Source organism: Heteronotia binoei, chromosome 13 (genome assembly GCF_032191835.1).
Source record: "Heteronotia binoei isolate CCM8104 ecotype False Entrance Well chromosome 13, APGP_CSIRO_Hbin_v1, whole genome shotgun sequence".
NCBI classification, from domain to species: Eukaryota; Metazoa; Chordata; class Lepidosauria; order Squamata; family Gekkonidae; genus Heteronotia; species Heteronotia binoei.
In genome coordinates, this window is record NC_083235.1 from 23081890 (window position 1) to 23153978 (window position 72089).

The following is a 72089-nucleotide window of genomic DNA, read 5'->3' on the forward strand; positions in this document are numbered from 1 at the left end:
GATGGTCTTAATGGGATAATTAAATTGGATCAACTAACTGGCATTTCTCTAAGCATGTCAAAGGGTTCCCCTGCCACCCCCCCACCCAAAGATTCAAAAACACTCGCTTCTGTGTTAATATAGGGTTGCCAACTCCAAGTTACAAATTCTGGGAGATTTGTGGGGTGGAGACTAGAAATCGCAGGATTTGGGGAGGGCTTCAATGGGGCTTAATACCACCTTCCAAAGCAGCCATTTTCAACAGCGAAACTGATCTCTGTTGCCAGGAGCAGGGACTTGGACTTTGTCACAGAATTTTCAGCAACTTCCACTAAACTACAGCTCCCAGGCTCCCTTGTAACCAGTGTTCCCTCTAAGCTGAGTTAGCTTACAGATTTTTAGCCTCCAACTCACACATTTTTGTCTTCGCTCAGCAAGGATGACCCCGGAGCACATGAATGTATGCAGTAGCTCACCGCTGTAATGCCAGGAGCTCATGAAGTAGAATTTTTGCTCACAAGACTCTGTAGCTTCGAGGGAACATTGGTTGTAACGCCAGGAAATTTCCAGTCTCTACCTGGAGGCTGGCACCCTTGGCCTGTGACAAGAGTTGCCAGCTTCCATGTGGTACCTGGAGATCTCTCACTAGATCTCATGCCAGTTTAGGGTAGTACATGGGCAGAACCAGGTTTGATTGCCTGTGTTAATATAGGGTTGCACATACATCTGCTGGAGTGACCTTGGGTCAGTCACAGTTCTCTCAGAGTTGTTCTCTCAAGAGCAGTTTCTGTCAGAGCACTCTCAGCCCCACCTACCTCACAGGGTGTCTGTTGTGGGGAGGGGAAGGGAAAGGAGATGGTAAGCTGCTCTGAGACTTCAACTGGAGGGTGGGGTATAAACCCAATCTCCTCTTCCTCTTATTGTTGTTGTTGTTGATCTCCAGATGACCAAGAACAGTCCCCCTGGAGAAAATGGCTGCTTTGCAGAGTGGATTCTGTGGCATTATACCCTGCTGAGGTCCAACCCCTCCCCTCCCCAGGCTTCACCCCCAAAAATCTCCAGGTATTTCCCAGTCCAGAGCTGGCAACCCTACCTGAAGAAGAAGATATTGGATTTATATCCCGCCCTATACTCTGAATCTCAGCATCTCAGAGCAGTCACAATCTCCTTTGCCTTCCCTCTCCCCACAACAGACACCCTGTGAGGTGGATGGGACTGAGAGAGCTCTTACAGCAGCTGCTCTTTCAAGGACAACTCCTACAAGAGCTATGGCTGACCCACAGCCATTCCAACAACTGCAAGTGGAGGAGTGGGGAATGAAACTCGGTTCTCCCAGATAAGAGTTCGTGCACTTAACCACTACACCAATGTAGTGTATGGCATTCGCAGAACGCAACCAGTTCAGAAAGCCACAACAGCGAAATAACATCAGTCCACCCCAGCCACGGAGGCAACCGAATAACATCCAGGTGCCTCCGCGGCTGGACGCGAATATCCGCCAATCACAGCTAGTGGCGGGAAATACGGCTGGTCTGCATTGGACCAGCCAGCCAGAAGAATAGTCCGGCAACTGTATATATGCGGGACCCGGCCCGCGTGCTCTCTCTCTCCATCTTGTATTGTACCATGGAATAAACTATGTTGCCCTACGCTCGTCTCCAAGTCTGGTACATTACAGTGGCGACGAGGATGGGATTCTAGCCCATCGGCTACGACGGAGATCTTGGGCAACGGACGACCGGCCACGACCGCCGCCGCCACCATGGCAAACCAGAGCGGAATCACCGGTTACATCGAGCCCTTCGACCCTACAAATCCAGAGGGCTGGGAGTCCTACTCGGAACGGGTCGAGTTCTACCTCCGGGCCAACAAGATCACTGACGCCGGAGCGAAGAGGGATGTTCTCCTGAGCGTCTGCGGGCCAGCCACGTTCGAGATCGCCAAGGGTCTCTCGGCTCCCGCCCGCCTAGCGGAGAAATCCTACGAGGAGATCATCAGGCTCCTCACGGGCCATTTCTTGCCGCAGCCCTCACGGGTGGCTCGCAGATTCCTGTTCCACAAAAGGGACCAGACCGCAGGAGAGTCAGCCGCGGACTACTTGGCGGCCCTCCGCAAACTCGCCGGGAACTGCAACTTCCCCCAGTTGGAGGAAACCCTGGCCGACAGGTTCACGTGGGGCCTCCGCGACGAAAGGCTCCAGCAGAAGCTCTTCGCCAAAGAAGAGCTCACCCTCCAGGCCGCCTTCAACGAGGCGGTAGCGTGCGAGAGGGCCGCCCGAACGTTTCCCCGGGTCAAGACCGAGACCGCCCACCACGAGGAGATGGACCCCGAGCACCAGGACAAGGGGGAAGCCTTCCAGACGCGACGCGACGCGCCGTAGGACCAGCCGCCCGAGCTCCACAGCGCCCCCGAGCCAACGAACGGCAGAACCAGCGCACCACCGAAAGGGCCAAATGCGCCAGCTGCGGCAACCCCCATGATCGGCGGGACTGCCAGTACCGGACCTGGGACTGCAGGAGCTGCGGAAAGACCGGCCACATCGCGCGAGCTTGCCGAGCCAAGCCCAACCGCCCGCGACCGACCGCACACCACGAGGCCACAGAGTCCCACTCAACAGCCTCCACCTCACTTCAGGTACTGAGTTTGCCCCTGACCACCCCCAACAAGATAACAATGGCGGTCCTCATAGACGGGGCCCCCTGCATCATGGAAGTGGACTCAGGCTCCTCCATCTCCATAATCGCGGAGGAGACCATGAGAAGGCTACACCCCGGTCAGGGGCTGCAGCTGCGACCGGCAAATTTCATATTGCGGGACTTCCAGCAAACCCCGGTCCAAATAGCGGGGTGCTGGTGGAGCGGGGGTCCTTCAGAGGGCCCCTAGACATCCTGGTGGTCAAGCGGCCGCTTACCACCCTGTTGGGTCTTGCATGGTTTGGCCCCTTGGGAATCCGAATAGAGGTGGCGCGCACGGCCACAGCAGGAGGGTTCGGGGAGGTGTGCGGAGAGTTCCCCGACGTATTTGATGGGTCGCTGGGTAGTTACAAGGGCCCGGCCATCTCCCTACCGCTCGACCCGATGGTCAGACCGATCCGGCTCAAGGCAAGGAGGGTCCCCTTCGCCTTGAAGCCCAAGATCGAGGCAGAGTTGGACCGCCTAGTAGCCCAAGGGGTCCTGGAGCCAGTCGATTACGCCATGTGGGAGACCCCCATAGTGACCCCGGTCAAACCAAATGGGGACGTGCGGATATGCGCAGATTACAAGTGCACAATTAACAAAGCGCTCCAAGACAACCCATACCCGGTGCCAGTAGTCAGCCACGTCCTGGCAGCCCTGGCGGGGTCAAAGATTTTTGGGAAGCTGGACCTGGCACAGGCCTACCAGCAGCTCCCGGTGGACGCCAAAACGGCCGAGGCGCAGACGATAGTTACCCACAGGGGGGCGTTCAGGGTTAACCGGTTGCAGTTTGGGGTCAGCGTGGCTCCGGGGATCTTCCAGAGTATAATGGATGCTCTCCTTAAAGGGATCCCCGGAGTCCAGCCGTTTTTTGACGATGTTTTAATCGCCGCCCCGGACCCTGAAGAATTCCGAAACCGCCTGCGAGAGGTGCTCCGCCGTTTTCAGGCTGCTGGACTAAAAGTTAAAAGGGAGAAGTGCATGCTGGGGGTGCCACGGGTGGAGTTCCTGGGCTTCGCAGTGGACGCGGAGGGAATCCACCCGACTGAGGAAAAGACCAGGGCCATTGTTCAAGCCCCCGCCCCCACGTGTAAAGCGGAGCTACAGAGCTTCCTGGGGGTCCTCAATTTCTACCACACGTTCATACCCCACAAGGCGGCCCTTGCCGAACCCCTACACCGATTACTGGACAAAAAAGCTCCATGGGTGTGGGGGAAGAAGCAAGCCGCCGCCTTCCAGGCAGTTAAAGACGTTCTGGTTTCCAACGCGGTGCTGCACCACTTCGACGAGCGCCTTCCGGTCATCCTGGCGTGCGATGCGTCGCCGTACGGGGTGGGCGCAGTCCTGGGGCACCAGTTACCGGATGGCCGGGAGGTTCCGGTCGCATACTACTCACGCACCCTGACTTCGGCGGAACGGAACTACGCACAGATCGACAAGGAGGCCCTGGCCATAGTAGCGGGGGTCCATAAGTTCAACGACTATTTGTATGGACGCCGGTTCACAATAGCGACGGACCATAAGCCGCTTTTGGGCCTGTTGGCCCCAGACCGTCAAACTCCCCAAATCCTGTCCCAGAGGGTGTTGAGGTGGAACCAATTCCTCAACTCGTACACCTACACTCTGGTACACCGGGCGGGAAAGGCAATGGGTCACGCGGACGCACTCAGCCGGTTGCCACTCCCAGACACGGGCCCCGATCCAGCCCCAGCACACCAGGTCATGTTGATCGAGTCACTCCCGGATCAGCCCCTCCACGCGGCGGAGGTGGCCAAGGCCACCGGAAAAGACAAGACCCTAGCACGGCTGCTCGACTGGGTGGTGAGGGGGTGGCCAGAGGGGAACATGGGGGAAGAGTTCAAACCCTACAAAATGCGAAGGGAGGAACTTGCAGCCCACAAAGGGTGCCTACTATGGGGGAGCAGGGTGGTGGTCCCCCCCCCTTTGCAGAAGCGGGTCTTGGAATCACTTCACGAAACACACCCGGGCATAGTGAGAATGAAGGCCCTGGCCAGGAGCTACGTATGGTGGCCGGGGATGGACGGGGAGATAGAGAACTGGGTCTGGAGATGCAGCACATGCCAGGAGTCACGGCCGGACCCACCCAGCGCCCCAACTACACGGTGGGAGACCACCAGGAAACCGTGGTCCCGGCTCCACATTGACTTTGCCGGCCCGTTCCAGGGGCAGACCTTCCTAATCATCGTAGATGCCTACACAAAATGGTTAGAGGTCATCCCCGTAGGGTCTACCTTGTCAGCAGCAGCCATTAGAGCATTACAAAGGGTCCTGTGCACCCACGGTATCCCGGACACCATAGTCTCGGACAACGGGGCCGCGTTCACATCGGGGGAATTCCAGGCGTTCCTCCAGAGGTACCTCATTAGACACATCCGGTCAGCCCCCTTCCACCCGGCCACCAACGGCCAGGCCGAGCGGATGGTCCGGACAACTAAAGAGGCCCTGGGCAGAATAGTGAAAGGAGATTGGGACCACCGGCTAGCCGCATTCCTCTTCGACAACCGGGTCATTCCAAACCCAGTCACCGGGGTCAGCCCAGCCGAGCTCCTCATGGGACGCAAGCTCACCACAAGGCTAGACCGGCTACACCCCGACAGAGCCCCCGACGTGCGAGGGTCCCCGGAGGTCCGAGAAGCGGCTAGGGGGTTCTTCGCGGGGGACCCAGTATTCACCCGAAACTACGCGTCAGGCCCAGAGTGGGTAGCCGGGCGGATACTACGGGTCGTGGGTTCCCGCCACTACGAGGTATCCACCGAGGGGGGCCAGATCCTACACCGGCACATTGACCAGTTGCGCCGCCGGACTCTCCCAGAGGTACCCACGGAAACGAGGGAGGGGGTAGGGTCCGAGGAACATCCAACGACTGCTGCACCGGCACCCAGGCAACACCCACGGGCAGAGGCAGACCAACCCTCGGACCCAGACCCACAGCCCGCCAACGCTCAAGCCCCCGGGGAAACCCCGGATGCGGAAGTAGCCCCGGCACCACAAGCAACTCCAAGACGCTCAACACGGGAGCGTCGACCTCCTGCCTACCTCCAGGACTATGTCACTAACTAAGGGGGGAGGAGTGTAGTGTATGGCGTTCGCAGAACGCAACCAGTTCAGAAAGCCACAACAGCGAAATAACATCAGTCCACCCCAGCCACGGAGGCAACCGAATAACATCCAGGTGCCTCCGCGGCTGGACGCGAATATCCGCCAATCACAGCTAGTGGCGGGAAATACGGCTGGTCTGCATTGGACCAGCCAGCCAGAAGAATAGTCCGGCAACTGTATATATGCGGGACCCGGCCCGCGTGCTCTCTCTCTCCATCTTGTATTGTACCATGGAATAAACTATGTTGCCCTACGCTCGTCTCCAAGTCTGGTACATTACAACCAAACTGACTCTGGTACTGTGATCTTTCCAGAAAGACTGTAGCAAAGATGGTTTAGGAAAGACTGGAACAAAGCAGTGAAGAATCTGAGAAGAAGATGATGATGATGATGGATTTATATCCCACCCTCCACTCCGAATCTCAGAGTCTCAAAGTGGCTCACAATCTCCTTTATCTTTCTCCTCCACAACAGACACCCTGTGAGGTGGGTGGAGCTGAGAGGGTTCTCACAGAAGCTGCCCTTTCAAGGAAAACCCCTGCCAGAGCTGTGGCTGACCCAAAGCCATTCCAGCAGGTGCAAGTGGAGGAGTGGGGAATCAAACCCGGTTTCCTGGATAAGAGTCTGCACACTTAACCACTACACCACACTGGCTCTCAGTGGATGTTTCATAGAGTTATGCATCTCCAGGAGGTGGCTGGAGATCCCCCAGAATTACAACTGGTCCCCAGGTTACAGAGATCAGTTTCCCTGGAGGAAAAGGCAGTTTTGGAAGGTGGACTGTATGGCATTATACCCCACTGAGGTCCCGCCCGTTCCCAAACCCGCCTTCCCCTGGCTCCACCCTCCCCCAAATCTCTAGGAATTCACCAGCTCAGAATTTGGAGGACATCTTTGGATGCTGTAAAAAAACAAAACCCAAAAAATTCACTCTAGTTCGGAAGCCGAGACAAAGCAAAACAGCCATGTGGATGCGGCCCATGTGTTTTACATTTACGGTCGGCAACCTCCGGCTTAAGGATGGAACGGGCTGCCTGTTCGGATTAAAGTAGTCAGAAGAAATGCAGCTTCCATCAGGCGGGCGATGTCTCCAGTAATCCAAGCTTCTGTCCCCGAGGCAACCAAAAGCAATGAAGCCCCTGCTGGGTTCTGGGTAGTTGCCAGACAAAGAACGGAAGCAGGAACAGACATCTGCCATGCCCTGAAAGAATGTTTTGTACATGTGCTAGAAATAATGTTTCGGCTGCAAAGGAGCAGTGGAAGCTCCAAGGAATAAATATCTAAGTCCTGGACATCTTTGTTGTTCTTTTTTTTAAATGTACGGTTTCAAAGACAGAAGAGAAGGGTGTTAACTTGCGGTTCTGGCCGCTTCATCTCTCTGCTTATATCCTTCTTCTCTCAAGAGCCCTGCCCTTTGCCAAGTGGCTGCAGATGGTCGTCCCAACTCTCCCACCCAGAAGAGAGGCTGCGTTTGCTTGCCTTTGCAACAGCTGCAGGGTCTCAGTCGAGGGCGGGGTACATTTCTGACAAGGTGGAATGCGGCCCCCGCATCAGGCTGTTTCAGACAAGCCCAGTTTGGATGCTGCATGAAATGGGGGTTAAAATTAGTACAGTGAGTTTGATCTCCTGAATGAGGGGAGCACTTGACTACTAACCAGGGTTACGTAGGGTCAGTCAACCCTGCTTCCGAAACCATGGCCATAGCTGTTGTTATATATAATAAAGTTGCTAATTAATAATAGTTGATGGCCCTGGTTAAGTCTTAACCGTGCACGCCCATGATGTGCTGGATTCAGCCAGCTTTTTCACTCCGTCTCACCTGATTTCCTTCCTGGTCCAACACCTGTCTGCGAGACCAACCCCCAGGTGGGTACAACAAAACAAGAAACAACACAGTGTAAGGTAGAGCAACCATGTAAATAACAACATGTACAAATTACTCCACTTGGCATGATGAAATGTTAGTATGTACTACATTGATTCATTCACCTATATAACATGCTTATTAAACGATGCAAATGTTACTATCAGCCACAGGTTGGGTTTACAAACTTCCAAAGAATGATTCTCACTGTCTCTGGTTAGAGGATCTACAGACGTCAGCAGAATAATTCTAAGGCATTTTCCGCACTTGGTGCACTGCAACAGAAACCTGTTTTTTCAGGTTTACGCTGCTGCGTGGCAAATTGCGGGCTGCCCTGGCGCAAAATGGCAGGGTGGAGCAGCTGGTGCAAAATCGCTAACTCGCTCCAGAGCAAAATGGAAGCCTGGCATGGAGCAAGGTTAGTGCGGAAAAAGCCTCACGGTCCCTGGTTGTCGTCCAGTCATGAAAATTCTCATAGGTTCATATGGACACAATTCAGGTGTGATGAAAATATGGAACGCTTTACAAATGGCAGCTTTGGAAGGCAGACTCTATGGCATTGTACCCCGCTGAGGTCTCTGTCTTCCCAAAACTTCACCCTCTCTAATTTCTACCCCCCAAACCTCCAAAAACTTCCCAGTTCAGATCTGGCAATCTGAGGACCAGGTCTCCTACAACCCTGCCCTGGTCCACCACTGCTGCCTGTGACAGATATTGGACTAAAAATGTGACATCACAGAATTGCTGTGACATCATTTTCAGTCACATAACTAGAAGTGATGCCACATTTCATTGGGACACTCTAGCAATCCCCAAAAACTCTCTGATACAAAAACTCTCCAGGGCAGGGGGTCGCCAGAGCATCCTCAGCAATGTGTGGTGTAACTTCAGATTATGTGACCAGAAGTGGCATCATGGTGTTGTGCGATGCTGCATGGTGCTCAGCTCCATCCATAGAAGCTCCCCTCAGCTGTCTACTCTATCTCTGTCCCACACAGCTCTTATCCATTCAGGTCCTTTTTGGTGGCCTCTTCCTCTTTTCATGAGTAGATAACCTAGCTACACCTAACTCAATGCACAGACACAGCCATCCTGGCTTGCTCCCACATGGGGTGGCATTGTGAGACCTCTGGGAATGCAGGAACGCTGAGAAATATAACCCTTCCCCTGCAAGATGAAATGGTCCAGTCCATTATTCCACCTCAGCCTCCTGATACGTCATAACCACCTCACTCTGCTGCCATATTTAGACCAGGCCTCGTACAACTTGTGTGGGCCACCTTGGAAACTCCACTTGGCTTGTTTTCTGCTTCAGCATTATTATGTATTCCTGCGTAAATGTATGCAGATGTGATCCATTAAGTCATTCCCTTTATTAACTAAGATTTCCTCAACCTGACGGCAGCCTTAATTTCTTTTCTTTTTCTGCTATCGTTAGAATTGCCTGCCAGTGTACCCAGAAGGTGTTTCCACCGCTATTCAGCCTGTGATCTTAAACACACTTATTTAAGAATACAAGCTATACTGAACTAAATTGGACTTAAATTCCATGTCACACTCCTAGGACTGTGGGCCGGAACCACAGCCCTCCCCAGCACATCTTGCCAATATCAGTGATCAGGACTTCTAAGGATGCTGTTTCCTGGCAGACTTTAGATTGGAACATCTTTGGGAAACTAAGCTCAAGTCAGAGCAGGGGTTCCCCACGTGGTGCCCAGGGACACCATGGCACCTGTCAACACATTTCCTGATGCCCACTGAGTGTTTTTAGAAAGTGGGTGGGGCCAGGTGGGCTGATTTGATTGGCTGTGCAGATTCTTCAAAATGTTGCATTGGAAAAGACTGCCACCACCCTTGACCTGGATAGCCCAGGCTAGCCCAATCTTGTCAGATCTCAGAAACTAGACAGGGCAGACTCTGGCAGGTACCTGGATGGGTGACCTCCTTGGAATACCAGCAGTCAGGATGACAGGGGCAGGCTTTATTCAGCCATCTCTCTGGATATCCTCCAGTTACAAGTTCTTTCAGCAGAGCTGTTTCTCTCAAGAACTCTTTCATCCTCACCTACCTCACAGGGTGACTGTTATGGGGGAAGGAAGTGAAGGAGATTGTAAGCTGTTCTGAGACTCTGAGTGAAGGGTGGGGTATAAATCCAGTCTCCCTCCTCCTCCTCCTCCTCCTCCTCCTCCTCTTCCTCCTCCTCCTCCTCCTCCTCTTCCTCTTCCTCTTCCTCCTCTTCCTCTTCTTCTTCTTCTTCTTCTTCTTCTTCTTCTTCTTCTTCTTCTTCTTCTTCTTCTTCTTCTTCTTCTTCTTCTTCTTCTTCTTCTTCTTCTTCTTCTTCTTCTTCTTCTTCTTCTTCCCTTCAGCCCATAAACATCTTTGCCTGCCATTATTCCCTTTTACACACTGGCTATTCCAGAATCCTACCTACCCCCCTACTTAAAGGTTTCTCCCTTAAAAACTTTGTTTTCCTCTTAAAGAGGTTTGTATTGCTGAGCTCCATGGGAGGGAAGGCAACATTATAGGATTTGTAGGATTTCAGAAACCAAGCAGGGCTGGTGCTTGGAAGGGAGATCACCAAGGAATCATAGAATGAGATAGTTGGAAGGGACTTCCAGGATCATCTAGTCCAACCCCCTGCACAGTGTAGGAACTTCACAAATATGCCCCCCCACACACACACATCCCCAGTGACCTCTGCTCCACACCCAGAAGATAGCACAAACCTCCAGGATCCTTGCCAAACTGGCCTGACGAAAATTGTTTCCTGACCACAAAATGACAATCAGCATTTCCCTGGGTGTGTAAGAAAGGGCCACAAGAACTAAGCACTGATGCAACCCTTCCCGCCCTCTTTCTTGTGATCTGCCTAATTCACAGAATCAGTATTGCTTTCCGATGGCCATCTAGCCTCTGGGAGACTGCAGAGAAAGGCCATGGCAAACCACCTCTGCTTCTCACTTGCCTTGGCAGCCCTTTGCTGGGGTCACCAGAAGTTGGTTGCAACTTGATGGCTTTTTTTACACACACACACTGAGCCATATTAAGCTCTGGAGCCGCCAGTTGCATGGGGGAAGATCCTCTCCTAAATGCATTGTGACACTAAGTCTGTTACTGTGGCATCCAGTGATCATCTGGTTGTGTGCAGGGCTTTTTTTGCACAGGAATGCAGTTCCAGCTGGCTTGGTGTCAGGGGGTGTGGCCTACTATGCAAATGAGTTCCTGCTTGGCTTTTTCTACAAAAAAAGCCCTGGTTGTGTTAAACCTCTGCCACAGGTTGAATGCCACAGATATATATATATTTATCACCTTGGACACCAACATGGGATTGGGCTAGATGACCCTGGAAATCCCTTCCAGCTCTACGATTCTATGTTCAATACCACACTAGTCAGCAAATTGTGTCCAGCAATGTGTGTGCATTTGTGAATCAGCCCCAAGCTATGCATAGTGCAGTCCAGCAGAGGTGCGGCTAAGAAAGCATGCTCTAATGACAAAGGAATAACAGAAACAATGTGTTCCAAATGTGAGGCGGGGGCTAACGCAGAGCGTGCCAATATGGAGGGTGTAGCTAAAACCATGCGATTCAGTGGTAAGGAAAAGGGTTCAGGCGAGAGAAAGAGAACTTCTCGAGAGTCCTGTGGCATATTAAAGACAAATGAATTTATTGTACAAATAAGACTCCGGCTTTTAACCACCTTGTTTTAGTGGGTTTCTTTTTTTTAATGGCCTATTTGTAGCCAGAGGGATTTTTAATGAATATTGTTTGAAACCACTGGACCTTATTTAACAATGTGTTCATGGCTTGGTTTTTTTGGGCTGTTATTGTATGATTTTATTAGATCATTTTACTCCGTGAGCTTCCCCTCTGGATGGACGGATGGTGTGCACATTTTCTCAGTAAACAGGCAAGCTTTCAAAAGCCATGGCCCGCTTCATCCGATGCATGAAATGTTAACATGCAAGTTGGCAGGGAATGATATACCCAGAACTTTTTTTTTTAAAGGTGAGGGGTGCGGGTGGGGAATCACTACAAAAAGAAGACAGGCTCAGTTTCCCAGGACAAAGTGTGTGACATCCTGTTTCAGAACTGAGATGAAAACACCATACAGTGAAAGGAATAGAGAACCTACTCAAAGTAGATTTGGACCATTCTCATTTGCTAGGGTTGCCAGGTCCAATTCAAGAAATATCTGGGGACTTTGGGGGTGGAGTCAGGAGACTTTGGGGTGGACAAGCATAATTGAACTCCAAAGAGAGTTCTGGTCATCACATGTAAAGGGACTGGCCATCACTTTTAAAGGGACTGCACGGCTTTTAAATGCCTTCCCTCCATTGGAAATAATGAAGGAGAGGGGCACCTTCTTTTGGGGCTCATAGAATTGGACCTCTTTGTCCAATTTCTTTTAAACTTGGGAAGGTCTTTTGAGTAGAGGCATCAGATGCTATGCTGCAAATTTGGTACCTCTACCTAAAAAAACAGCCCCACAGAGCCCCAGATACCTGCAGATCAATTCTCCATTATACCCTATGGGAACATAAGAACATAAGAGAAGCCATGTTAGATCAGGCCAATGGCCCATCCAGTCCAACACTCTGTGTCACACAGTGGCCAATATATATATATATATATATATATATATATATATATATATATATATATATATATATATATATATATATATATATATATATATATATATATATATATATATATATATATATATACACACACACACACACACACTGTGGCTAATAGCCACTGATGGACCTCTGCTCCATATTTTTATCTAAACCCCTCTTGAAGGTGGCTATGCTTGTGGCCGCCACCACCTCCTGTGGCAGTGAATTCCACATGTTAATCACCCTTTGGGTGAAGAAGTACTTCCTTTTATCTGTTTTAACCTGACTGCTCAGCAATTTCATCGAATGCCCACAAGTTCTTGTATTGTGAGAAAGGGAGAAAAGTACTTCTTTCTCTACTTTCTCCATCCCATGCATTATCTTGTAAACCTCTATCATGTCACCCCGTAGTCGACGTTTCTCCAAGCTAAAGAGTCCCAAGCGTTTCAACCTTTCTTCATAGGGAAAGTGCTCCAGCCCTTTAATCATTCTAGTTGCCCTTTTCTGGACTTTCTCCAATGCTATAATATCCTTTTTGAGGTGCGGCGACCAGAACTGCACACAGTACTCCAAATGAGACCGGACCATCGATTTATACAGGGGCACTATGATACTGGCTGATTTGTTTTCAATTCCCTTCCTAATAATTCTCAGCATGGCGTTGGCCTTTTTTATTGCAAAGGCACACTGTCTTGACATTTTCAGTGAGTTATCTACCACAACCCCAAGATCTCTCTCTTGGTCAGTCTCTGCCAGCTCACACCCCATCAACTTGTTTTTGTAGCTGGGATTCTTGGCCCCAATGTGCATTACTTTGCACTTGGCCACATTAAACCGCATCTGCCACATTGACGCCCACTCACCCAGCCTCAACAGATCCCTTTGGAGTTCCTTACAATCCTCTCTGGTTCTCACCACCCTGAACAATTTAGTGTCATCCGCAAACTTGGCCACTTCACTGCTCACTCCCAACTCTAAATCATTTATGAACAAGGTAAAGAGCATGGGACCCAGGACCGAGCCCTGCGGCACCCCACTGCTTACCGTCCTCCACTGCAAAGACTGCCCATTTATACTCACTTTCTGCTTCCTATTACTCAGCCAGTTTTTTATCCACAAGAGGACCTGTCCTTTTACTCCATGACTCTCAAGCTTTCTAAGGCGCCTTTGATGAGGAACTTTATCAAAAGCTTTCTGGAAGTCAAGGTAAACAACATCTATCAGGTCTCCTTTGTCCACATGTTTGTTCACCCTCTCAAAGAAATGTGACAGGTTAGTGAGGCAAGATCTTCCCTTACAGAACCCATGCTGAGTCTTCCTCAATAACCCGTGTCCATCAATGTGCCTACTCATTCTGTCCTTGATAATGCTTTCTACCAACTTTCCCGGTATTGAAGTCAGACTGACTGGCCTGTAATTTCCCAGATCTCCTCTGGAACCCTTTTTAAGATGGGGGTAACATTTGCTACCTTCCAGTCCTCAGGAACGGAGGCAGATTTCAATGAAAGATTACAGATTTTTGTTAGAAGATCCACAAGTTCAACTTTGAGTTCTTTCAGAACTCTCAGATGTATGCCATCCGGACCCGGTGACTTATTAGTTTTTAATATGTCTATCAGTTGTAGGACCTCCTCTTTTGTCACCTCAATCTGACTCAGGTCTTTCAACACCCCTTCCAAAATTAGTGGTTCTGGGGCGGGCAAAAAGTTCTCATCTTCCACAGTGAAGACGGAGGCAAAGAATTCATTCAGCTTCTCAGCCATTTCCCTATCCTCCTTCAGTAATCCTTTTACCCCATGGTCATCCAAGGGCCCCACTGCCTCCCTGGCTGGTTTCCTACTTCTAATATATTTGAAGAAAGTTTTATTGTTGGTCTTTATGTTTTTTGCAATATGCTCTTCATAGTCCCTTTTTGCCTGCCTGATCACAGTCTTGCATTTGATTTGCCACAGCCTGTGTTCCCTTTTACTAATCTCACTTGGACTGGTTTTCCACCGCTTAAAGGAGTCCTTCTTACCTTTTACAGCTTCCATTACTTTGTTCGTTAACCATGCAGGCCTTTTCTTATGCCTGTTTGTGCCTTTCCTAACTTGTGGTATGTATTTTATCTGAGCTTCTAGGATTATAGTTTTAAATAGTCTCCAAGCTTCCCCAAGGGTTTTGACCGTATTTACCTTTCCTTTCAGTTTCCTCCTCACATGCCTCCTCATCTCAGTGAATTTACCCCTTTTAAAGTTAAATGTGGTTGTGGCGGTCTTTTTGGGCAACTCCCTATTTATACAAATGGTGAAATCAATAACATTATGGTCACTGCTCCCAAGCGGCGCAATCACTTTTACATCTCTCACCAAGTCTTGGGCATTACTTAGGACCAAATCCAGGATCGCCCCACCCCTGGTAGGTTCTGAGACCATCTGCTCCATAGCACAGTCATTGAGAGCATCAAGAAACTCAATCTCTTTCTCTCGACCAGAACACATATTGACCCAATCAATCTGCGGATAGTTAAAATCACCTATTACGACACAGTTTTTACGTTTAGCCGCTATCTTTAAGCCTTCCATCATATTGTAATTGTCCTCTCTCTTTTGATTTGGTGGGCGATAACAAACTCCCATAGTTAAATTTCCTTTTGGGCCTTCTATTTCAACCCAAAGCATTTCTAAAAGTGAATCTAATTCTCTGACCTCAGTCTTACTGGACCGTATATCCTCTCTGACATACAGAGCCACCCCACCTCCTTCCCTCCCTATCCTTCCGATATAACATATCCAGGAATCACCGTGTCCCACTGATTCCCCCAATTCCACCAAGTTTCTGAAATTCCCGCAATGTCTATGTTTTCTCCCAACACTAAACATTCCAATTCACCAATTTTACTTCGAACACTTCTAGCATTTGCATACAAACATCTATAATTTCCCAGGCAAGCTAGGCCCACCACCTTCCTCCTGCCACCTCGAGACTCTGGCAGACAGTCCATACTGTTTGTCACCATCACAGTGGACAACTCTGATCCATTACCCGGTAGAAAAATAGCAGCCAACCCTTCATCTCTTTGAGACGAGTCCTCCCGAACCAGAGACATTTCATCTCCTGTCGTCTTTCCCCCAAGATTTAGTTTAAAAACTGCTCTGCCACCTTTTTGATTTTAAGCGCCAGCAGCCTGGTTCCATCCGGGGACAAGTGGAGACTGTCTCTTTTGTACAGAGACAGTCTCTGTACCAGAAAGCATCCCAGTGCCTAACAAACTTAAACCCTTTCTCTTTACACCATCGTCTCATCCACACATTGAGACTTCTAATTTGTGCCTGTCTCTCCTGCCCTGCACATGGAACAGGTAGCACTTCTGAGAAGGCTACCTGGCCTTAAGTCTCCCGCCTAGCAGCCTAAATTTTTCCTCCAGGACCTCACGACTGCATTTCCCCACATCGTTGGTGCCAACATGCACCATGACCACAAGCTCCTCCCCAGCACTGTCTATCAGCTTATCTACTACACTCGTAATGTCTGCTACCTTCACACCAGGCAGGCAAGTCACCATATGGTCAGTACGCGGTTTCGCCACCCAGCTGTCTACTTGCCTAAGGATCAAATCACCAACTACCAAAACGCCCCCTTTCCCCCTCCCCAGGGATGGTTCCTTGGCACGAAAGGATTCCTGCTCACCAACCGAAGAAGAGGTCCCTTCTGAGGGTGCATTCCCCTTATCCTCAGCACTGTGCCCTGTTCCCTCTCGACCCTCACGCTCTCTGGCAGCAACGGGGCTGCTATGTTCAGAGCGGGGCTCATCTAATATGCCCCCGAGAGTCTTCCCCAAGTGCCTAACTGACCATCTCTGCTTCTCCAGGGCAGTCACCTTGGCCTCAAGGGTACGAACTCGTTCCCTGAGGACCAGGAACTCCTTGCATTGAGCACACACCCAAATATATATATATATATATTTAAAATATACAGTCCTCTTTAAATGCTGTTTGTTTAAGTGGCTCCCTTTCTGGAGGGACAACTTACCTTATTGGGAGAACAAGGAAATCAGGGATCTGGGTTCCTGGCCCTTAGAGAGCCCCTAGGCGAACAGCCACAGGCCAAGAGCCCTGTAGCTCTCGCCCTTTGGCAAGGCGCAGATTAAAATGCAAAGAGGGTGGAGCAGAGGCACTCCTAAGCAATCAGCAGCAATCACTCGCAATCTCTTTCACCTTTAGCCCACTCAACCAAACAAAGACCAAACAAAGAGCAGTTCCCCAGCTATCTCAACTCAGAATTTTAGGCAGCCCCACAAACCTCAGAATGAAGTCTTTCAAAACTTTTCGCACTTACGTTTTACTGGCGCGACGACCCTCCTCACGCCGGCGGATCTGCAGTGATTTCGCACTAGAAGCGCCGGCGCAGCCCATTGCGCCGGCTACTTCCGTCGCTAAGCCAGCGCAAACGGAAACCACCAAGAAGCAGGAAAACGTTTGCGCTGGCTTAGCGACGGAAGTAGCCGGCGCAATGGGCTGCGCCGGCGCTTCTAGTGCGAAATCACTGCAGATCCGCCGGCGTGAGGAGGGTCGTCGCGCCAGTAAAACGTAAGTGCGAAAACACCCAGAAATTCTCAGCAACTTCTCCATCTGTCTCAGCTATCAGAGCTGCTCTGCTCTGTTCTGCTCCTCTCAGACCTCTGTGAGATGTGCTCAGCCTTTTGCAAGGCGCAGCTTAAAATGGAACCAGTCTCCATAGGGAATAATGAAGTGCCCAGCAGACATTTCCCTCCCTCCCCCCACCGTTTCTAATGACCCTGAAGCGGGGGGGGGGGAGGGCCTCCAAACCAGGGGATCCTCTCCCCCCACCTGGGGATTGGCATCCCTATCATCTGCAGATGATCTGGAACAGCAGGATAACTCATGGATAATGTGAATAAACTTTTAAAGAGGGACAATGACTTTTTTGGTACTGAGCTAAGCACCCCAGGTTCCTACTAAGGTCAGAACGTACAATATAACACAGTATAAATGAATTCCAAATCAGTTGTTTCTCAGTGGACTCTCCCTTCAAAGCTGTTCGACAAAAGTACTGCTACCCTTTTCTCGTGCGTGACTTACATCCAAGTTCAATAAAAGTGGAGGGCCTCCTCGGATTCTACTACTTCAGCATGTAGGTGGGGAGAAAATCTAGGGTTGCCACCTCTGGGTTGGGAAATTCCTGGAGATTTGGGGTGTGAACCCTAAGAAGGGGAATGGCGGAGACTGCAGCAGGATACGCTATAGAGCGCACCCTCCAAAGCAGCCATTTTCTCTATGAGAACTGGTCCCTATTGTCTGGAGATCAGTTGTAATAGCAGGAGCCAGGTCTCCAGAGAGCCAGTTTAGTGTAGTGGTTAAGTCTGTGGACTCTTATCTGGGAGAACCAGATTTGATTCCCTGCTCCTCTTGCAAAAGTTGTCCCTGAAAGGGCAGCTTCTGGGTTGCTCTCTCAGCCCCACCTACCTCACAGGGTGTCTGTTGTGGGGGAAGAAGATATATAGGAGATTGTAAACCAGCTTACCCCAGTCTTAGCCTGATACTCTACCACTGCACTACGCTCTCCTTCGTAACGCATCAAGTGAAACACAGCTCTGTTTTAGAGCAATACCCGGCCATGCATAGATGCATCCCAGATGATACCGTCCAGGCTTGCCCTGTTGCAGGCCTTTTTTTGAGCAGGAACACACAGGATTGCAGTTCCAGCTGGCTTGACACCAGAGGGCGTGGCCTAATATCCACATGAGTTCCTGCTGGGCCTTTTCTACAAAAAAGCCCTGTGCAAAACAATGGTGACATCAGGGGGGGGGGGGTGTTCTAAAATGCAAATGAGTTCCTGTTAGGCTTTTTCTACCAAAAATGCCCTGCCCTGTTGTATCCACTGCCTTGAGCTGCCAGCTCTGGTTGGGAACTGCCTGGAGATTTGAGTGGGTAGAGCCTAGGGAGGGCAGGGCTTGAGGATGCAAGAGACCTCAGCAGGGTATGATGTCATACAGTCCACCCTCCAAAGTAGCCAATTTCTTCCAGGGAACTGATCTTGATCCTATTAAGATCAACTGTAGAAAAGAGCAAAGCACCTTAAAGGTAGAGGTTGTCCCTTGTGCAAGCACCAGTCATTTCCGACTCTGGGGTGATGTTGCTTTCACAACGTTTTCACGGCAGACTTTTTACGGGGTGGTTTGCCATTGCGTTCCCCAGTCATCTACACTTTCCCCGCAGCAAGCTGGGGGCTCATTTTACCAACCTTGGAAGGATGGAAGGCTGAGTCAACCTTGAGCTGGCTATCTGAACCCAGCTTCCGCCGGGGTTCAAATGCAGGTCGTGAAGAGACAGTTTGTCAGCTTTACGCAAATGTTAGTCTTCGAGGTGCTCCTGGACTCTTGCTCTTTTCTGCTGCTGCAGGCGGACTAACACTTCGTTGGTCTTTAAGGGCCACTGGACTCTAATGTTCTACAGCTCCCCACCTTGGAGATAAACTGGAATGCCAGGAGAGCTCCAGGCTCTACCTGGAAGTCTTGGCAACCCAACTTTATTTGCCTTTTAGGATCGAGAATGGACAGAGTTCTTGAAGAAGACACAAAACTGCTTATTTTCGAATTAGGAAGTCAGGCTCAGGGATCCTTTTCTCCTATTTGGAAGCTTGTCTCTTGTTCAAGAGAAGTCCCGTTGGCTAATGGAAGAAAGGAGGAAAGCATTCTTTAGGACTATATTTGTAGGACACATTTCGACAGAAAAGGTTTTTTCCCATTCATGAACTGTAACTTTATGATGATATTGGATTTATATCCCGCCCTCCACTCCGAAGAGTCTCAGAGCGGCTCACAATCTCCTTTACCTTCCTCCCCCACAACAGACACCCTGTGAGGTGGGTGGGGCTGGAGAGGGCTCTCACAGCAGCTGCCCTTTCAAGGACAACCTCTGCCAGAGCTATGGCTGACCCAAGGCCATTCCAGCAGGTGCAAGTGGAGGAGTGGGGAATCAAACCCGGTTCTCCCAGATAAGAGTCCACACACTTTAGAAGAAGATATTGGATTTATATCCCGCCTTCCACTCCAAAGTGTCTCAGAGCGGCTCACAATCTTCTTTACCTTCCTCCCCCCACAACAGGCTGGGTGAGGCTGGGTGAGTGGGCGTCAACGTGGCAGATGCGGTTCAATGTGGCCAAGTGCAAAGTAATGCACATTGGGGCCACGAATCCCAGCTACAAATACAAGTTGATGGGGTGTGAACTGGCAGAGACAGACCAAGAGAGAGATCTTGGTGTCATGGTAGATAATTCACTGAAAATGTCAAGACAGTGTGCGTTTGCAATAAAAAAGGCCAACGCCATGCTGGGAATTATTAGGAAGGGAATTGAAAACAAATCAGCCAGTATTATAAGGCCTCTGTATAAATCGATGGTGCGGTCTCATTTGGAGTACTGTGTGCAGTTGTGGTCGCCGCACCTCAAAAAGGATATTATAGCATTGGAGAAAGTTCAGAAAAGGGCAACTAAAATGATTAAAGGGCTGGAACACCTTCCCTATGAAGAAAGGTTGAAACGCTTAGGGCTCTTTAGCTTGGAGAAACGTCGACTGAGGGGTGACATGATAGAAGTTTACAAGATAATGCATGGGATGGAGAAAGTAGAGAAAGAAGTACTTTTCTCCCTTTCTCACAATACAAGAACTCGTGGGCATTCGATGAAATTGCTGAGCAGACAGGTTAAAACGGATAAAAGGAAGTACTTCTTCACCCAAAGGGTGATTAACATGTGGAATTCACTGCCACAGGAGGTGGTGGCGTCCACAAGCATAGCCACCTTCAAGAAGGGGTTAGATAAAAATATGGAGCAGAGGTCCATCAGTGGCTATTAGCCACAGTGTGTGTGTGTGTGTGTGTGTGTGTATATATATATATATATATATATATATATATATATATATATATATATATATATATATATATATATATATATATATTTGGCCGCTGTGTGACACAGAATGTTGGACTGGATGGGCCATTGGCCTGATCTAACATGGCTTCTCTTATGTTCTTATGTTCTTAACAGTCACCCTGTGAGGTGGGTGGGGCTGAGAGGACTCTCAGAGCAGCTGCCCTTTCAAGGACAACCTCTGCCAGAGCTGCGGCTGACCCAAGGCCATTCCAGCAGCTGCAAGTGGAAGAGTAGAGAATCAAACTCGGTTCTCCCAGATAAGAGTTCACGCACTTAACTACTACACTAAACTGGCTCTCTTACTAATATTTTCTTACCAATACTTTCTTATTAATATTTTCTTACTGCTTTACATTGTAATATACTTATATATAGGTTTATTGTGAATTGCATGGTCATCATTGTTTTTGTCTAGTTTAAAGACTGTGGTGGCCTTGTATTTTATTAATTTGGCAACCCTACTGCCAGTCAGTCTCATTACCATGTGACTGGTGCAATTTTCTGAAGAATTACAGGCCCCTGGGCCATGCCCCCCCCAACCCAGCCCCCCTTCCCTCCTTCCCTCCCAGCTTGACATCACCCTGGTTACTGGCCTGTTTGTTGACACTTCCCCCTCTCATCTCCAAGGGCCCGCCTCTCCCTCCCTCCCCATGTGGGGCCTCTCCTGCACAGGAGCCCAGGGTGGGATTCCAAGATGAGTCACCTCTGCATGGGAGGGGGGGGGGGTGAGCAGAAGAGGGGGGGCTGGACTGGGCGGAGGGGTGGGGGGGGAGGATGGCTGGAGAGCAGACCTTTCTTCCAATCAGCTGTCTGAGTGCGATTTCCACCCCGGAGGGGTTCAGGGGGGATTCTTTCTGGCAGCTGCTGCCCTCGCCAAAGCTAACTAGCTGCACGTGTCACTGGGCACCTTTCCCAGACCTCTGCAACCAGAACATCTCCATCTTCTCTCTTTCTGTCTCTCCCCCTCCCCGGGGATCTGGGAGGAGAAGGAGGGCCCAAAGCCCTTCAGTGCAAAGCGATGTTGCTGGGAGTGTCGTGCTGGAAGTGTAGTAAAAGGTAGAACAGGAGAGCGCCCTTGTTCTCCTCTTGTGCCACAATAACAGTTTAAACAGTCTTTACCGTTCTGTCATTGGAGCCCCGTGGCACAGAGTGGTAAAGCTGCAGTACTGCGGACTGAACTCTGCTCACGACCTGAGTTCGATTACAGCAGAAGCTGGATTCAGGTAGCCGACTCAAGGTTGACTCATCCTTCCGAGGTCGGTAAAATGAGTATCCAGCTTGCTGGGGGGAAAGTGTAGATGAACACCCCAGAGTTGAAAATGACTGGTGCTTGCACAGGGGACTTTTCCTTTCCTTTTCCATTGGATTTTAAATTTGTACCATTTTGCATTCTAAACCACTGCCTGCCAGCTATATGTAGCTCTCCTCACCGTACCTGATTCTTTGTCTGAAGAAGTGTGCATGCACACATGAAAACTTACATTCTGAATAAAACTTCGTTGTACTTAAAGGTGGAACTTGACTCCTAGTTTAAAGTTTGCAGTTGCAGGGTGCAAAAGCTGGAGGGCAAAATAGTGTTTAATAGCTCATTTGTTATGTTCCCTAGCCACTGGGCACTGTCTTCTGTGTGGCCAAATGGATAGATTGGATACGCCCAGGAAGACTGGTAGGGGGCCAGTCTGCCATTTGTCCCAGTTCTCGCCTCTCAGAGGGGGGAGCCCAGAAGCCCTCCACTGGGCAATGCCCACTCCTCCCCTCCCCCTTGGTATGTGGCTGCCTGATTCATAGATTCCCACACTTGGTGCTTAAAATTCTGTCAGGTCTCAGAGTTTCCAGGCTGCCCTGGAATGCAGGGAGTGATTCCAGCCATACACAGAGTGCCTTTTAGACACTGAAATGAACAGAAGTCCCAACATTTACTCTGGCGTGCCATTTGGTAAGTCAGAGCATGGCATGCATGAAGCCTACATCCTTAACAAACATAGTTATACTTAAAGTGACAAGTCACAAAGGAGAGGCTGCAGCTCAGTGGGAGAACATCCGTTTGGCCTGCAGGAGGTCCCAGGTTTGATCCCCAGCATCTCCGGTGACAGGATCTGGCAGTCTGAGGGAAAAGTGCTGTCAAGTCACAGCCAATTCATGGCATCCCTGTCAAGGCGGGATTAACAATTAGGCCAAGTAGGCACCTATGGGGCCCCATGCCTTTAGGGGACCACGAGCCAGTTTTCCCCTTGTTCCCCCACCCCTGCTTGCAGCCCTTGGAGCCTGAACGCACAGCCAGCAACTGAGCTGCTCTTTGCCCAGCTTGCCTGGTACAGCTGATGCTGGCATTGTCGCCAAGTTTGCCTCTCTCTGCTTCTCTCTCCTGCAGTGTTGTCAAAGGGGCTTTTAAGAGGGTGCCTGCAGGCTGCAGCGGGGGCCATTGCCTAGGGGCCTCCACAGGGTTTAATCCGGCGCTGATCCCTGTAGGGTTTTCATGGCAAGAAGCCAACAGAGGTCGTTTGCCATTGCCTGCCTTTGCCAAGTAACCCTAGCCATTTCCTGGGTGGTAAGGATGCCAGCCTCTAGATGGGACCTGGGAATGCCCCAGTGTTACAGCTCATCTCCAGGCTACAGAGGTCATTTCCCCTGGAGAACATGGATGCTTTGGAGGGTGGACTCTACGGGATTGTTGGTCCCGCCCTCCCTAGGCTCCATCTCCAAATCTCCAGTCGTTACCCCACCTAGCTCCACCCACTTTCTAAAAACACTTGGTGGGCGCCTATCTGGTGCTGATAGGTGCCGTGGCGCCCACGTGATACCCATGTTTGTTGGGTATCCCTGTTGTAGAGGTACACTTTATGCATTTGATGAGGCAACTTCTAACATTAAAGCAGGGGTGGCCAACAGTAGCTCTCCAGATGTTTTTGCCTACAACTCCCATCAGGCCCAGCCATTGGCCATACTGGCTAGGGCAGATGGGAGTTGTAGGCAAAAAACATCTGGAGAGCTACCGTTGGCCACCCCTGCATTAAAGTGTATTCTGGAATATATATTTTTCTTTGAGTCATTAAAGTCCTAGTGGGCTCCTGTATTATTTTGCTACTACGGTCTAAGCAGTCTGGAATTTTGGACATTATTGAGCTTTGAAGGCAGTCCCAGTCAAAGGACAGGGCATCTAGGCTGACCTGTTCTTTTCTTGTTAGAACATGACTGCTGCAACAAATTACAGCCTATGGATAAGTTGCTGTGGGTTAATTCACTGTCTTTTCAGGTCACCTGCAGTCCTTTCTCCCACCTGTCCAAATAGGACTTTGGTAGATGGTTTGGAAGGGAGTTGTCATCTTCTGCACCTGAGTTCTAATTACAGGGCTCTGTTCATCAAGGGCTGCGTTTCCGCTGTGTGATTTGTCAGTGGGGACTCATGTAGACGGATATTTGAACAGGTGGCGAGGGAGTTAAAGGCAACATCAGAAGGAGAGCAAAATGTAACAGCAAGCTGGGAGCTGCAGAAGCCAGCCCTGAAATAATGTATTCGCATACTACCCAACAACAGTAAAATGTGCCAAACCTAAGCAGGCTATCACCTTCACAGACAAATGCTGTTGCTTGTTAATAAGACCCCCCCCCTCCAATACTCCTGTCCCAAGGAGCTGCCTAAGAAGTCAGGCCCATCTTGGTTGTATTTCCTCCTGCACTCTGGGATAGGGGAGTCCTTAGTTGCTTTCATTGGGAGCCACGCATATCTGGAATAGTTCCAATGTCTCTTTCCTTCACACCCCCCCATCACTGTGCAGCTCATCCGTTGGCCACTAGGTGTCTCTGCACATTAAAATGTTCACAGTACATGATGGCAGGCAGTGCAATTGACAGATTTGTCCTTGCCGCTGCAATAGGGGGAAGGGGAAAATATTTTTTTACTAATCTCCATAATCAGCTACTATCAATGTGAGATGTCCCACATAATGCAGCACAGAGTAAAAAAAGTGGTCATGGTCGTGGGAAAGGATTTCTAGGTGTTAGTCCACCTAGTAGTCCAGCTAATGTCCAGGGGGGAGGATATCTGAGCAAGTGCAGAGTACCTTATGGAACTTGCTGCAACATAATGCAGTGGTGTCTTCCATGGCTTTAAAGGAGACTAGAGAAGTTCTTGGAGTATGAGTCCATTAATGGTTATTAGCCCTGATGGCAGAATGGAACCTCCATGCTCAGAAGCAGTGTACCTTTCAACACAAATTGCAGGGGAGCGAGAGCTAAGAGAAGATTGTTGCCTTTATTCATTGGTGGCCACTGTGAGAAACAGGACAGATTTGAGGTCTGAATGAAACGGGGGTTTTTTTTGGGGGGGGGGCTTTGAAACAGCAGATTTGAGGGCCCAGCTTCTAAAACATTGAGCTTTTAATAATATACCATGTACCCCATGGCGCAGAGTGGTAAAGCTGCAGTACTGCAGTCCGAGCTCTGCTCACGACCTGAGTCCGATCCCAGCGGAAGCTGGATACAGGTAGCCAGCTCATGGTTGACTCAGCCTTCCAAGTCAGTAAAATGAGTCCCCAGCATGCTGGGGGGAAAGTGTAGATGACTGGGGAAGGCAATGGCAAACCACTCCATAAAAAAGACTGCCATGAAAACGTCGTGATGCGATATCATCCCAGAGTCAGAAACGACTGGTGCTTGCACAGGGGACTACCTTTTTATTTATTTATTTATTTATCTATTTACTATTTCATACTGAATGAGTCTTTGTGGTATACTTCTTAGCTGTCTTCCCTCTAAGCTGAATTAGCGTGAGCTAGCTCACACATTTTTAGCCTCCAGCTCACACATATTTGTCTTAGCTCAGGAAAAATGGCTCCAGAGCACACTAATTTATGCAGTAGCTCACAACTTTAATGCCCGTAGCTCACAAAATAGAATTTTTGCTCACAAGACTCTGCAGCTTAGAGGGAACATTGGTGCTTAGCATGTCAGGCTAGAATCTGGGAGACCCGGGTTTGGAGGCCCACTCTGCCATGAAACGTGATGAGCAAATAGGGTTCTGTTGTCTCTGTTCTGTTGGAGAGCCAGTCTGTTGTTGTGGTTAAGAGCGGTGGACTGTAATCTGGAGAAATGTGTTTGATTTCCCCACTCCTCTACATGCAGCTGCTGGGTGACCTTGGGTCAGTCACAGTTCTTTCAGAGCTCTCTCAACCCCATCTGCCTTACAGGGTGTCTGTTGTGGGGAGAGGAAGGGAAGGAGATGGGAAGCCGCTTTGAGACTCCAAATGAAGAGAGGGGTATGTCCAATCTCTTCCTGCTCCCCCCAATTTAACCCATTGCACAGGATTGCAGTGTACTAGTTAAGTGGTTTAGTCAGTTTGGTGTAGTCAGTGGTTAAGTGTGCAGGCTCTTATCTGGGAGAACCAGGTTTGATTCGCCACTCCTCCACTTGCGCCTGCTGGTATGGCCTTGGGTCAGCCATTAGCTATCTCAGGAGTTGTCCTTGAAAGGGCAGCTTCTGGGAGAGCCCTCTCAGCCCCACCCACCTCACAGGGTGTCTGTTGTGGGGGGAAAAGATATAGGAGATTGTAAGCCGCTCTGAGTTGCTGATTCAGAGAGTAGGTGGGGTAAAAATCTGCAGTCATCTTCTTCTGCTGCTAAAATGGGAAAGTTGATCTGTGCTATAGCAATCCCCTACACCTCGAGTATCCTAAATGGACCACCTACTTGTGAATGGTTGCTATAGTGCAATGATAGCATATCTAATTCTGTGTGGATGCAGCCCTTGACTGGTATTTTAAGGGTTGCAAGGTCTGGGTTGGGAAATACCTGGAGACTTTGTGGGTGGATCCAGGAGAGGGCAAGGTTTGGAGAGTGGAGAGGCCTCAGTGTGGTCCAATGCCACAGAGTCCACCCTTCAAAGCAGCCATTTTCTCTGATCTCTGCCAGCTGGAGATTAATTGTAAAAGCAAGAGATCTCCAGGCCCGCCCTGGAGACTGGCAACCCTAGCTGCATGCAAAGTAGATGCACAGCACTAGGACTGTGCCATATTGACCCCAAGGCACAGACGACACCCTTGGACAGGAGTCCACCTATTCTTGAAATTGCATTTCCCTTGGCATTATTCAACGGCGCCTGCTCCATCCCCCACCAGTTTGTTTTGCTGGCAAAGGCACAGGCATCGTTTGAATGTATAATTTCCCCATATTGAAAAACTGGGAACAATGTCCAGAGGAAGTGAGAAGGAGAGGCCCTGCCCAGCTGAAGCAGCACGAACCGCGCAGTAGTGGGCAAACAAGAACAGACCCTCTGCCCTTCACACGCCAGCCTGTGCTGCTAACAGCTGGTCATGTGGGACCAACCGAGAAAGTGACCGCGTAATGCCACCAGCAGGATCTCATCTCCTCTCCTCTCCCCTTCCAGGCAAGCATCCCCTGATCTAGCCTTCCAACAGCTGCAGCTCTTTCAGTGCCATCCTAATCATACTTCTAAAGCAAAAGAGTCAAGTTGCGCCCTTAAGACCAAGTTAGTTTTATTCAGAACATAAGCTTTCGTGTACTCTTCGTCAGATGAGGAATCCGGTACAGTGAGCAAAGCCACACATAGCTGGTAGTCAGTGGCTCAGAATGCAAACAGGTACAAATTTAAGAACCAATGACAGTATAGTAAAATTATCTGGTAGGGAGTGGTTTAGAATGCAAAATGGTAAAAAAAATTAAGATTCAATGACAGAATAGTAAAATTAACCAATTGAGCAAACCTTTGATCTGAGTAGCATGAGCATGCAAAGGCAATAAAACAGTAATATGTCAAAATGTGAGAGTGTCTGTTAATTACTATATTGTATTAAGCCTGCATCAAAAGGAAGGTGTTTATATCTCTAAAGGGATTACCTTTACATACTTTTAAAGCAAAAGGCTTAGAAAGGTGGAACTCTGATTAGGATTGCAAAAAAAGGTAAAGATAATCCCCTGTGCAAGCACCAGTCGTTTCCTGCTGTGGAGTGATGTTGCTTTCAAGATATTTTAATGACAGACTTTTTACTGGGTGGTTTGCCATTGCCTTCCCCAGTCATCTACACTTTCCCCCCAGCAAGCTGGGGACTCATTTTACTGAGCTTGGAAGGGTAGAAGCCTGAGCCAATCTTGAGTGTCCCGTTCTCAGGGTGCAGGCAGGCAGGAGTCCAAAGCCAGTCCAAGGTCAAAGTCCAGGAAGTCAAGCAGGAGCCAAGTCACCAATGCAGAATCACAAACTGGAATCAGAAGTCAATGTCCGAAAACCAAAAGGTCAGGGTGCCAAGGAAATCAAACAGGTCAGGAGCAGGAATCAGGAAGGAGCATGAATGCAAACCAGAGAATAGACTCGTTGCTTCCACAAGGTTACCAGGTCCTGGGTGGGAGCTATATGGGAGTCTCAATCAGCCTGCTCCCTGGGTGGCAGTGACTCTGCTAGAACTCAGGACTGAGAGATTTGAAGCATTGGCGTGCCTCATGTCTTCACTCTGAAAGTTCTTTCCGGAGCCTGCTTCGAACTCTTGAGATGGGAGGAGGAGAGCTTGAAGGAGATTGATCGTCAACAGCTGACATTGGTGCCTGGAGAGTATATATATGTGTGTGTGTGTGTGTGTGTGTGTGTATATATATATATATATATATATATATATATATATATATATATATATATATATATATATATATATATATATATGGCCACTGTGTGACACAGAATGTTGGACTGGATGGGCCATTGGCCTGATCCAACATGGCTTCTCTTATGTTCTTATGAGAGTGATTGATGGGCCAGCTGCTGTTTGTTCAGCTGAGGAACTGGCTGGGAACCTCTTCCAAGTCTGTTAACCCTTCCAGCTCCTCCTCCTCAGGGCTCATGACACTGAGCCAGCTAGTTGAACCCGGCTTCCACCAGGATCGATTGAGCAGAGCTTGGACTCTCCGTGCCACGGGCTCTTCAATTAGGATTGCAGGATCCTTTTAAATTGGTGCAGTGAATATTATTCTCTGAATAAGATACTACTGGGTTTATAGGCCAGCAAATTCAAGTGATAAAACCTTTTCAGGATTCAGCCACATATGGATAGGGTTGCCCTTTCTGTTGCCATTCAGTTGGTTGGCAAGAGACAACAGGGAGGTAAGGGGAGGGGGGTGCTGAATTCCTGTGTGATGTCAGCACATCACCAGGATGCTCTAGCAATTAGTCAAGACTCTTGACTATGGTTAAATTGCAGAACTTTGGCTAGTAACAGCAAGGCCTCATTGGGAAGCTGAATTTTGCACTGGTTACCAACCTCATGCTGGCAAGGAGGGCTGCCATTTCCAGGTTGTGAAATTCCTGGAGATTTGGGGGTGGAGCCTGGAGAGAGTGGGATTTAGGGAGGGGAGGGACCTCAGGAGGGTATAATGCCATTGTATCCACCCTCCAGAGTAGCCATTTTCTCCAGGGGAACTGATCTCTGTTGTCTGGAGATCATTTGTAATTCTGGGAGATCTCCAGGCCCCACCTGGAGGTTGGCAGCCCTACTGGCAGCCCACTTGGGATAGCAGGTGAAAGGACCTGCGTGTCTCAAGGCTGACCCCTCCCTCATCCAAAATCATAATGCAGGTAATACATATATCTCTATTATCGCCAGAGACCTGCCTAAGCTGTTCACAAAGTCAAAATAATACAAGAAGATCGAAAAACAGCAGAGGCAGAAATATTATTATTATAACCAGCCATAAAAACAAGCCATTCCATTGTCATAGGTGATCAACTTGTTCTGCCCACAGTATGGGTGCAATTTAGGGAGGTGGGCTGTTTCGCCTGCATTCCGCCTTAAGATGATCTGTACTTCTGGCCAGTTTGCTGCTTCTTCAGTCTCAGGGTTAAATAATCTGACAGAAAAGCTCTTCAGCAGAACAGCTCTGAGACAGTTATGAGTGACCCAAGGTCATTCCAGCAGTTGCCTGTGGAGGAGCAGGAAATCAGACCCGGTTCTCCCAGATGAGAGTCTGCACACTTAACCACCACACCACAGGTGGCCAAACTGAAGTTCGGGGAGCCACATGTGGCTCTTTCACACGTATTATGTAGCTCTTGAAGTCTTCACCACCATGTCACCTGGCTTGGAAAAGGCATTTCTCTCTTTAAATCACTTCTCCAAGCCAAGCCAGCCAGTGGCTTGAAGAATGCATTTAAAGTTAAAGTTGCTTTCTTTCCACCTCCACCTCCCCCATCTATTTGCCTCCCTCCCTCCCTGTCTTGCGGCTCTCAAATATCTGATGTTCATGTCTTGCGGCTCTCAAACATTTGACGTTTATTCTATGTGGCTTTTACATTAAGCAAGTCTGGCCACCCCACCAAACTGGCTCAAACCGCCTTTTAGCCCAAATGGCTTGTCTCCTGCCTGTGCCACAGCAGGGTTAGGAGTATCAAGCCTTTTACACCACTTCCTTCAGCAAAAGGGCTGCCCTCAATAAAAGCTTGTGGTTGTTCGGTGGTGATGCTGGGGCCATGCTGGTCCTTGAGGCAGGATGTATTTCTGCTTATAGTAAGCAAAGCTGGGATGATCTATTGGCGTGAGTCAGTAGTGCAGGGGGTGTGTGAGGCAGGTCCTCATTCAGCAGCTGGAAGGAGGAGTGTGTCAAAAGCTCCCAACAGTCTGGAGCGCTGATGATTCAGGGAAAAATCCTTCTGTCATTCAAGCCACAATCAACATTGGCTCCCTATCTTCACCGGGGTCACTCAGTACACAGCTGATTCAGAAGAACTATTTTTAGGAGATTCCCCCCCCCCACCCTCTCCTCTCCTTCTTAAACTGGTTGAGATGTTTTCACACATTTAGAAATATATAAATGTTAGGGAATTACATGAAAAGGGACTGAGAAGAAAATGGACAGTATTGTGATGCCCCTGTATAGATCGGTGGGGCAGCCTCATTTGGAATCCTGTGTACAGTTCTGGTTGCCTTATCCCCAGGGCTTCTTTTTTTGTAGAAAAGGCTCAGCAGGAACTCATTTGCATATTAGGCCACACCCCTGATCATTGTTTCACACAGGGCTTTTTTTTTTTGGGAAAGCCCAGCAGGAACTCATTTGCATATTAGGCCACACCCCTGACAACACCATTGTTTCATGCAGGGCTTTTTGTGGGAAAAGCCCAGTGGGAACTAATTTGCATATTAGGCCACACCCCTGGCATCACCATTGTTTCACACGGGGCTTTTTTGTAGAAAAAGCCCAGCGGGAACTCACTTGTCTATTAGGCCACACCCCTTGACATCACCATTGTTTAACACAGGACTTTTTTGTAGAAAAAGCCCAGCAGGAACTCATTTGCATATTAGGCCACACACCCCGATGCCACGTCAGCTGGAACTGCGTTCCTTTGTGTTCCTGCTTTAAAAAGAGAGAGAAAAGGCATGCTTATCTCCAAAAGGACATTGCAGAGCTGGAAAAAGTACAGAGGAGTGCAGCCAAGATGATTAGGGAGTGGGAGCACCTTCTTGATGAGGAAAGGCTGATCACACGGGAATTTGATGTGGCCGGGCAGCATCCCGGCTCTGAAAAACCAGTGCTCTTGGATGCATACTGTGGCAATCACACAGCCTCCACCCTGCTGCTGGGAAAGACAAGGTCCACACAAGCACAAGAGGAACATTCAGACTGCTCCTGTATGTGCAGGTTGTTTGCATTGCGCACTCTAGCCGTTCAGACAGCCAGGACACATGCCCTGCATGCACTTTAGAGATTTGCTATTGGGAAGTTCCCCGTGCCTATTTAATCTGGTCCCAGGGCATCCTAAAATGAGGTAAGGATGGATGGGACTTGTGGGGGGAGGGGACAGATTTGTGTGTGTGATCATGCACATTAAATCTGGAGGGGAGGCATGGCTAGGCAGGCCAAATCTCTCATGTGATCACACCCTGGGACTCTTCTGCTTAGAAAAGAGGTCACTAAAGGGGGGCATGATAGAGGCTTATAGAATTATGCATGGGGTGGAGCTTCAAGAGGGGATTGGATCAACATACGGAGCAGAGGTCCATCAGTGACTATTAGCCACAGAATATTGTTGGAACTCTCTGTCTGGGGCAGTGATGTTCTGTATTCTTGGTATTTGGGAGGGGCAACAGTATGAGGACTTCTAGTGTCCTGGCCCCACTGATGGACCTCCTGATGGCACCTGGGTTTTTGGCCACTGTGTGTACAGAGTGTTGGACTGGATGGGCCTTTGGCCTGATCCAGCATGGCTTCTCTTATGTTCTTACGAGAGAGTTAACAAAGAGACAATTTTCTCCCTCTCCCAAAATACTAGAACTCGAGCATCTGATGAAACTGATGGGCAGTAGGTTCAGGACAGACAAAAGGAAGTATTACTTTACACAGAGAGTGATCGAAATGTGGAATTCGCTGCCGAAGGATGTAGTGAAGGCCACAGGAATAAACAGCTTTAAAAAGGGGATCAGAGAGATTCACAGCAGATAAGTCTATCAATGGTTAGTAGCCATGGCGACTGAGGTAACCTCCACATTCAGAGGCACCAATCCTCTGAATCCCAGAGCCAGGAGGTGACATCAGGGGAAGACCTCAGTCTCTCTGCCCTGTTGTTGGCCCTCCAGAGGAACTGGTGGTTGGCCACTCTTTGAGACTGGAGACTGGACTAGGACTGCGGTATGAACAATATGTCCTTATGTATCCATTGCTAGGGATGGTTGCCATCTCTGGGTTGGGAAATATCTGGAGATTTTGGGAGTGGAGCCTGAGGAGGACGAGGTTTGGAGAGGAGACAGACTACAATGGGATATGAATAATGCCAGAGTCCACCTTCCAAATCGGCCATTTTCTCCAGGGAAACTGATTTCTGTCGCCTCTCCAGCCGCCTCCTGGGGTTGACAACCTCATCCTTTGCTTTTCTTGGAATTAATGTATAATTAATTAATTACCTTATATTTGCTTTTCTGGGGATTGATGTGTGGTTAATTAAATTCATTAAATTTTTATTTGCTTTTCTGGGGGGAAATATGTAATTAATTGCATTCTCTTTGCTGAAATACCCAAAGTGTACCAAAGCCAAGAGTTAAAAAAAAAAACAAGAAAAGAGACTTGGGATTCATATGTAATTTTAATTAACCACTGCTCAGAGATAAAGTTAAAACTGCTCTCCTAGGGAGACCAAAGATAGCAGATCTGTCCATTTGTTAGGTTACCAGAGGACCAATTGACACGCTGGTGTGAGATGAGCCTGCAGAACAAAGGAACCTCAGCAGACTTCTGATCTGCACGTAATCAGTGGAGACTGGACCATTTGGTCCCTGGCTGGTAATGCTCTAGGAGGAAGATCTGGAGAGGTCTCTGAGATTTGAGGGAAGAACCTCCTCCTTTGTGAAGGAAACTTTGGGGGCAGAGGCAGACAGACAAGCAGAGGACTACTCCCCCCAGTGCTCTATGGAATGCACCTCACTGAAGGCCCTCATAAGAACGTAAGAGAAGCTATGTTGGATCAAGCCAATGGCCCATCCGGCCCAATACTCTGTCACACAGTGGCCCAAACCCAGGTGCCATCAGGAGGTCCACTAGTGAGGCCAGACTCCAGAAGCCCTCCTACGTGGCCCCCCCAAGCACCCAGAATACAGAGCACCACTGCCCCAGACATAACATAAGAGAAGCCATGTTAGATCAGGCCAGTGGCCCATCCAATCCAACACTCTGTGTCACACAGTGGCCAAAAAAGACAGACACCATCAGGAGGTCCACCAGCGGGGCCAGGACACTAGAAGCCCTCCCACTGTGCCCCCTCCAAGCACCAAGAATACCGAGCATCACTGTCCCAGACGGAGTGTTCCATCTATGCTTTGGGGCTTAAAGTCACTCATGGACCTCTCACCATCCCCAGGCTCTACCCCCAAATGTCCAGGAATTTCGCAATCTAGAACTGGCAAGCCTATGCTAGAACAACCAGAAGGAAGGTAAACCTGGCCAATTTTTTTTTTTTAATTTGGACTAGATTTTTATATTTTTGTTTTGCATAAAAGACAGAATGTTAGTCTGATTAACAGAATGGATTGAGTAAACCTGGATGATTAATAATAATAATAATAATATTATAATAATAATAAATTTTATTTGTACCCCGCCCTCCCCCGCCGAAGCAGGCTCAGGGCGGCTAACAACACAATGACCAATGGTACATTAATAAATAAAACATTAATAAACAACATAGCAACCAATGGTGCATTAATAAAACAATTACATTAAGAACATTAAATTAAGCATTAATTTAACCTTAAAAACCAGTAAAACATTAATTAAAACAAACTATAACATTAATTAAAACAAACTATAACATTAATTAAAACAAACTGATTAGGCGCACAAATAAGCATAATTGCTTTCACTTTGCGCTCTTAGGGTTGCCAGCCTCCAGATGGGGCCTGGAGATCTCCCGCTTTTACAACTGATCTCCAGCTGGCAGAGATCAGCTTTCCTGGAGACAATGGTGTGTGACAGAACAAATCCATGAAAATTAACTAATACAAGTAATAATCAAATAATCAAACTTTTCATTTTATATGAAAAGTTCAAAATGGAGAAAACTCTCACAGTTTCCAATCGGCCCACAGCTTAAAAGATGACCTGGGATGACATTGTGCTGGATACTTTGTAAAAAATATGCATTGAAACTGCTGGTAGACAGCCCAAGGTCCCTCCTTGATGAAGGTGTGGCTCCACTGAAACATGAAGATTACTGTCGACTATCCACGTCGTAGAGGGTCTCTTCACGACGTCTACTTATGATTTGAATATTTTCTGGGACTTTATTCTAAGTATTAGACCAGCACCTTATTCTTGTAAATTTCAATTGTTAGCGCTTGTGCACACTGTGAAGAAATATAAGAAAAATCATTGTGGCCTCATAAGACTTTTTTGCTACACACTTCTGAACTTTTCATAATAAAATCGGAGTTATATTTGATTATTATTTGTATTAGTTAATATTGACGGATTTGTCCTATCACGCACTATTTGTTTTCCATGATTCTCTTTGTATTTGGCCCCTGGAGAAAATGGCTGCCGTGAAGGATGGGCTCTGTGGCATTGCACCATGCTGAGGCCCTCCACTCCACAAACCCCACTTTCTCCTGGATCTACCCCCAAAGTCTCCAGGTATTTTCCAAACCAGACCTGGTAACGCTAACTCATTTTTAGAGCTGAATAGGCTCTTCTGGTACCTGATACACTAGGTTATGTGTGTCCTAGAAAGCTCCTCAGAGTCATGAACACAACAGCTGCCTTATACTGAACCAGCCCATGGGTTCCTCACGATTGGTTCAGTATTCTCTATTCAGACTGGCAGCAATTATTTAGAGTCTCAAGCAGAGGTCGTTCACATCTCCTTCTTCCTTGTGCTTTTTTTTACTGAAGATGTCAGAGAATGAACCTGGCAGTTCCAGATTAAACCCTGTGGAGGCCCTAGACAGTCAAAATCACGGAGGCCCCCCTCACAAATTATCTCCTAATATGGAGGTTTAGAATCAGAGTGCCCACCTCATTGCCTGCAGCCCCTGATGCAGCCTGCAGGTACCTTCTCAAAAGCCCCTTTGACAAAGCTGTGGGGAAGAGGCAGAGAGAGGCAAACTAGGTTCTGCCAGCAGCAGCTGCACCAGGCAAGTCGGGCAAAGAGTGGCTCAGCTGCTGGCTGTGTGTGCAGGCGGGGAGGGCTGCAAGCAGGGGGGAAACGGGGGGGGAGCCAGCCCGGGGCCCCTAAAGGCATGGGGGTCCATAGGCCGGTGCCTACTTGGCCTATTTGTTAATCCGGCCCTGGAACCTGGGATCTTCTGCATGTCAAGCAGATGCTCTGCCACTGAGTTACAACCCCTCTCATGTATAAGAGAGCCACAGATGCAGAAGGATTCTGCAGTAGACAAACCAGGCTAGGAAATCTGACAAGTTCTGTTCCATGTCAAGAGTGAAACTCATCCACAAGCTGCATTACACTGTTTAGACAAAGATGCTAAACTGCCAAAATCCAGCCGGGAGAGATCAGAACAAACTCACACCACCCGGATAATGCAAGGCGTCTATTAATACGGATGATGCTTTCATGGAGGCCTGTGAGAGCTGCTATTCTGGGCCCACAAGCCTTTGATTTCTCCTCAGCCTTCCCATTTTGTTTACACGGCAGAGGGGTGAATCAGAGGCTGGCACTGAGGGACAAGCCTGCAAGATTTGGGATCTGTCTGGACTCACCCCTCTTTCATCCCTGGATAAGCCATCATGTAAACAATAGCGGGGTTGTTATCTCTAGCAGGCAGTAGTGGGCAGGGTGGGGAGTCTGATAAAAAAAACCCCCTGAACTTGACATCTTGGAATCTCATCTCCTGTAGTGAGCTGATGTCCCAAGATAATAGTCTCCCGAGAGCGTACCCGAGAACGCAACCTTTGCATCTGGCATCAAGAAACCTGCTCATCAAATGCCAGAGAGTGATAGATTTTGTTGTTGCTGTTCAGTCGCACAGTCGATTCCGACTCTTTGCGACCCCATGGACCAAGGCCCTCCTGTCTGCCACCATCTTCCAAAGTCTGCTCAAATTTGTGTTAGTTACCTCAGAAATGCTATCCAGCCATCTCATCTTTTGCCGCCTCCTTCTTCTTTTGCCTTGTATCTTTCCCAGCATCAGGATCTTCTCCAGTGAGTGCTCCTTTCTCATTTGGTAGATAGATAGTGAAAGATAGCGATAGATAAAAAGATAAAGGTAGTCCCCTGCGCAAGCACCAGTCGTTTTCGACTCTGGGGTGTTGTTGCTTTCACAACGTTTTCATGGCAGACTTTTTACGGGGTGGTTTGCCATTGCCTTCCCCAGTCATCTACACTTTCCCCCCAGCAAGCTGGGCACTCATTTGACCGACCTTGGAAGGATGGAAGGCTGAGTCAACCTGGAGCCGGCTACCTGAAACAGCTTCTGGTGGGATCAAACTCAAGTCGTGAGCAGAGAGCTCCGACTGCAGTACTGCAATAACAACAACAACAATTTTTATTTGTATCCCGCCCTCCCCGCCAGAGCAGGCTCAGGGCGGCTAACAGCATAGTTTCATACATTAGTCATACAAATATGAAATAAAACTACATTGACAATTTAATTAAAATTCTGATTAAAATTCTAAAATCAATAAAATTAATAAAATATACTAGTGCTATGATCACGTACTGCAGCTTTACCACTCTGCGCCACGGGGCTTTTTGTGATAGATAGTGAAAGACAAATGGACATCCTCAGTTCTCCTGGCTATTTTTCTCCAGCAAATGCCTGATATATAGTTGCTCCTGCAGCCTATTTGTATTTCCTGGAATCTAATAACTCTAGAAGGGCATTTACTTTAGCCAAAAGTAGGCCCTTGCTGTCTTCTGTATTGGATGGGAGTTTTAAAGGGGTACTCTACACACACAGATTCTGCTCTTTCCCCCTGCATGAAATAGACTCCCTGGATTCAGGGAGTTCCCTCTAAGCTGAGTTAGCATGAGCTAGCTCACTGATTTTTAGCCTCCAGCTCACACATTTTTGTCTTAGCTCAGGAAAAATGGCCTCAGAGCACAATAATTTATGCAGTAGTTCACAACTTTAATGCCAGTAGCTCAGGGGTGGCCAGCGGTAGCTCTCCAGATGTTTTTTGCTTACAACTCCCATCAGACCCAGCCAGCATGGCCAATGGCTGGGGCTGATGAGAGTTGTAGACAAAAAACATCTGGAGAGCTACCGTTGGCCACCCCTGCAGTAGCTTACAAAGAAGAAGTTTTGCTCACAAGACTCTGCAGCTTAGAGAGAACATTGCCTGGAACTGCCTATACCATATAGGGCAATCTGCATGGAGACTATTAGTCTGCTGTTAGAAAGGTTTCCTGGTAGGTCAGATTAATTTTACCTGCTGTCGAATAGGAATCATCAGACAACAAGAGAGGTGTCCTGATTCTGTGCACAGGTCCTCGAGGAATGTAATAAGTGAGGCAAATAAACTAAGTTTTAATTGTTTATCTAAATTTTAGGTGAGTTTTTGGCTGTTTTAATCTGTTTCATTGTTAAGAGTCACAAATACCAATGTTGTTATTGGTTTTATTTTACATTCTGTACCCAAATGCTTTATGCAAATTGATTGTGCGCTGCTTATTGACTGTAACAATAAACTCGGACTTGAAATGCTACTAAGGAATCTCAGAACGGGGAGCAGAGACTTGCTATAATCACCCCCACCCCGAATGACCTTGGCCAGGGGACCCTCTTGCAATGTGAAGGAACAGGTGTCAGGAAAGCAGCTCGGCAGGCATTTCTCCCAAATGCGTCCCCTCCCCATCTTGCCTTGTAAGGCTGCTGGTTCGGCCTAATAGACACTCCCTGTCACTACTCATGTTTCACTCAGTTGAGATCCTCATGTTTAGGGACAACAGCTCTGGGTTTGGAAATTCCTGGAGTATTGGGGGGGGGGGGAGTGGATTGTGGGGGTGGATTGGAGAGGGCAGACCTCACCAGGGTGTAATGTCATAGAGCCCACCCTCCAAAGCATCCATTTCCCCCAGGGGAACTGATCTCTGTCATCTGGAGAGAACCACTGGAATTCCAGATCTCCAAGCCCCACTTGGAGTTTGGCCACCCTACTCTAGTGTGAATTGAGAGTATACCTTGGACAAGGCCAGTGATGGTGAGATCCTCCACAGCTGCTGCTTCCTCCAAATATCCGTTATCTGTAATCCCATGAGAACTCCAGGTCCCACCTTGAGGTTGGTGACTTCCTTAAAACATCCTCTGTCGTCTGACAATCAGTTATAATACCAGGAGATCTCCAGGTGCCACCGGGAGGCTAGCAACCCTACATTTCAGGGAAGGCTGAACCTCAACACAGACTTCTTCAATGCTGGTACATGGATGAAACCATCAGAGCTTTTTTCCTGGAAAAAGAGGTGCTGGAAGAGGGAAGTGAAGGAGAAACATACGGGTGCCCCTCGTGAACTTTTAAACATTTGTTTTAGGATTTTCTGCCCATGAAGAGGTTCTGGAACTCCATTCCACCACATTCCCCCAAGAAAAAAAAGACCTCAGAGTACGTGCCAAGCTGTTTCCTTTACCACAGAGTGATCCTAGAAGGCACTATCTCTATATGGTGTGTTATTGAACAGAACTTTCAGGGCAGACAGTGTGGCCCTCACTCTAGGTCTCCCAGTTCTAGGATGGGAAATAACTGAAGATTTGGGAGGGAGGTGTGCAACCTGGACAGGACAGAATTTGGAGAGGGGAGGGGCCTCATGCCATAGAAGCCACCCCTCCAAAGCAGCCATTTTCTCCAGGAGAACTGATTGTGGTCTCCTGGAGCTCAAGTGTAATAGCAAGAGATCCCCAGGTGCCTCCTGGAGGATGGCAACTCCATCTTACCCATACCTTCCCACACCCAATACCCCACCCTCCCACAATGAAGCACTGTCCAGTCCCAACCAATTCCCCACTAGCCTTATGCTGCTCTCACTCTCCTCTTCTCTGCAGGATTTCATATTATCTCCCCGGGGGCTGCAACTAGCTCCACTTCTTTCGCACAGCAAACAAGATCCTCTAAAAAACAGTTTATATTTACTGGGTGGAAAAGGCAAAGTGAGTTGCAGCCCCAGGGCAGATAGTGTGAAATCTGAGAGAAGCCCCGCAGAGAAGAGTAGCATGAGAGCCGCGTAAGGCTAGTGGGGAATCAGCCCCCCTCTTTACTGAGCTCTTTGTGTCTGAAACGTTCTGTCAATGTTACAGAAATCCAGCTCCACAGTGACTTGGCCAGGATTCCGTGGCAAGTCAGCAGGGTTTTTTTTTCTTTTTAAGCAGGAGAACACGGGAACACAGTCCTGGTTGGCTTGGTGTCAGGGGTGTGGCCTAATATGCAAATGACTTCCTGCTGGGCTTTTTTTGTAGGACTAAACTGTTCTACAAAACTGTGTGGAACTGTGTGGAACAACGGTGCAGTCAGGAGAGTGGCCTAATATGCAAAAGAGTTCCTGCTGGGCGTTTCCAATAAAAAAGACAACGGTGTAGTCAGGGGGGGTGGCCTAATATGCAAATTAGTTCCTGCTGGGCTTTTTTGAAGAACAAAACTGCGTGGAACAACAGTGCAGTCAGTGGGAGTGGCCTAATATGCAAATGAATCCCTGCTGGGCTTTTCCAACAAAAAAGCCCTGTGCAGAACAATGATTCTGTTAGGGGGTGTGGCCTAATATGCAAATTTCCTGCTGGACTTTTTTGCAGAACAAACTGTTCTACAAAACCGTGGAACAACGGTGTGGAACAACGATGCGGTCGGGGGTGTAGCCTAATATGCAAATGAGTTCCTGCTGGTCTTTGCCTACCCAAAAGGCCCTAGTAGTCAGTGTCACAAATGGAGCCTTGGTGCTTACCCTCCCATAATCCTCAGGCCATGCCTGCCTGTCGATTGCTGGGGATTGACGGAACAGCCCCAGACTCTTTTGTTCTGATGAGTGGATGATTTCTCCAGTGTCAGGAATAGAACTTGCATTCTTTGAAAATAGCCAGACAGCAGCAGCGGTTATCCTCCTCAGCTCTGGACCCAAGCCGGGAGTGACGGAAATGAAGTTCTAAACAGAAGGCAAGAAGCCATTGTTTGTTTCTGTGGCTGATTTCTGCTCCGTTGAAGTCTCTGGAAGTTAAACAACAGGCAAAACAGACAATTCTATTTTACAAGGGTCCCAATCTCATTTCCTGATAAGGAAATAGTATGTTGCAGGAAAGGGGATGGGGGGAGCAGCTTTTAACACTCTCAGGATGAGTCAGGTACACAGTGCAAGGTCTGGGACAGGAGCTGGAGATACCCATTTTACCCCATAAGATTCCTGAGGAATAAGATCTAGGCATGGATTTAACTCTTTGGCTTTCACAGAGGAGTAGCAGATGTGTTTTTCTTATACTCGGGATCTGTGATGGAGCAGGAATAAAAACTATGGGGGTTTTGTGCTGTTCTTTCTTTCTCTGCTTTATCTCACTCTGTTGGCTTTTAAAAGTCTGGTTATGCTTAGGTTTGGGAAATTACTGTGTTCTAGACCTGCAGCCAAAGATTTAACTGCTTATTTTTTAAAGTCAGTTTTCCTCAGTCCTGCAGCTTCTTCCAGATATGCACCTCCTCCCCTCTCAGTTTTCCTTCTCCTACGAACATTTTTCTTGATTTTAAATAATTCCTCTTCCTTTTTTAGACCCCTGCTTCTTCGATTCCTCCTTTCCTTTGACTTTCTGCCTGCCTTGCCCTTCTCTGAGGTCACGGCAGGTCACCCAATGACAATCCGCCGGAGCAAATTAGGACATTTCTCAACCAATAGCAGCCAGCTACACTCAGGCAGCCATGAGCTCTTCTATGGTTGCCAAGTTCTGCCAGCCCCAACCAGTGTTCCCTCTAAGCTGAGCTAGGGTGAGCTAGCTCACAGGGTTTTTTAGCCTCTGGCTCACACATTTTTGTCTTAGCTCAGGGAAAGGGGGCCCAGAGCAAGCTAATTTATGCAGTAGCTCACAACTTTAATGCCAGTAGCTCACAAAGAAGAATTTCTGCACACAAGACTCCGCAGTTTAGAGGGAGTATTGGCCCCAAGTGTGTTTGTTGCGGGGTGGGGGTAGAGTGGCCAGCTCCAAGTTGAGAAACTTCTGGAGATTTGGGGATGGAGCCTGGGGAGTACAGGGACCTCAGTAGGGTACAGTGCCATAGAGTTCACCATTCAAAGCCACCATTTTCTCCAGGGGAACTGATCTCTGTATCCTGGAGATGATGAGCAGTAATCTCCAGGCCCCATCAGGAGGCTAAGAACAAGAAAGAAGTCACTTCAGGATTAGAACAAACACAACCACAAAGGTTATAGTGACCCAATAACGAAATGATATTAAAGTACCACAATCATAATATACACAAAGTACAATTGAAATCATAAAGAACACGGAGTCCCAATGTGCAGGGAGTCGACTTGAAATCACATCCTGCTTCGATCTTTCTTCAGGCATGGGGTGCTCCTTGCATAATAGTTATACAACTATAAAATAAATAAATTATAAAGTTACAATATAATGTCAAAAAAAACAACACAATCATGGCCAGATTGACAATATACTCAAAAAGTTCCTCCTTCAAAAAACTTCAAAAAAGTTTTTTGAAGTAAGTTAAGTTTTTTGAAGGAGGAATTTTGAGAGTATATTGTCAATCTGGCCATGATTGTGTTGTTCTTTTGACATTATATTGTAACTTTATAATTTATTTATTTTATAGTTGTATAACTATTATGCAAGGAGCACCCCATGCCTGAAGAAAGATCGAAGCAGGATGTGATTTCAAGTCGACTCCCTACACATTGGGACTCCGTGTTCTTTATGATTGCAATTGTACTTTGTGTATATTATGATTGTGGTACTTTAATATAATTTAGTTATTGGGTCATTATAACCTTTGTGGTTGTGTTTGTTCTAATTGCCACCAGGAGGCTGGCATCCCTAAGTCTTCTTATGTGTTTGATTCCCATGGCATTTGATTCCCACCCCTTCCTCCAAGGAGTTTGATTCCCACCCCTTCCTCCAAGGAGTTTAGGTAGAAGAAGAATAGATTGGATGTATACCCCGTCCTTCACTCTGAGTCTCAGAACAGCTTACAGTCTCCTTCCTTTCCCCACAACAGACACCCTGTGAGGTAGGTGGGGCTGAGAGAGCTCTCAAAGAAGCAGCTCTTGAGAGAACAGCTCTGCGAGAGCTATGGCTGACCCAAGGCCATTCCAGCAGCTGCATGTGGATGAGTGGGGAATCAAACCCGGTTCTCCCAGGTTAGAGTCCATGCACTTAACCACTACTCCAAACTGGCTTAGTGTATTAAAGTGTCCCTTTCCCTGTATTCTCCTAGATTAATGCTTAATCAGATTTAATACTAAGAAAGTCTGCAGACTGTGATTCGGGTTGGTATTAAAAGAATCAGGGAGAGTGCAATTTTGAGAGGGGGCAGAGAAATGAGAGATTAACACATGTGAGTCTTGGTAATGCCCTGGGCTTTTTCTGTAGAAAAAGCCTAGCAGGAACTCATTTGCATATTAGGCCACACACCTCTGACATCACTATTGTTTCACGTGGCTTTTTTGCAGAAAAAGCCCAGCAGGAACTTATTTGCATATTAGGCCATACTCCAGCCGGAACAATGTTCCTGCTCAAAAGAAGCCCTGGTAGTGCCTACCTGCGGTGATTGGGCACCAGTCTCCTCCGGTTTGTTAAGGAGTCCCTTTGCCAATGAAGAGATAGTATTTAAAGAGCACGCTGGCTTCTGATCCATTCCAGCCCTGCGCTTGGCAAATCCAAAAAGCAGAACTCGGTGGAGGGAGGAGGAAATTAATTTTGGTTCTTATTAATTAAGGGTACCTTTAATATTAAGATTTTAAGTATATAACACCGGCGGGGGTCAAGTAACGGGGGGAGGGGTGGGTAGAAAGTAATATATGGGATAGATTGAAAAAAGTAATTATTAATGATGTAAGAAATTGAAATTTATTACCATATGTTACTAATAAAATTGTTTGAACAAAAAGCAGAACTCGGTGGAAACTCAGCTAGCTTGCAGATACTGCACCAATCCATTCTCTTTCAGCTTCCGTCCTTTAGGAATGACCATGACTATCGCTGTCTCCTGAACTTCCTAAAAGAAGTCTGCGTTAGCTTTGCCAAGAAAGGCCACCTTCTAATCCCCCCCTCCCCCCTTCCCAGGGTCCTTATTACCATTCCCAAATGGTCACTGAGCCTTTTGAGAAAAACAAGTGTCTGGAAGGAAGTACCCCTAGGAGGAGGAAATGACACATGGGAACTTTGGCAGTCTGTTTCAGCAGCACAGTTAGGGTTGCCAATCCCCAGGTGGGGCAGGGAATCCCCCAGTATGGAGACTCTCCCCCCCCCTTCAGGGTCATCAGAGAGCAGGGGGGAGAGGGAAATGTCTGCTGGGCACTTCATTATTCCTTATGAAGATCAGTTCCCATAGGGTATTAAGGTGAATTGATCTGCTAGTATCTGGGGCTCTAGGGTGGCTGTTTTTGAGGTAGAGGCACCAAATTTTCAACATAGCATCTGGTGCCTCTCCCCAAAATACCCACCAAGTTTCAAAACGATTGGCTCAGGGGGCCCAATTATATGAGTCCCCCCAAAAAAGTGCCCCTACCCCTCATTATTTCCAATGGAGGGAAGGCATTTTAAAAGTGCACAGTCCCATGAATTTGATGGACAGGATTCCCTTTGGAGTTTAGTTGTACTTATCACAACCTTACTTCTAACTCCACCCTCAGTGTCTCCTGGCTCCACCCCCAAAGTCCCCAAATATTTCTTGAATTGGACTTGGCAACACTAAACAGCCCAAAGCTTCTATTGAACACATGAAGCTGCCTTGCCTTGAATCAGACCCTTGGTCCATCAAAGTCAGTATTGTCTGCTCATTCTGGCAGTGGGTCTCCAAGGTCTCAAGCTGAGGCCTTTCCCATCCCCTCCTGCCAGATCTTTTAATGGGAGATGCCAGGTATTGAACCTGGGACCTTCTGCATGCCAAGCAGATGCTCTACCACTGAACCACAGCCCTTCCTCAATGGATGCTGCAGGATTTGACACCTTTCAGGTTGTTCTTGCCTCCCATAAGTTACTGAGGCAACGTTTGTAGACACATTAATAGACAAACTACATATTACACCAGGGGTGGCCAAACTTCTGCTCCAGAGCCACATATTGTGTGGCTCTTGAAGCCCCCGTTGCCTTGTTGGAGAAGCATTTCTCATTTTATTTATTGGAGAAGCTTGGAGAAGCATTTCTCATTTTATTTATTTATTTTATCACATTTATATCCCGCCCTCCCCTAATGGGCTCAGGGTGGCTAACAACAGTTAAAAACTACATAGAATACTAAAAAACAATAGACAATAAAATCAATTCTACACATTTTAACCATAAAATCCAAATTTGAAATCCCTTCTCCAAGTCAAGCCAGTGAATGGCTTGGAGAATGCATTTAAAGTTAAAGTTGCTTTCTTTCCACCTCTCTCTTTCCTCCCCATCTTCCTTCCTGGTGACGTCTGGAAATCTCCTGGGATTACAACTGCTCCCCAAGTGACCGAGATCAGCTCCCCTGGAGGTGGACTTGCTTTGGAAGGTGGACTCCAGGGCTCTATTTCTAGCAGGAGCTGCTCTGCATATTAGGCCATGCCCCCTGATGTAGCCAATCCTCCTGGAGCTTACAGTAGGCCCTGTACTAAGAGCCCTCTAAGCTCTTGGAGAATTGGCTACCTCAGGGGGACATGGCCTAATATGCAGAAGAGCTCCTGCTAAAAAAAGAGCCCTGGTTATGGTATTATACCCTGCTGAGGTCCCTCCCAAACCCTGCCCTTCTCAGGCTCCTCCCCCTGAAAAAAAAATCTCCAAATATTTTCCAACCCAGAACTAGCAATGCTAACCCTCAGTGAATCAGAACACATAAGCTGGCGATAGTAGATGATCGTGGGGGAAGGAATTCCGTGAATAAATAGGGGTTTGATCATGGGACCTCAGTTTAAGTTTTGCTTCCCTCCAACTGTGGAGAAGGAATGACCAGGCATCCTACCAAATGTCCTGGGGTCAAACACACCAGTCAGAAAGGCAGAGAGACCATGATTCAGTGGAACCTTGAACAAACATTCACAAAAATGATTACGCTTGCATTGAGAAATCTGCTATGTGAGTTATACAAGCATGCAAAAAAAAAAATGCAATATTTTAGTATTGATTTTAATGAAAAAACATTAATTGTGCTATAAATGAAGTCGACTGTTTCCGTTTTCATTAGACTGAATATTGCGGTTGTTTATAAATAAAGCAATTTATTTTAAGGTGCTTAATTTACAGATATGGGCACAATAAAAAAAACTCATTGAATTAATTTAATTAAAAAGTTATACACTGCCCTTCAGTCTCCCAAGGCTCTTATGATGTTCCTTAACAGCAATAAAGAAAGTAAATATATAATGAATCAAGAAACTAATATTCTAAAAACCTAATAAAACTAACAAATAAATAAAAAGGAGACGTAACAATAACCAGAGATCTATTCTTGGCCACCCCTGGAACAAGAGGTTGTAAAAATGACATTCCAGAAGATACGAGCGCAAAGCTGAAGCTTATTGGACTTTAGGTTTGCCAGCTGTTTTTGCTAGACCCCGCTCCTATGCCTTTTACTGTAGCTTGATCAGCAGTAAATAGCCTTCTGTAGACATTCTGTTCCCGCATTCTGTTCTGTAACTGTTCTCTTGGGTCAAGTCTGGAATGAGGCTGGTGGGCTCCCAGTTTATGTGAACGGAACATCTGCACTGGATAGGGGTTTTGTGAGTAGAACACCTGCACTGGATAGGGGTTGTGTGAACAGAACATCTGCACTGGATAGGGGTTGTGTGAGCAGAACATTTGCACCGGGTAGGGTTTGTGTGAATGGAACATCTGCACTGGATAGGGTTTGTGTGAGCAGAACATCTGCACTGGGTAGGGTTTGTGTGAGCAGAATATCTGCACCGGGTATTTATTTATTTTATTTATTTATTCCGTAACTTATATCCCGCCCTTCCCACAAGTGGCTCAGGGCGGCTTACAACAAATAATAAAACAATAAAATCGGAACAAATTAATACATTTAAATTCAAACATTTAAAACCTAAAAACCTTAAAATTTTACATTTTACATTAAAATTGTGCAGTATAATCACAAAAATCTAAGATCTAGAAAGCTACATTTGTCTAGTCAGGCGTAGGCTAACCGGAAGAGGGTCGTCTTACAGGCCCTGCGGAACTGAGTAAGATCCCGCAGGGCCCTCACCTCCTCCGGTAGCTGGTTCCACCACATAGGGGCCGTTGTGGAAAAGGCCCTGTCTCTATTTGTTTTGAGGCGCACTTCCTTGGGCCCGGGGATGGTGAGAAGATTTTGAGTCCCAGACCTCAGTACTCTCTGGGGAACGTGTGGGGAGAGACAGTCCCTCAGGTAGGCAGGTCCCAGGCCATATAGGCCATATAGGGTAGGGTTTGTGTGACCAGAACATCTGCACTGGATAGAGGTTGTGTGATCAGAACATCTGCACTGGATAGGGTTTGTGTGAATGGAACATCTGCACTGGGTAGGGTTTGTGTGAGCAGGACATCTGCACCGGGTAGGGTTTGTGTGAGCAGAACATCTGCCCCAGGTAGGGTTTGTGTGAGCAGAACATCTGCACCGGGTAGGGTTTGTGTGAGCAGAACATCTGCACCGGTTAGGGTTTGTGTGAGCAGAACATCTTGCCGGGTAGGGTTTGTGTGAGCAGAACATCTGCACCTGGTAGGTTTGTGTGGGCAGAACATCTGCACCGGGAAGGGTTTGTGTGAGCAGAACATCTGCCCCAGGTAGGGTTTGTGTGAATGGAACATCTGCACCGGGTAGGGTTTGTGTGAATGGAACATCTGCACCAGGTAGGGTTTGTGTGAATGGAACATCTGCACTGGGTAGGGTTTGTGTGAATCGAACATCTGCACTGGATAGGGGTTGTGTGAGCAGGACATCTGCACTGGGTAGGGGTTGTGTGAGCAGAACATCTGCACTGGGTAGGGTTTGTGTGAGCAGAATATCTGCACCGGGTAGGGTTTGTGTGAGCAGAACATTTGCACCAGGTAGGGTTTGTGTGAATGGAACATCTGCACTGGATAGGGTTTGTGTGAGCAGAACATCTGCACTGGGTAGGGTTTGTGTGAGCAGAACATCTGCACTGGATAGGGGTTGTGTGAGCAGAATATCTGCACCGGGTAGGGTTTGTGTGAGCTGAACATTTGCACTGGGTAGGGTTTGTGTGAATGGAACATCTGCCAGGGTAGGCTGAGCTTAGCTTCCGAGATCTGATAAGATCAGGCTTGCCTGGGCTATTGAGGTCACGGCCAAAGCTTCCACTTTCTTCAGGGGAATTGAAGAAAGTCTGGAGATGAGCTATAATTCTGTGGGATTCCCCAGGTCCCATCTGGAGACTTGGCATGCTTATGGGCTGATGGGAGGTTAACCCATAAGGCCCATTGTAAAACTCTCCTAGAGATTGGGGTTATGTTACAGGTACTAGCCAATCAGTGCTGGCCATAGCCAGTTCCCCCTCTCATCAACTAGAAACCCTCTGCAAAGCTGAACATACGCTTTTTAAAAAATCAGGATAGAAAAGGAACACTGAGACCAAACACAGTGAAAGTCACTTCCAAACCGCCCCCTCTGGTCTACAAACCTTACATCTGTTTCCACCCAAATCTACTCACTACTCCCTTTTTCATTGTGTACAGTTTGTACCCAATACTTGGACTTCCTTGGCTGCTGAATCTCTGTTCGCTGCCACGGTGCTCTCTGACCCAGGAGGGGCATGTGTCTTGCAGCCATGCCAGATTTGAAATTTGGAACAGTTTAACGTTTGGAGATGTTCTCTGTGACCATAAAAGCGAATAAGTGCATTGCTCTGAAATACAGAAAGCTGCACTGTTAATAACAGGAGCTTGTACCTTTTTTAAAAAGTGAATAATATTTCCCACTTAAAAAAAATTCTTTGGCAGAGCACACCACCAGACTCCACGGAAGTGGCTTGCTCATTTGGCTCATTCCCGGTTACACTATGAATCCCTTGTTTGCCTAATATAAAACAAGTGTTCTGATTTTCCACTCTAAAAGAGTGGGGAGGCTGGAGCGATTAACAGTAGTATAGTGAATCTAGTGTACAGTTTTGACTGTTCTGGGAGCAGTGCTTTTTTGTAGCAGGAACTCCTTTGCATATTAGGTCACACCCCCTCCTGATGTAGCCAGTCCTCTTGGAGCTTACAGTAAGCCCTGTACGAAGAGCCCTGTAAGCTTCAGGAGGACTGGCAACATCAGGGGTGTGTGGCCTAATAAGCAAAGGAGTTCCTGTGACAAAAAAGCCTTCGGGGAGACTCCAGGTCTCAGCAAGGTGACCTCACATGGGAGATGCCCAATTTTGAGCCCCCAGAAGATCGGCACCCTAGGCAATCACCTAGTTTGCCTAGTAGCAGGGCCGGTGGTGGTGGAAAATCCCTTCAAGTCACAGCTGAATTAGGGTGACTCTGAAGGGTTTTCAAGGCAAGAGATGAACAGAGGTGGTTTGCCATTGCCTGCCTCTGCGTCATGACCCCATTCTTCCTTGGAGGTTTCCCATCCAGCATCCCATCTCGATTTAGCAGAGAGTGTGCACCTTCGCTAGATGCAACAGAAGCTCTTTGTTCTTAGTGTGCTGGCAGAATTACAAAACTAGACAGATCCGCCTGTCAGTTTCAAGACTAATAATAGTGCTTTTACCAAGAACTATAGATAGTAAAGCTTAGAAATAGAGACAGAAATTAATCTAACTACCTTGGATGGATCTGGATGCTGAGGCTCATCCTGCCTCCATCGTGGCAAAGGAGAGAGCAATGGGAGTGAGAGAGATAGAACAGAAAGAAGGAAGGAAGGAAGGAAGGAAGGAAGGAAGGAAGGAAGGAAGGAAGGAAGGAAGGAAGGAAGGAAGGAAGGAAGGAAGGAAGGAAGGAAGGGAATTTCTCTATCAGTCTACTACTCAAAGGGATAGGGGCGGAAGGGTAAACAGGAAGGAAGCCCACAGTTTGCCTGTCTATCTAACGAACTTGAAGAAGTAGTAGTAGTAGAAGAAGATGATATTGGATTTATACCCCGCCCTTCAATCTGAATCTCAGAGTCTCAGAGGAGTCTCCTTTATCTTCCTCCCTCACAACAGACACCCTGTGAGGTGGGTGGGGCTGAGAGGCCTCTCACAGCAGCTGCCCTTTCAAAGATAACCTCTGCCAGAGCTATGGCTGACCCAAGGCCATTCCAGCAGCTACAAGTGGAGGAAAGGGGAATCAAACCTGGTTCTCCCAGATAAGAGTCCTACACCAAACCCTCCTTACAGTGTCAGAACAGCAAAAATTCAGTTGCATAATGCACTATTTAGTGTAGTATGAACACACCCAAAGAGACAGCACCACGTCTTTCTCTTCTGACACCAACCACTACACCATGTAGCTGAAGAAGGGAGCAGTGACTCATGAAAGCTCCTCCCCTGCCACAAATTCTATTAGTCTTTAAGGTGCCATTGGACTCTTGCTCTTTTCTGCTGCTAGAGACAGACTAATATGGCTACCCATCTTGCTATTTGCACTCCAAAAGATTTTAATTTAAAGGCAGGGCTTTTTTTGTAGAAAAGTCATTTGCATATTAGGTCACACCCCCTGATGTCGCCATTGTTTCCCACAGGGCTTTTTTGGTAGAAAAAGCCCACCAGGGACTCATTTGCATATTAGGCCACACCCCCTGATGGCAAGCCAGCCGGAACTGCGTTCCTGTGCGTTCAACTAAAAAAAAAAAAAGCCCTGCTTTCACATAATCTTAAACCAGAGAACTAATTAGAGTCCTGCAGCACCTTTGAAATCAACCAAGTTTTATTCAGGGTATGCACACATGAATCATTCAACCTGGAGAGGATCCCACCTCCCTGTTTTTCTCCATGAGTCACTGAGCTTCGCCTTCTGAGTAGAAGCAAGCCAAGAGCAGCACCTTATTCAAAGATGCAACAGGCAACCTCTTTTGAGGGTGGGAAATGTTGCTGTCTGTGCATTGGGAGGGACTGAAGGATTTAACCTCTTCTGCTACACAGGCGTGGCAGATTTACCTGCCTCTGACAGAGACGGAATTGGAGGAGGCTGAGCAACAGCCACGAATCCTACAGAGTCACAGCAGGCAGCCTCCTCAGCAAGAAGATACTCTTAAGTCATAAGACGAAGGGGTGGAATTCTAGCAGGAGCTCCTTTGCATATTAGGCCACACACCCTGATGTAGCCTTGTAAGCTCTTGGAGGATTGGCTACATCAGGGGTGTGTGGCCTAATATGCAAAGGAGCTCTTGCTAGAATTCCACCCCTTCCCAAGAGCATTTGACTATTCAATTGCTGTATTACACTCTTGGCTCTATTGCTGAGCATGTAATGCATGAATTCATTATGAAACTCTGGCCTTGCACACAGTGTGGGGGGCTTACTTAGGCTTGGGGGGGGGGAAACATGATATAAACACCAAGTACTGTCATTCTATATTGTGTGATGATCACAATAAGATTTTGCTTCCCAAATTTGTCATTGTTTTGCCTCAATTACCTCTTCTGAGAAGACGCAGATCCTTGGCATCTCGATTGGGGAAGGGTTGTCATGACAGATTGTGCAGATTTTTGCATTCTTTGTTTCCCATCCCAGAGAGGCTAATGGAAACCAGGAATCCTGGCTCCTGGTTCTCCCTTGCCTTTAATTCACCAAACCCCATTTCACTTTCCAAGCCAAGATCTGAACCAAGGAAATTGGTCTGCTGGCCCTGACTTCCTCCTAGAAAGAGAAACCAGAAGTCTTGGCACTTCGCCGTTGGCTGGAACCACTAGACATGACTCCCTGAACCAGGGATAAAACCATCCTAAGGGTTTAAGTACAGACATGATTTGGAGAAGCAGGGGTGGAATTCTAGCAGGAGCTCCTTTGCATATTAGGCTGTAGCCAATCCTCTAAGAACTTACAAGGCTCTTTTTTGTAAGCTCTTGGAGGATTGGCTACATCAGGGTGTGTGGCCTAATATGCAAAGGAGCTCCTGCTAGAATTCCACCCCTGTGGAGAAGTGTGTGTTGGGGGAGAGAGCTGCTTCTCCACAGTCTGTTAGGAAAATTCTACACACACGCACTTTAGGCTTAATTCTAAAATTAGTTACGCCAGCCCGAACTCCCATCATCTTGCACTAAAATCGTTCCCTCTGAATGTCTGAACATATGAAATTGCTCTGGATTGTCTATTCTGACTGGCAGCTGCTCTCCAGAGTCTCAAGCAGACAAGTCTTTCCTTTCCAGCTTGTATCACCTGAGATCCTTTTGAATCGGAGATATATACCCTCCCCCAGGGGTCGTTTTGTAGAAGAATAGGTGGTGGAGCACATTAGCATAACTTATTAGCACATGTCACCCCCCAACAACCAAAAGCAACCCGAAGCAAGAAGGGAGAGCCCTGGGCGAGTGAGACCTGCTTGGGCTGGCTAGAGATCCAGGCAGCCCAAACAGGCCTCAATTACCTGAGGCTCTCCTTGGCCACTCCCCCCTCCCGTCAAAAGGCCAGCAAGCCACTCACCACCCAGAATCACATAAGAAGTGGACCAAGGGTGGTTTGGGCTTCTCCAGTGGTTAATGAAGGCTGCTGGGTATATGGCAAAGCTCCTGGGGGCTGTCTGGCTGCCCGCTCTCCTAATCCAGGGATTCTTATGCAGCTGCACCTACTATTCAATGGACAAGGAAGGTAGGTGGGAAGGAGAAGGGGGAACCCTCAGAAAGATTCAGGGGCTGTGCTCCTGTGAGTTCCTGCTGAACTCAAGTCCTGCCTTTAAGACCAATTCTGCTGTGCCACAGAGCGACAGCCAGAAAAAAACTGACTCCTCCTGCTCACCATTGTCTGCTGGGGCTGGCAGAAGCTCTCTGGAATTCCAGGTAAAAAGATTTCTTGTCTGCACCTGCTCTTTAAGATCCATTGAGAGGGGCCATGGTTCAGTAATAGAGCCTCTGCTTGGCATGCAGAAGGTCCCAGGTTCAATCCCCGGCATCTACAGTGAAAAGGATAAAGTAGGAGGTGATGTGAAAAGACCTTCGCCTGAGACCCTGGGGAGCTGCTGCCAGTCTGAGTAGGCAGTTCTGACCTTGATGGGCCCAGGCTCTGATCCAGTAGAAGGCAGCAGCATCATGTGTGTTTAAACAAAGAGGCTGAGGATTGAACCTGAGACTCTCTGGCTGATTACAGACCGGCACTTTGGGCTGACTCAGAGACGCTTCTGAAGTTGGCCCAAATAATCCCTCCACACTCAAACATCTGCCGGCCATCTCCAGCCCACACTCACCCCATTCTTCCAGCAGCTCTACCCAGCTCAAAAAGCTACCACTGTGAAAGTGGTAGCAAAGTTTTGAGCCAGCCGTCAGTTGCCTCCCCGCTGTCTGGAAAGGGAAGGGCGCAAGTGAGGCGGCTTGGTGGTATGGAGCTGCCAAGCCGCCCCAAGCTGTTTTCGGGTTTGTTTGTTTTTTGAAGGACCCAATCACACCGCTGGAGTGCTCGTGCGCATCAGTGCTTGCCCAGCCCGGGGGAAATAGAAAGAGGAATCCGGCTTCCAGGTCGCCTTCCCGTGCGGAGGCGCCCGGCGATTGCGTAGACCGGATGTGAGTGGCATGTGGGTGAGCGTGGGGAGGCTCCAGGGATGCTCATTTTGGGCTGTCCCGATTTGGGACGCCTCCAAGCTGCCCAGGAATGCCCATCTGTTATCAGCCTCTAAGTACAATGCGGGTCTTCTACCACTAAATCACAGCCCCTGCTCCCAAACCCTTGCTCCTATTTCCAGATATGTAGATCTTGTTGTGAGTGTATGGCAAAGGAAAAGCATTCTGCACATGCTTTAAGGCAGGGGTGTCCAGACTTGCTTAACATAAAAGCTACATAGAATAAATGTCAGATGTTTGAGAGCCGCAAGACATCTATGTCAGGTGGTTGAGAGCTGCAGGACAGAAAGGGAGGGAGGGAAAAAGACAGATGGGAGAGAGGGAGAGGTGGAAAGAAAGCAACATTAATTTTAAATGCACTTTCCAAAGCCACTGGCTGCCTTGGCTTGGAGAAGTGATTTAAAGAGACAAATGCTTTCTCTAAGCCAACTAGGGTTGCCAAGTCCCCTGCATCCTCTGGTGGGGGAGCTCTATGGTACAATAGGTACCATAGAGTTTTGCCTTCCAAAATTGCTAGAGCATCTGGGAAAACCATAGAGTTTTCCCGGAAATGCCTAGAGTGGCTGCACGCAACGTCATCGCACCAACGATGTCGGAGGAGGTTCCCCACGCCAGCCCATTGTGAGCCAGCGGATTGAGAACCTCCAGGGTAGGAGAACACCCACCCAGCCTGGGGACTTAGCAGTCCTAAAGCCAGATGATGGGGTAGCAGGGGCTTCGAGAGCAATACAATATGTGTGAAAGAGCCACATATGGCTCCCGAGTCACAGTTTGGCCACCCCTGCTCTAAGGCACTCTTGTTACACTTACGTTACACATATTTAGGACAGAAGGAGGCCCTGAGGCCAATCCTTAGTGAGTCCTCACTCAGCCTGAGTACCTGTTCTGAATGTTCAGCTTTAGCTCCCAACTCCTAGTTAGGAAATTCCTGGAAATTTGGGGATGGAGCCCAGGGATAGCAGGGTTTAAGGAAGGGAGGGACCTTGCTGGGGTATAATGCCGTACAGTTCCCTCTCCCAAGATGCCATTTTCTGCAGGGGAACTGATCTCTGTAGTCTGGAGCTCGGTTGTGATTTTGGAAGATCTCCAGGCCCCACCTGGAGGTTGGTAACCCTAGCCCTGGAATTTTTGCTGCTTCCTCTGAGGACAGGCAGGCTGCTTTTCCTTCACACCATCGAGAGTGGCTCCATTCGGTGCCTGCATAGTTGGGGATTAGGGAGAACCCTTTCCAAGCCAGAGGGCGCGATTTCCAGGCAGCCTAAGCCCGGGGCCTTGTAAAAAGAAGTTAAATATTGCAATAAAGTCTGAGGTTTGTTTTCACAAGTGATGCTTAAAACAGCTCTTTTTTTTCTTCTTTTTTTGCATCTGTAAATCAAATGGAAAACCTAAATTGGCTCACATGCGCATCCAGTTTGAAAATGGCCCATTTCCAGTGTCTGTTTCACTCCCAACGTCAGAGCCCCTTCCAGAAGCTAGGGTTGCCAGCCTCCAGGGGATACCTGGAGTTCTGCTGGAATGGCAGCTGATTGCCAGACTACAGAGATCTGTTCCCCTGGAGCAGCAGCACTCGCTCTGGGGCTCGTGGAAAGCCACATGCGCAATTATCATCAACCACAAGAGCCGCATGGCTGTTATGTACACTCAGGGCTTTTTTTGTAGCAGGAACTCCTTTGCATATTAAGTCACACACCCCCATGGCTTTTTTTTTTAGCAGGAATGCACAGGAACGTAGTTCTGGCTGGCTTAGTGTCAGGGTGTGTGGCCTAATATGCAAATGAGTTCCTGCTGCACTTTTTCTACAGCAAAATCCCTGCACAGCCCCTGATGTAGCGGATACTCCAAGACCTTACAGGGCTCTTAGTACAGGGCCTACTGTAAGCTCCGGGACAATTGGCTACATCAGGGTGTGTGGCCCAGGGTAAAATTCTAGCAGGAGCTCCTTTACATATTGGGCCACACACCTCTGATGTAGCCAATCCTCCAAGAGGTTACAAGTTTCTTTTTTGTAAGTTCTTGGAGGACTGGCTACATCGGGGGTGTGGCCTAATATGCAAAGTTGTTCCTGATTCCAAAAAAGCCCTGTATACGTTGTCTGCTGTTGTGCGAAACACACATAGACAACAGCAGGACGATATTCCACATTTAAACAATGATCTTTTAAATTGCCAGAGTATTTCTGAGCAGAGCACTTATCTCTCCCCACCACTTTCGAACGTTAGCCAACCCCTGAGAAGGGTTGTCAATAAAGACTTCTGACACAAGACAGTGTGCACAATTTCACGTTCTCCAGAACTCTTTATTAGGCTGGATGTTAAAAATACATGCTTCCCTGTGTTAAAAGTTCCCTTCCAGCTGGACTCCAGCATTGTAGGCGATGAGGTGGCTAGAGCTAAGTTTTCTATTGCAATGGTATTGCTAGAGTCGCCAACTCTGGGTTTGGAAATTCCTGGAGATTTGGGGGGTGGATAATGGGATAATGGGGTTTGGGGAGGGGAAGGACCTCAGCATGGTACAATGGTGTGGAATCCACCCTCCAAAGCAACCATTTTCTCCAGGGAACCGATTTTCATTGCCTGAAGGTAAAATGTAATACAGAGAGACCTCCAGCCACCAACTGGAAGTTGAACAAACACTGGATAACACAGAGACTGAGTTCCCCACTTGGCTTGTTCCGGCATCGGAGCTCTTTTCCCCAACGCTTCCATCTGATTTTGTACAAGCTGCTGCGCTGCAGCAACTTGGCTTGCCTCTTTCCCACAGCAAGCAAAATCCTCTGAAAACCATTCTGCTTGCTGCGGGAAAGAGGCAGCCAAGTCGCAGCCATAAGGCAGGTTGTGCAAAATTGGACAGAAGCTAGAGTTGGGAGGTGGGAGTGGCTCCACCCCCAATGTCTCTTGGCTGCACCCCCAAAGTCTCCTGGCTCCACCCCCAAAGCCCCCAGATATTTCTTGAATTTGACTTGGCAACCCTAACGGAAGCAGTGGCGAGGAAAGAGCTTTGACACTGGAACAAGCCTAGTGGGGAACTGGTCACAGTATCAAGTTGGGCAAATACAGTGATATGCCGAGTCTCTTTAAATAGCTAGCCACACATCTTATAATACAAAATGGCAGTTTTACAGTGCTTTATGTTCTAAGATTGTTTATAGAATACACTATATTTTCTATGAGCAATGCCTGAAAATTTATACAATGGGTATTTTTACACTGACAGTTTGTAACTATCACCGCATTGGAAATTCACCATTTACATTACCTAATGTTCTCACAACTGTTTTGCATCGTTGCTGCCCGAAGCATCTACATTTGTTTCAGTGAGATGAGTTTCGGTGCTGCTGCTGCAGCGTTTTTCTCGACACTAGTTTTGATCCGGTCATTTCTCTACAGGTGTTTCAAACTTGTATTGAAGAAGTTTTCATGCATTTTAAAAGACTCCTCCAAAAGCCACAAGGTGCAGTAATTTGCATGAGAACTGACAGCACTTGAAATTTTTACATATCATTGCTTGCCTCATCTTGTAATTTAAATTTGTATTGTTTTTGCAGTGTTGACACGATTTCCAGGCAATCGTATACATTTAACTAAGCACTGGTATTCCGGCTGCCCTCTGATCAGAGACCCCCCCCCCAAAAAAAAAAATTGAAATGCTTAAATGTAAAAGGAAAATAATTAAAGCGAAACTGTGACAGGCGATTTGAAGACTCTAAAACTCTGGATCAAACTGAATGTAAAAACATTCAATGTTATTTGTCCAACACGTAGGCTTTATAATGCTCTTTGTTAAAACAGAAGAAAAAGAAAGGTGCAGTCTCTGATGCTCCGGATGTGCTTGCGAAAACTAATTGGAGGTGGAATTCTTGATGTCAATTCCTCTTCAAAGAATGGTAGAAGGCTGAATGACTACATGTACTCCAGGCTATTAATAAAATGCATGTTTCAATAAGGATCTTCGTCTGGTCACCTTCTTAAATTTGGCACCACTGCTCTTCAGTATTCTCTATAGCTCAAACAGGCACAGAATTCTCTCCTTGGCAGTAATCTTAGCATTGTGATCCTGCCTTTTTGCATTTGCTAGTTATTTAAAGAGACATGGTATACCGTTGTGTTTGACCCATTGGAAGCTGACAACCCTACCTGCACCCCAATGTACCTGGACTTGGAGATTGCCCAGAGAATCCCACAACTGCAGCGGGCCAATGGAAAGGCCTTTTATGCTGCTGCCCCTGATCTTTAGAAGTCCCTTCCTCTGGACCACTCCCTGCAGGCATGTTGATAACCAGGGCTTTTTTTTTTGTAGCAGGAGTCCCTTTGCATATTAGGTCACACCTCTCTGATGTAGCCAATCCATCTGGAGCTTACAGTAGGCCCTGTACTAAAAGTCCTGTAAGCTCTTAGAGGATTGGCTACATCAGGGGTGTGTGGCCTAATATGCAAAGGAGCCCCTGCTACAAAAAAAAATCCCTGCTGATAAAAGCTAAGGGTGTCTCGATTTCGGAAAGCCTTTTAAAAAATTTTTTTTAAGTTTATTTCAAAATTCAGAAATACCAACAGAATCACATTCAGAATTATGTACAAACTCTCCCAGCCACTAATGAACATCCAAATAAACCCGGATTGCAACCAATAAGCAGCTAACACAAATTAATGCCAAACCAGTATACACTGCACATTTGAATCAAACCCACACACCATAGGGTTGCCAGCTCTGGACTGCGAAATTCCTGGCGGTTTGGGGGTGGAACCAGGGGAGGGTGAGGTTTGGGGCAGGGAGATATCTCAGTGGGGTGTAAGTCATAGTAGGGTTGCTAGGTCCTCCCAGGCCACTAGAGGGGAATCATAGAATCATAGAGTTGGAAGGGACCTCCAGGGTTATCTAGTCCTACCCCCTGCACAATTCAGGAAATTCACAAACACCTCCCTCTAAATTCACAGGATCTTCATTGCTGTCAGATGGCCACCTAGCCTCTGTTTAAAAACCTCCAAGGAAGGAGAGCCCACCACCTCCTGAGAAAGCCTGTTCCACTGAGGAATCGCTCTAACGGTCAGGAAGTTCTTCCTAATGTTGAGCCAGAAACTCTTTTGGTTTAATTTTAACCCATTGGTTCTGGTCCTACCTTCCAGGGCCACAGAAAACAATTCCACACCATCCTCTATATGACAGCCCTTCAAGTACCTGAAGATGGTGATCATATCACCTCTCAGTCACCTCGTCTCGAGGCTGAACATCCCCAGCTCCTTCAACCTTTCCTCATAGGACTTGGTCTCCAGACCCCTCACTGTCTTCGTTGCCCTCCTCCGGACCCATTCCAGCTTGTCTATATCCTTCTTAAAATGTGGTGCCCAAAACTGAACACAATACTCCAGATGAGGTCTTACCAGAGCAGAGTGAAGCGATACCATCACATCACGTGATCTGGACACTATACTGTTGATACAGTCCAAAATTGCATTTGCCTTTTTAGCCACCGTATCACACTGTTGACTCATGTTCAGTGTATGATCCACTAAGACCCCTAGATCCTTTTCGTACATACTACTGCTAAGACAAGTCTCCCCCATTCTATAACCATGCACTGGATTTTTCCTACCTAAATGCAGAATTTACATTTATCCCTGTTAAAATTCATTTTATTGGTTTTAGCCCAGTTTTCCAGCCTGTCAAGGTCATCCTGTATCTGTCTTCTTCTGTGTTTGCAACCCCTCCCAATTTAGTATCATCTGCAAATTTAATAAGTATTCTCTCTATTCCTTCATCCAAATCATTGATAAAGATGCTGAACAAAACAGGTCCCAGGACAGATCCTTGAGGCACTCCACTTGTCACTCCTCTCCAAGAGGATGAGGAACCATTCACAAGCACTCTTTGGGTGAGATCCTTCAACCAGTTACAGATCCACCTAATGGTAACAGGATCCAAACCACATTTTACCAACTTGTCAACAAGGATAGTATGGGGAACCTTATCAAAAGCCTTACTGAAATCAAGATAAATGATGTCTACAACATTCCCCCGATCCAGCAAGGTAGTCACTTTCTCAAAAAAAGAGATCAGGTTAGTCTGACATTACTTCTTCTTGAGAAATCCATGCTGGCTCTTACTAATCACATCCATTCTTTCTAAATGTTCCGGGACCGACTGATTATTTGCTCTAAAACTTTTCCAGGTATAGACGTCAAGCTGACGGGTTGGTAGTTATCTGGATCCTCTTTTTTCCCCTTCTTGAAGATGGGGACAACATTCGCCCGCCTCCAATCTTCCAGCACCATGGGTAGGGTTGCCAAACCCAGACAGAGAAACTCCTGGAGATTTGTGGATGCAGCCTGGGGAGGGCAGGGACCTCAGTGGGGTGCAGTGCCCTAGAGTTCACCCTCCAAAGCATCATTTTTTTTCCGGGGGAGCTGATCTTTGTAGTCTGGAGATAAACTGCAATTCCAGGGGATCCCCAGGTCCCACCTGGAGGTTGACATCCTTATGCCATAGAGATCTCCTCCTGTAACAGCCATTTTCTCCAGGGACACTGATCTCTTTTACCTGTAGGAACAAAGTTGGAGTCCAGTAACACCTTTAAGACCAACAAAGTTTTTATTGAGAATGTAAGCTTTTGTGTGCTAAAAGCACACTTCATCAGACAATGAAATGGAGTACAGTTAGCGGTGCTACATATAGCTTGTGGATAGTGCTTAAGAAGATATTGAAGAAGAAGATATTGGATTTATATCCTGCCCTCCACTCTGAATCTCAGAGTGGTCACAATCTCCTCTACCTTCCCCCCCCCTCGGAACAGGCACCCTGTGAGGTGGGTGGGGCTGAGAGAGCTCTTGAAGCAGCTGCCCTTTCAAGGACAACTCCTGTGATAGCTATGGCTAACCCAAGGCCATTCCAGCAGGTGCAAGTGGAGGAGTGGGGAATCAAACCCGGTTCTCCCAGATAAGAGTCTGTGCACTTAATCACTACACCAAGCAAGCAAAATAGTATAAAGTTAGAATCCAATGGCAAGGTAGTGAAATTAGCAATTTGAAAGAATAACAGTTTGGTCTGGATAATATAAGTTGCATGGGAAAACAACAAAAGGCAATAAACTTTTCGGAATTGGAAACCAGTTGAAATTCCAGGAGCTCTCCAGCCAGTACCTAGAAACTGGCGGCAACACAAACATACCAGTGCCACCCAATTCACACAATTGTGCAAATCTTGCATATCAGGGGTATTGTGGAGATAGCCTGCTCCTAATATGTATGGATGGACTCTTAGTTAGCATGATGTCTGCATAGGCCTGAGGATGCAAAGAGTGTGAGCTTACACCTGGCCTTTTGTTCTTTCCTTGTTTAGCAAGGGAAGCCCTGGACTTTATTTGGTTTTCTCCCTGCCTTCCTGTAACCAACAAGGGCAATGCTCCATCTCCTTTCTTGCCTATATTTGCCCTTCCAGAAAAGCAGCAGACGTGAACAGGCTTTGAGTAATAAATCCCCTTCTTGGAACCGGGGCTGTGGAAGGTTCCCGTTTTCTGTCCGTCTCTCTGACTAAGGAGCAACAAGGATCTGTGAATTCCTTTACTTGTATGGTAAATGCAGCCAGCAACCCCTGCAGCTGGGAGGGATGGATCGAGGAGCCGAAAAACGTCCTGGGATGCTGAGCAATAACCAATGCGTCAGCGCCAAGGGGTTTGTGGGCTGCTTGCCAGTAGAAAGTCCCCGGGATTGTTTCTTGGGGCTTTGACTGACAGGCTGTGGAAATGGGAGTGAGTGCCAAGAACTGGGAGAGATGGGAGCAGGCACCTACATGTGCTCCAGACATAAGGAACCTGTGTTTGCAAGGGTGCCTGAAACAACATGGGGATCAGAGCCAAGTCTGTTGTTTTAATGAGTAATGTTGATGAGCTGCAATTGAGATGTCATAGACCCCGGAGTCAAACCAGCCCTGATTCAGAGGAATCCCCAGCCCCCAATGCCGACTCATAAGGCGCTGAATGCTGCCTAGACTTAATGAGGAGACTGTGTGTCATTCTGACATGGAGCAAGGAAGAATTTGATGCTCCTACACAGATTCAAGGTTTAGGGGTCAGCTGGGAATTGACCCACACCAATGCAAGCATTACCCATTTTCCGTTTTATTTTTTCCAATTTGTACGGTACGCTATTATCATGTATTTGGAGTTTGGATTATATTAAAAACTAACAATAAGGCACGTTGTGAGGAAAAATACAACCGACTCTAGGAAGAGGCTCTTGGCAAGTGCCCCACCCACCCTTGCTATCTTCCCAACTATCAAAGTGAAGGCATTCACTCCCCACACCCACACCCCACGCACACACACCTCCAGGGGAGCAGATCTCTGCCATCTGGAGAGCAGTTGTCATTCTCAGTGATCTCCAGCCCTCACCTGGGGATTAACAACAGTGGCTCCCCAGGAGAAAATGGCTGGTTTGGAAAGTGGAGCATATGGCATTGTACCTGCCTGAGATCCCATCCTTCCTCAAACCTACCCTCTCCAGGCTTCACCCCACAAATCTCCAGGAATTTCCCAACCTAGAGTTGGCAACTGCTAAGTCACACTGGCTGTCTTAGGGGCAGGCCCAGTGCTAGGGGTGCCTGCGCCCCTAGAATGGACTGTGATCCTCTGCCCCGCCCATTATCTTAGTGCGCACAAAGCGCGTGTGCTGGTGACATCACAATGATGTCACTGTCACACACACACCTCTTTGCTGAGGACTCCCGAGCCTTGGGAGACCACAGCAAAGTCTGGAAGGGCAGCAGGCTCCTCCCCCACTCCAGTGGGGGAGGGCCCCCCGGTGCCATTTGCAGGGAGGCCCTCTATGCAAACACCCTCCTTCAACCTTTCTGCACCTCTTTCCTCCGCCCAAGTCTTGGGTGGGGGAAAGAGCCAGCGTGGGGTGTCTTCTTCGCTCTTGGGCTGCCTTTCCTGCTGGGGAGGCAGCTGGAGAGTGAAGCCAAGGCTCTTCCACCTGAGTTTCGAGCGGGGGAAAGAGCTAGCGCAGTGGCTTGTCGCTCTCGGGCTGTCTTCCCTGCAGGGGAGGCAGTCTGGAAATGAGGCTGAACTGCCTCTTTCCTCCACCTGAGTTTTGGGCAGGGGAAAGAGGCAGAGCTACACTAGCTGGCGTGTGGGGAGGGGGCACCTTGCGGTGCCCTGGAGGCCATGAGGCACCCGAGGCAGCCGCCTACATGGCCTACTCCCATGCGCTGGGCCTGCATGGGGGAGGCTGCTGCTGAACAGGAGCAAACAGGCAGGCCTAGTTAAGTCATGCCAGTCAGGTGGCAACAAGTCACCCAGAGGGTGCTGCCAGACCTAGGGTAGTCAACCTCCAGGTGGAGCCTTAAGATCTGGGATCATGACTGAACTCCAGACAACAGATCTCTCTCCTAATCCTGGAGAAAATAACTGCTTTGGAGGATGGACTGTGTGCCATTCTATTCACCTGAGGCCTCTCCCTTTACTGACAAATGCAGCCTTGGTTGCCTAGCAACAGTCTCTGGCTAGTACTTCCCAGGCGACAGCCATGGCCTCTGAGGCCATGGCCTCTCCCAGCTGGGCCAGACCTAGTTGCCTAAGAACATAAGAGAAGCCATGTTGGATCAGGCCAATGGCTCATCCAGTCCAAAACTATGTGTCACACAGTGGCCAAAAAACCCAAGTCCCATCAGGAGGTCCATCAGTGGGATTGCACCTAGTCACATTACAGTGGTGGTGCCTCCCTGGCTATTTTAGTGGCCTTTGGAGGCTGTGTATGCTGGAAGGCTCTCTGTGTGACACATTGATGGGGCGGCAGTGGTCTGTTGCTGGCGGCATCTTTTACACTCTTCGTGAAGCTGCAGTAGAACAGCAGCCCTTTCTGAGGCTGGTTGACAGAGAGGACACAGAGAAGCATCAGAGCTGTTTCTGTCTCTGAGGTAAGACTGCTTTTGGTAGTTTATTCAACATTCCTGGGTCTGCTGTAGGTGGGGGCAGGGGAATCAGCTAATGGGAGACCAGAGATTCTGACTGAGCCATGATGGGCCAATTATTTGTTGAGTGTATGTATCAGCCAATAGCAGCACTCCATTTGGCTACTGTCATAAAAGAGTTATTATCTGTGATGATAATCATGACCCAGACAGACTTGTACCATAATAATTGCTAGTACTTTATAAATCACTTTTGGGGAGGGAAGATGACATAGTATAAGCTCAACTTGTCAGATCTTAGAAGCTTAGCAGGGTCAGTACATGGAATAAAGACCCCCAAGGAAGGCTCTGCAGAGGAAGGCAATGTATATCACTACCCTAACCCGGATAGCCCAGCGTAGCCTGATCTCGTCAGATCTTGGAAGCTCAGCCCTGGTTAGTACGTGAATGAGAGACCATCAAGGAAGCCCAGGGTTGCTATGCAGAAGCAGGCAATGGCAAACCACCTCTAAACATCTCTTGCCTTGAAAGTCCTACAGGATCACCATAAGTAAGATGTGACGATACCAAAGAAAGAGAGTATATATACCAAAGTATATATACCAAAGTATATACCAAAGAAAGAGAGTATATCACTGAGAGCCAGTTTGGTGTAGTGGTTAAGTGTGTGGACTCTTATCTGGGAGAACCGGGTTTGATTCCCCACTCCTCCACTTGCACCTGCTGGGTCAGCCATAGCTCTGGCAGAGGTTGTCCTTGAAACTGTGAGAGCTGCTGTGAGAGCCCTCTTATCCCCATCCACCTCACGGGGTGTCTGTTGTGGGGGGTGGAAGATATAGGAGATTGTGAGCTGCTCTGAGACTCTGAGTGGAGGGTGGGATATAAATCCAATATCTTCTTCTTCTACTATAGTGTAACACTACAGTATACTATTAAAAAAACCAGTTGGCAAAAAGCCTGCCAGTGGCAAAATGGGAAATGTTGCTGAATTTGGCCCCAAATGTGGGTGAGGAGAAGCAGAATTTTCAGGATTTCTCTCTCTATTCTGGAAGTCAAGTTGAGGAACAAATACTTCAAAGCAGCGGAGTAAGGCACGAGTTAGGGCAGGGTTAAACTCCTCCACCTAGATGCTCTGCTTTCATTTAAAAACAAATTCTCCACCACCTGCTCTTTTTTGTTGCTTGCTTCCCCCACTCCCACACCTACCATGCCTAATAGCAGCCAAGGATTTTTGCATGTGTGATTTATCTCCAAGGGGGAAAGGTGTGGTTTTGTATGAAATTGCAGACTTCGAGTGACTGAGTCAGCAGTTCTCGCTTGCACAGACAGATGATCTGATCCTTTCTCATCGCTGATCTCCCTTTGCGCATTTGCTTTGGGTGCACTTCCTGTTTGGGGCAAAGTCCTATAACCTCTGCCTCTGTCTCTTTCCAGTCTGTTTGCAGGTCTGCGGAGCTGCCTTTCACGGGGAGACAGATGCACAGCTCGGGTGTCTGCTTCTGTTTCTGCTTGTCTTGGCAGCCCTGTCTGTCTGCCAGCTAGTACAACCAAACTGTTTCTCTCTGGACCCTGTAGGGCAAGTGGGCTGGCTGCTGGTGGTGGAAAGTGTTGTCAGGTCACAGCAAACATGGTAGCCATGCAGGGTTTTCGAGGCAAGAGAAGTTCCAAGGTGGTTTGCCATTGCCTGCTTCTGCATGTTGACCCTGGATTTCCTTGGTGGTCTCCATCCAAATACTAACCTGGGCTGACCTTACTTAGCATCTTATATCTGACAAGATTGAGCCTTGTTGTTGTTCAGTCGCACAGTCGAGTCCGACGCTTTGCGACCCCATGGACCAAGTCATGCCAGGCCCTCTTGTCTTCCACCATCCTCCGAAGTCTGCTCAAATTCGTGTTAGTTACATCAGTAACGCTGTCCAGCCATCTCATCTTTTGCTGTCCCCTTCTGTCTTTCCCAGCATCAGGGTCTTCTCCTGGGAGTGCTCCTTTCTCATTGGGTGGCCAAGATTGAGCTAGCCTGGGTCAAGTGCCAGTTTTTTGTAGTAAAGTGCACAGACTCTTTTCTGGAAGAACCGGGTTTGATTCCCCACTCCTCCACTTGCACCTGCTGGAATGGCCTTGGGTCAGCCATAGCTATCACAGAGCTGTCCTTGAAAGGGCAACCTCTGGGGGAGCTCTCTTAGCCCCACCTACCTCACAGGGTGTCTGTTGTGGGAAGGAAAGGAGATTGTGAGCTGCTCTGAGCTTCTGAGATTCAGAGTATAGGGCATTGTATAAATCCAATACCATCATCATCCAGGGCAGGCTGGCTGATGCCGCCTGCCTGTTGGAGAGACTGTGGTGTGCAACCATAGTCCAGGGTTTTTTTGTAGCAGGAACTCCTTTGCATATTAGGCCACACACCCCTGATGTAGCCAGTCCTCCTGGAGCTTACAGTAGGCCCTGAACCAAGATCTCTGTAAGCTCTTGGAGGACTGGCTATATCAGGGGTGTGTGGCCTAATATGCAAAGGAGCTCCTGCTACAAAAAACCTCCTGCCGTAATCTATTGTCCACCCTGCTTTACGGACTGCGTAAGCAAGACCTTTTCCCTGCCTGCCTAGCATATGTGAATCTCCAAATAACAGACCTGCCCAGGCAAACAGGAGGCATTTATATAAATTCAGAAAGTGTTCCCAAAGCCAGATGGAGGTGGAGTGATTGCCAGATGGAGGCATAAAGTGGAAATCCCAGCTAATGCAATAGAACAACTGGGATGATCTTATCCCAGTGTCCTCATCACATAACGCATCTACGGACACAGAATCACGCTGTATCCTTGTTGCTCCCTTACCCATACCAAGCAGCAAGATTCCAGGATAACCGGCAGATTGGGATATGCTAGTAAATTCTGAAAATAACTTTGGATTTGGAATGTTTACAAGGGGGCATCATTTGGGTCTTATCACAATCAGTAAACTTCTACCACACTGCTCTACTTCAGGTGGTCTCCAACAGGTAGCTCCTCCACTTGCACCTGCTGGAATGGCCTTGGGTCAGCCATAGCTCTAGTAGGAGTTGTCCTTGAAAGGGTAGCTGCTGTGAGAGCCCTCTCAGCCCCACCCACCGCACAGGGTGTCTGTTGTGGGGGGAGAAGATATAAGAGATTGTAAGCTGCTCTGAGCCTCTGATTCAGAGAGAAGAGCAGGGTATAAATCTTCTTCTTCAAACATTCCATATTTGAGATTGAAATTTTTTTTTGGCTTTGGTCATCTCATCTACCTTTCTCTTCTTCTCAGGTCATGGTGCACTTAAATGTTTGAAGAACATTCTGAACCTCGTTATTTTATTTTATTTTGGTAACCAAAATAGATTGCTTTAAGGGTTAGAGGTATCCAAAGATGGATCAGAAGCAAAAGAAGAGCCATAGTGTCCTGATTTCCATGTTTGTACCTTTCATCTTGCAAAATGAGGCAGATTTTTATATATTGAATTACTTTTTTATGGTATAGGTTGCTTCCACTTCTGAAGAGGGTGAAGTCATGCTGGGTACTGAAACTTTGCCCCTTCCACTTGCTTGCATCACTACACACACAAACTTGAAAACTGGAGATTTCACTGGGAACCACTATCTTCATAACCTTGAGAAGAGAGAAATATTGTTTTATTTTATAGAAAGCAGAGTTGTTTTATGTTTATGGATGTTTAATGTAACGTTACTTGGAAGGGAGACCACCAAGGAAGACTCTGCAGAGGAAGGTGATGGCAGAAACCACCTCTACTTCTCACTTGCCTTGAAAGTTCCTCACTGGGGTTGCTATAAATTAAAGCAACACATTGCACTCAAAAAATGTTTAATTCTGCAAAAAGGTAAGGGTTGTTCCACCCCCAAAGTCTCCTGGCTCCATCCCCAAAGTCCCCAGATATTTCTTGAGGCGGACTTGGCAACCCTCGTGCAGACCCATGAAGGCAAGAGTGGCGGGGAGGGGGGAGGAGGCACCCAGCGGCACCCCTATTCTTGAAGAATGTAGAGAGAAATTGCTGAATTACAAGTTATTATGAAACTTGGAACAAACACCTCCCCAGGACTGAACAGAGACATTGGATTCTTATTTCATTACATATGCTAACACATTTCCACCAATTATAGCTATATATCCACGGTATTTCAGTGCATTTCTCTTTAAGAATAGTATATCAGAATACTGTTGATTTTTTTTTTTATATTAACAAAGTTAAGACAGGGATGTTGGTTGGTTGTCTCATTGCATGCACTGGACCCATCTTCCATTATATTCTTCTGAATTCTTTTTTTGTATTGGCAAACTGAAATGATGTTTATAACGTATGCTCCATGTTAAAAAGTGAATTAGATAACAAGAACACTTCTGAGAAAATAGTTTAACCCAGACTTTAAGAACCAGAGAGCAATTAACAAACTTCTGTTATTACCCTGTAACACCTTCTTCAATTCTGACATGTTAACTGCCTCTTTTCCTATGCAGATGCTATCCAGACCAAATGTCCTTTCAATTTGTTAATTTTACGGTTTTGCTGTTGGATTATAACTTTGTGCCATATTGCATGCTTAACCACTACCCCCCAGCTATATGTAGCTCTGCTCACTGTACCCCATTCCATTGTCTGATGAAGTATGCATGCATATGAAAGCTTACATTCTGGATAAAATTTGGTTGGTCTTAAAAGTGCTACTGGACTCCTACTTTATTCAAATGGAGGGAAGACATTTAAAAGATATGTGGTCCTGTTAAATATGACTGCTAGAACTCCCTTTGGAGTTCAATTGTGCTTGTCACACCCTTGCTCCCTGCCCCCCCCCCAAAGTCTCCTGGCTCCACCCCCCAAAGTCCCCAGATATTTTTTGAGTTGGACCTGGCAACCCTACTTCACCCCCAGATCTCTAGGAGCTTCCCAACCCAGTGTTGGCATCCCCAGATAATAATCTAAATGTCAAGAGAATCTGGCCTTTATTTTCCAACCGTTCCTTCCTTTATAATGAAATCCCTGGCTATGTGAATTGGGCAATCGTTTTGGCTCCATTCCCTGGGTCTGGCCAGTATCACAAAGCAGCCCGGCCTAACCTCTGGATCTCCCAGGCACACACACTCAGTCTCCCACTCTACACAGGAACATCCTGTGGCCTGGAGGCAGCACGGCTGAGGGAAAGGGCAGCAATCCTGTCCCATTGGCGGGAGCAGCCATGCGCTTCAGCCTGCCTGCTATGGCTATATAGGGTCTGTGTGGCTGTTCGTTGGCCGTTAGAGGCAGGGTCAGGACTGGTTCCTTCAGCACAGAAGGTGCTGACAGGCAATGACTCAAAGGAAACGCACTGTAAACACAGTCTCCCACCATCCCGGGGATAGCGCCATAATTAGGTCGATAGAGCCATAGAGCCCTTGATCGCCTCCCCTCCCATCCACCCCAAGAGGAGGCCTTTACAGGGCCCCTTTTCCATTGACTTTAGTTTACCTCCCCACATCCCCCCCCCCATCACATTACTCATAGCTGAAGCTAGGCCTCCTCTCTCCCTTAGCAGATTTGATGTAGCACCTTTAAGACCAACGAAGTTTTATTCAGAATGTAAGTTTCCGTATGCATGCATACTTCTGCAGACGAGGGGATGAGGTACAGTGAGCTGAATTACATATAGCTGGTGGGTTAAGAGTGTAAACTGATACAATTACGATCAGATGGTAAAATAGTGTAATAAATTGGAAGACCATTTGGTCTGTATAGCATTTGTGTGGGAAACCAACAAAAGGTAATAAAAGTTGCCTGTTAATTGCTTTTGCTGCAAGTCTAGAGGAAAAAAGGATTAACAGGCAACTTTTATTACCTTTTATTGGTTTCCCATGCAACTGCTAGACAGAAACGGCCCAACAGGAACTCATTTGCATATTAGGTCACACACCCTTATGTCACCATTGTTTCATACGGGGCTTTTTTGTAGAAAAAGCCCAGCAGGAACTCACTTACATATTAGGCCACACCCCCTGATGCAAAGCCAGCCAGAATCTGTGTTCCTGTGCATACCTGCTCAAAAAAGCCCAAGATAGATCTTCCTGGCTTTCTATATCCTAGTACTGATTTCCTCAATTTGATGTTACGAGGTAGCAATCTTCAAAGGTGCGAGAGGCCTACATGGCTTTTCCCTAAACAAGAATGTATCAGCAAACCAACAACAAAGGATAAAGGTTTCTTTCCCTGCCCTCCAGGTCTGTGCTTTTCAGATCAAACCAGCTCATCTCTGTACATCCGAGAGCCACAGTCTTCAAATTCTCCCTAATTCTTTCAATTTTGATCTGGCAGTCTCAGTCATAGGGATAGAAGGGAGGAGGGAATCAAGCAAGCTTATAGGATCAAGCCTTAAATTGCGAGCATGTGTTCCAAACAACTTGCCCTGAGGAAGGGAGGAGAAAGTGGGGGGAGCTGGCAGCAATTACAGAGTCCTGCGACCGCATGCGGTGCCCTGGAGGGTGGTGCTCCCCATGAGGGTGGCAAAGTTCTCCTGGGTGAGTGCCAAGGGAAGAAAGCACCAGGAAGAAGAGACTAGCTGTCCAACCCCACCCCCACCCCCCACCGCCCACACGCATCACTGCCCTCTATCTGCAAGCAGTGAAAGGTTTGCCTCAATCAAACGCCTGGTGGAATAGCTCCCATCTTATATTGTTGTTGTTGTTCAATTGCATAGTTGAGTCTGACTCTTTGCGACCCCGTGGACAGTCACGCCAGGCTCTCCTGTCTTTCACCATCCTCCGAAGTCTGCTCAAATTCATGTTTGTTATATCAGTAATGCTGTCCAGCCATCTTATCTTTTGCTGTCCCCTTCTTCTTTTGCCTTCTGTCTTCTGTCCCATCTTATAGACTCTACAAAAAGGTAATTCAGTAAAGGCCTGGATCTCTGAGGAGAGCTGATTCCACCAGGCTGGGGCCAAGGTGGAAAAGGTCGAGGCTAGTTGGACGTTCTTCAGGCTAGGGACAGTCAAGAGATGTTGAGTCCCAGATCGTAGTGTTCTCCTAGGGCACTGGCCTTCCTGGGCCTGAATTGGGCACCACCATGTGACTTGGTGATGTTATCAGTGCAGGGGTGTGTGTGCCAGAAGTTTGCCTTGCCTAGGGTGCCAAACAGTCTAGAGCCAGCCCTGTGACCATTTTCAGTTCAGAGCGGGGCTTTTTTCTGAGCAGGAACGCAGTTCCAGCTGGCTTGGTGTCTGGGGGTGTGGCCTACTATGTAAATTAATTCTTGCTGGTTTTTTTCCTACAAAAAGCCCTATGTGAAATAATGGTGCCATCAGGGGGTGTGGCCTAATATGCAAATGAGTTCCTGCTGGGCTTTTTCTACCAAAAAAGCCCTTGTTCAGAGTACAATGTCTGTTATAGCTGGGGAGGGGGAAGGAATCCCACAAATGTGAACTTTGCATTCTGAAATCTGCCTTTTTTGTTTGTATTTCAACACTTTTAAATATGGAAACTTTTTAAAAAAACAGAAATTGACTCATTTATTTTGAAGCAATATTATCAGAGATCAACTTGTCCAAAGCAGTAGTCCAGCGTAGTTTGTAACAGCAGCTTCTCTGGAATCTCTTTGCATAGTCGTGGCAGCCCCTACACATGCACTGAACAGCTGACCAGGAAAAAAAAATAGTCTATGCTGTCCCAGAAAAGTTTTCAAGCCATCGAGATAAAATTGCTGCCAGCAGCAGAAGCCTGTGCTACTAAAGGCACATAGAGCAACTCACAGTTCATTAGTTCATTCATTCTGTCAATCAATCAAAATATGTTTAAGCCTGCCTTTCTCCTGGAGAAGTCAGGAGCAAACAGTACAATGGTGGTGGAAAGTACTGTCAGCTCACAGCCAACCTATAGCAACATCTCATGGGCTTTTCAAGGGGGAGAGACATTCAGAGGGGTGGTTTGTCATTGCCTGCCTCTGTGCAGCAACAATGGGGCGAAATGGAAGCTGGGCATTCCTGCTAGGCTTGCCAGCCTCCAGGTGGGGCCTGGAGATCTCCTGCTTTTACAACTGATCTCCAGCTGAGAGAAATCAGCTCCCCTGGAGAAAATGTCAGCTTTGAAAAGTGAACTCTATGGCATTGTACCATGCTGAGGCCTCTCCCCACCCCAAACCCCACCCTGGATCCACCCCCAAAGTCCGGATATTTTTCAACCCAGACCTGGCAACCCTAAAATTTACAATACTATATCAGTATATATCAGGGGTGGCCAAACTTGCTTAACATAAGAGCCACATAGAATAAATGTCAGATGTTTGAGAGCCATGAGAAGGGAAGGAAGGAAGGAAGGAAGGAAGGAAGGAAGGAAGGAAGGAAGGAAGGAAGGAAGGAAGGAAGGAAGGAAGGAAGGAAGGAAGGAAGGAAGGAAGGAAGGAAGGAAAATAGATGGAGAGAGAGTAATGCAAGAAAGCAACTTTAAATGCATTCTCTAAGCTGCTGACTGGCTTGGCTTGAAGAAACAATTTAATGAGACAAATGCCTTCTCCAGGCTGGCCGTGTGGCTTCAAGAGCCACACAATATGTGTGAAAGAGCCACATGTGGCTTCCGAGCTGCAGTTTGGCCACCCCTGGTATATATCAATATTTTAGGGCCTTCAAAATTAAAACTGAAACCACGTCTTTGTGGGGGAATGGATTGATAGTGATGACAGTCCAGTCATTGAAAAGTGGGCTGGAGGTAGGTGGGGCACAAAAAACTGACAGAAACATTATACATGAGGGAAAAGCCAGCTCAGAATCAGCTCCCCCCCCCACAAAAAAAAGATCAATATAAACCGCTTCGGGGTTTTAGTACTGACATTTAAAGCCTTGCCTGGCCTGAGACCGACATACCTGTGGGACTGTCTCATCCCATATGAGCCCTGGAAATGATTATGATCGGCCAATCAACATCTTTTGACTATCCCTGGCCCAAAGCACATCCAGCTGGTGACCTGGTGGAATCAGCTCTTCATGGAGATTCTGGCCCTACCAGATTTACTACCATTCCGTAGGGCCTGTAAAATGGAGCTATTCCGCCAGGCTTTTGGCTGAGGCAAGCAGGTGTCCTCATTTCATTTTATTGATTATACCATCTAATTGGCCTCCTGGCACTGATTTACCATTAAGACTGCTAGAGATTGAGCCGACATTTCTAACGTCTAGGACACCTATGACATCTATGCCCTAATCTGTAAAATGTGCTTACATGATCCACGCTGTCTTATCTGCTTTTTAACTGTTTTAATTGTTTTATTGTTAGATTTTTAATTGTTCTATTATGTTGTAATCCGCCCTGAGCCCATTATAGGAAAAGGCGGACTATAAATCTGCAAATAAATAAAAATAAAAAAATAAAAAAAATATAAAAGTGGTTTCAAAAGAACCTAGGAAAATCTTAGTGAATAACAAAAAAGAAAAGAAAACTAAAGGCACAAAAATGTATGTAGAAATCGGGGGATAAACCGAAGTAGCAGGAGGCCAGAATCAATGGGAAAAAAACGCATGCAGGAAAGCCCTGGGTTAAATACACCCACACGCGTCACTCATTTTCACATCCTCTTTCCCAGGATAGCTGGTTGCTCAGGGATTTTGTAGGCAAACAAACAATTAAAAAAAATCTGTGCTGTTTCCTGCCAGACCTAGGATCTGCTGCTGAGGCTGAGGGCTGTGGGCTGTCCTGACCCCTACACTCTGGACAGTCGAGAATATTTGCAGCAGTGGTGAT